This window comes from Phoenix dactylifera, chromosome 1 (assembly GCF_009389715.1).
Source record: "Phoenix dactylifera cultivar Barhee BC4 chromosome 1, palm_55x_up_171113_PBpolish2nd_filt_p, whole genome shotgun sequence".
Lineage (NCBI taxonomy): Eukaryota > Viridiplantae > Streptophyta > Magnoliopsida > Arecales > Arecaceae > Phoenix > Phoenix dactylifera.
The window spans coordinates 2,623,558-2,695,646 of record NC_052392.1 but is presented as its reverse complement, the minus strand read 5'-3'; the positions used below and the strand labels follow the sequence as shown (position 1 = coordinate 2,695,646).

Sequence of the window (72,089 nt, the reverse complement as noted above, 5' to 3'; positions counted from 1 at the left end):
ATTGAAACAGGAGAAGGAAGACTCTGTTCGGAAGTCACCCTCCCGTTTCATGTGTCGAGCCAGCCCAAGCCTACCAAAAAATGTGGGTCCTTACATTCTCCCTCCCTAAAAAAAAATTCGTCCTCGAAATTTACTGAGGTTTCGAATAACTGCAGATACTTGACTTTCGTCTCTTCTTCGAGCTTCCAAGTAGCCTCTCTTTCCATATGATTGTTCTATTGTACCTTCACAAAAGGAATGGTTCAGTACCGAAGCACCTGATCTTTTCTATCCACAATTCGTGTTGGGAACTCTTCATAGGTCAAATCCTTATGAAGATATAATGGCTCATATGCTACCACATGACTCAAGTCTGGGACATATTTCTTCAACATCAATATATGAAAAATGGTGTACACTGGATAAAGCCGGTGGTAAAGCCAGTCGATATGCCACCTCTCCAACCTTGTCCAAAATCTCAAACGGACCAACATACTTAGAGCTCAATTTACAACGAACCCCAAATCTCATCACTCCTTTAGTGAGTGAAACTCTCAAGAAAACATGATCCCCAATTTAAAATTTCAGTTATGTCATTCTATTATCAGCATAACTCTTTTGATGACTCTGAGTTGTGCAAAGTCGTTCTCTGATCATTTGCACCTTATCTATGGTCTGTTGCACTATCTCTGGGCCTAATAATTTTTTCTCGCCCACATCATCCCAACAAATAGGAGATCCATGTTAAAACATTCCAAGTTTAAGACCAACCAAGGAATCATCAACCGTTAATGCTAAATTTAAGATGCCCAAAATTCTCTCAAAAGTTGTCAACAATAGAAGAACCTATTGGTGAAAATTACATAGCTACCTCTAGACCATCCATAAAATCAACAACATTCTTCTTTACTAGAAACAAACTCAAGTGTTCCATCATAATACCTTTTAGATCAAATATTAATGTCCTTAACCAGTTTCAAAATAACTCAAACTACTACACTTCCACTGCGCACTCTGATTTAATCCATTAAATACTCTAAAACCTCTAAATGATTTATGACCGAAATATCACTTTGCACTAAGAGTAAGAAAATCCAAATTTCAAAATTTTAATTGAGCATAACCTCCAGATCTCTCTGCCCTCAATTTATGTAGAGTATACTAACCATAACTAACCCTCAAGCCATTAATCAAGTTTAAGGTCACTACATGATCTTCACAACTGTTTTAGAATCCAAAATATCTAGATTTAATTAACTCTAGATTCCTTAGCAATTCAATTACATAATTTAGATTGATCTTCCTTCCAAAAGGATTTACTTCAAATTCAATGGGTTAAAAGTCATAAAGATGCTAAGAGCCGCAAGGCTGCAGTATCTCTCAATTGAGTCATTGACCATCCAAAACAGAAGAAGACACGAATAACAGTGACAAGCACAGATACTTAAAATTCATTTGATGAATATCTTAACCTTTTTACCCACAAAATACATGACAAATTGCATCTGCGGACTCATTTGCAGAACAATTAAAAAAAGCAATAACAGGCCCCTCAAAGCTCCTCTTCTAAGACAATTAATTTACAACTAATAATTGGTTATCGTGAAGCTTCTTTTCTATGACAATTCATTTAAAAGTAATGAGCCAATATTACCTAATCACTGAAATCATCATCCAGGAAATCAAGATCAGCATCACCTTCATCAGCTGCAGCACCCACAGTGGCAGGATGAACCGCTAAAGGCTCAACTATTTCAGCTAATGCTGCGATTTCCATATGAGCTTTCCTTTTCACCCATAATGGTTCCAAGCCCATGCCTCATATGCTTCCGGGCAGACTGTTGGAATTTGAATGAGTTTTAAATATTTTAAAGGTATAAATAAAAAGGATTTGTAATCCCTAAATTTTTAAAAGAGTTGTTGTAACCTTTAAGTATTTCAAATTTCATTTGGAAGTTTCAAAACTTTTCATTATCTCTCATTATGGCCTTAATGAGACCATAAGTATTCAACCGTTATGATTGGATTACAAAAGGCCTATAAAAGAGCCATTTCTTGCATCTAACAAAAAAAAAAACAACACAAGAGCCTTCTTCTTGCTCTCATTGTTTCTCTCTACCACCATTCTCTCTTTTATAATTTTCTATATTATTTTATATTTTGTGCAATCGATATAGACTAGGTAATCTGCCTACTACAGATGTGCACTGTAGATTAGGCCTGCTGTGAGCCGTTTGGGTTGTATCTTGAAGCCGTCGCTGACCGCCAATACCTGCACGTGGGAAGGCAACAACGGCTTTATGACAGTGCATTTCTTGGCGTGCCTCTCATACCTTACAGGCCAGATATTTTCTTACTAATATTTTATTATAATTGTTAGATTTCCTTTTATGTGATTTAAATATTTTATGAAGCATCTTAATTGCTAGATCAACATTCTAAAGCCGTTGTTACATTGTTCTATATATATATATATATATATATATATATATATATATATTCTGCAAGATGCATTGTTGAACATCATTCTTGTTCATCTCTATTAGAAATCATTGTTGGACACACTTTAAATAATAATATACATATATATATAGCTTAGCTTTAGATTCTCAATTTTAACATTAACTGTTTAATAAAAAAAAATAGTTTACTGTTTAATTAAAAAAATAGTTTACTATTTAATTAAAAAAATAGTTTACTATTTTAATCAAGAAAAATAGTCTACTATTTTAATTTTAAAAAATAAGTTTACTATTTTAATCAAAGAAAATAGTTTACTGTTTATTTAAAAAAAATAGTTTACTATTTTAATAAAAAATAGTTTACTGTTTAATTTTTTAAAAAAATAGTTTACTATTTTAATCAAGAAAATAGATTACTGTTTACTGTTTAATTTAAAAAAATAGTTTACTATTTAATTAAAAAATAGTTTACTGTTTAATAAAAAACACTTTAGTATTTAATTAAAAAATAGTTTATTATTTTAATAAAAAAATAGTTTACTGCTTTAATAAAAAAATAGTTTACTTTTTAACCAAAAAAAAGTTTATAAATTAGTTTACTTTTTAATTAAAAAAATAGTTTACTATTTTAATAAAAAAAATAGTTTACTATTTAATTAAAGAAAACAGTTTAGTGTTTAATTAAAAAATAGTTTATTGTTTTAATCAAGAAAACAGTTTACTGTTAATTAAAAACAATAGTCTACTGTTTTATTAAAAAAATAGTTTACTGTTTAATTAAAGAAAATAGTTTACTGTTAAACCAAAAAACACAGTTTACTATTTAATTATAAAAATAGTTTATTGTTTTAATTAAGAAAATAGTTTACTGCTTTAATAAAAAAATAGTTTACTATTTAATCAAAAAAATAGTTTACTATTTTAATTAATAAAAAAATAGTTTTGGCATATATATATATATATATATTAAAAAAAAAGAGGAAAAATTAAAAGGGAAAAGTTTGATTGATTAAAGCTATAATAAGTTTTGGAAGATCAAAAGAATTTAATTAGAATAGTTAAAAACAAACTCTTAGGATTTTAATTTCCGATAACAATTTGCTTCAAGCAATAAATGGTCATTTAATGAGAATTGTAACCATTTGCTTGCAAATATTAAATCTAATTGGTGACATTGGTGTTATTTTTTACTTTACAATTATTAGTAAAGTTATTGTTACATAGTATATTATTAAGAGGTACTCTTAGTAACATCTTGTTTATATTTATTCATTAGTTACGTTATTGTTATTATTTTTCCTCATAGTTGAATATTCTACTGCCCTTTTAAACTTTAAAATCTTAGAGTTTAAAATTTCGAATGACAAATATGGAAGAAGCCAATAGTATTAAGCCCGAAAAATTTAGTAGACAAAATTTTCTTAGGTGGCAAAGACAACTTAAATATTGGTTGACTGTGTTAGGACTTATATCTGCAATAGAGAAACCATAGTCTAATCAAGAGTTACCTTCTCGGATGACTAATGAGCAAGTAGAGTACCACTGCTATAATAGAATACTTAGTGCTTTGTCTGACCACCTTTATGATGTGTATCATGCCATTACCTCAAGTGCAAAAGAACTTTGGGATGCTTTAGAGGCTGAATATGGGATGATAGATGCTGGCATTGATCGGTTTACTATTTCAAATTTTAATAGTTATAAAATGGTAGACAATAAACTAGTGGGAGATCAAATTCATGAGTATCAAGAACTTCTGAGAGGAGTTGAGAAAAAGAAAACCAAATTTAGTGAAGATTTTAAAGTCTCCTGTCTTATAGATAAATTGCCATCATCTTGGAATGATTTTGCTAGGACCCTTAGGCATAAACAAGGAGAGTTAACCTTAACCCAAGCCATAAACTCTCTTAGAGTTGAAGAAAAATATAGAGCCAATACTAAGAAAGAGGATGAAAAGACTCCTAAGGTGAACCTAGTTGAAAATAACACTAAGAATTTTTACAAGAGAAATAATTTCCAACATAGGGGTAAGAACTTCAAGAAAAATAATAGGTTCCACAATCGTTCTAACAAAAACCAAAACTTCCAATACCGTAATAATAATAATAATAAAACATTTAAGGGCAAAGGAAGTGAGAAAAGGCTATGTTTTGTTTGTGGGAGAACTAATCACATGGCGAAAGATTGCTTCTTCAAGAAGACTGAGGAGTATAAGCCCAAGCCCAAGTCAAATCGCTATCAAAGAGATCTAAAAGCTCAAGTCTAAATGTTGATTGATCAAGAGAATTCAGCTGAACCATCCTTTAGGTATAACTTTAGTTCTTCTTCTATCAATTTTATTTATGGAAATAAAGATTGGTGGTTAGATTCTGGAGCTAATGTACATATTTGTTTTGATCATGGTTATTTTAAAACTTATCAGAAATCAAGTGGAGGAAGTGTAACATTAAGTAATGACTCTGTTGCACGTGTGCTTGGAGTTGGAGACATAGATTTGAAGATGACATCTGGAAAGATCTTAACTTTGAAAGGAGTGCGACATGTTCCAGAAATCAGAAGAAATTTAGTTAGTGGGTCATCCTTAGTCCAACAAGGATACAAGGTTGTTATGGAATCCAATAAAGTTGTAATTTCAAAAAATAATGGATTTGTTGGGAAAGGATTTATTAGTGAAGGGTTGTTTAAATTAAATGTACTTTCAGAAGTTAAAGTTATCTCTTCAAGTATTTTCAATGTTGAATCTTCTAATGTATGGCATGAACGATTGGGACATGTAAACTTGAAGAAAATTAAAAGAATGATGGATCTAGATTTAGTCCCTAAATCCAATCTAAACTTAAGCAAAAATGTGAAGTGTGTGTACAAGCCAAACAACCTAAAAGGCCTTATAAGTCTGTAGAAAGAAACACTCAACTCTTAGAGCTCATACATAGTGATGTATGTGATTCGAACGGACCACCTACTAGAGCAGGAAATAAGTATGTTGTGACTTTTATAGACGATTGTTCGAAATTCTGCTATGTGTACTTAATAAAAACTAAAGATGAGGTGTTTAATAAATTCAAGATTTATAAGACCGAAGTAGAGAATCAATTAGAAAGAAAGATTAAGAAACTCAGATCCGACAGAGGAGGTGAGTATACCCTTACTAATTTTAGTATCTTCTGTGAGGAATATGGAATAGTACATGAAATAACTCCGCCATACTCTCCCCAATCTAATGGAGTAGCTGAAAGAAAAAAATAGAACTTTAATGGATATGGTTAATGCGATGTTGATAAGTTCTAGGCTACCTGAGAATTTGTGGGGAGAAGCAATTCTTACTACATGTTTCATATTGAATAGAGTAACTGTAAAAGATAATGATAAGACCCCTTACGAAATTTGGAAGAAAAAAACACCTAATCTTAAAATCTTGAAAGTGTGGGGGTGTTCCTAAGCCTAAGCGAAAGAAGATAGGGCCTAAAACTATAGATGCTGTCTTTATAGGGTATGCTCAAAATAGTAGTGCCAATAGATTCTTAATTATAAACTCTGAGATTAGTGAAATTTCAAACAACACAGTTATAGAATCTAGAGATGCTACCTATTTTGAAGATATATTTCCTTATAAAAATAAAATTTCACAACAAGTAATAGATAAATCATCTATTAATGATAAACCTTCCACTAGTACAAGTGCATCTAAGGAACTAGAAACATAATTAGAGTTAAGAAGGAGTAAAAGGTCTAGAATAGAGAAAAATTTTGGAGACAAATTTTATACCTTTTTAACAGAAGGAGATCCTACTACCTATAAGGAAGCTATGTCTTTTTTAGATGCTCCATTTTGGAAGGAAACTATACAAAGTGAGATAGAGTCTATTATTCAAAATAATACTTGAGAGTTAACTAAGTTACCTCCTAGAAATAAAGCTATTGGGTGTAAATGGGTGTTCAAGAAGAAGTTAAAATCTGATGGAACCATAGACAAGTACAAAGCCAGACTAGTGGCACAAAAGGAAGGAATAGATTACTTTGATACATATTCCCCTACATCTAGGATAACTACGATTAGAATTTTAGTTGCCTTAGCATCAGTGCATAATCTAGTGATTCATCAAATGGATGTTAAGACTGCCTTTCTAAATGGAGACATAAATGAAGAGATATATATGGAGCAACCTAAAAGTATTGTAGTTAAAGGTCAAGAACATAAGGTCTGTAAGTTAGTTAAATCCTTATATGGTCTAAAACAAGCTCTTAAGCAATGGCATGAGAAGTTTGATAAGGTGATCTTAGAATATGATTTTAAGATTAATGAATATGATAAGTGTGTGTGTTGCAAAGAGAGTAATGGAGAACATATGATCTTATATCTTTATGTTGATGATATATTAATATTTGGGACAAATTTGGAGATAATAAATGATGTTAAGTCTTATCTTTCTAGAAAGTTTGACATGAAGGATTTAGGAGAAGCTTATGTAATTTTAGGAATGAAATTGGAAAGAACACCTAATGGAATTACTCTTAATCAAACCATTATAATAGAAAGGATGTGAAAAAAGTTTAATTATTTTGATTGTAATCTATATCAATACCATATGATCTAAATGTGCATTTGAAGAAAAATAATGGTGAACCAGTATCTCAACTGAAGTACTCACAAATGATTGGATCATTATTATACATAGCAAATAAAACTAGGCCTGATATAGCATATGCTGTTGGGAGACTTAGTAGATATACTCATAATCCTAACAAAGATCATTGGGTTGCTTTAGAGAGAGTTTTTAAATATCTTAGAGGAACCATAGAATACTCATTGTGTTATAAGGGATTTCCAAATGTAGTTGAAGGGTATAGTGATGCGAATTGGATAACAGACAATATGGATGTAAAGTCCACTTCAGGGTATGTATTTCTTTTGGGTGGAGCAGCAATATCTTGGGGATCTAAGAAACAAACTATTATCTCTCGGAGTACTATGGAGTTAGAACTTATAGCTTTAGATACAACTTGCTCTGAGGCTGAGTGGATTAAGAACTTGATGCTTGACATGCCTTTAGTTAATAAACCCATACCTGCCATTTCCATACATTGTGATAGTAAGGCAGTAATAGAGTTAGTAAGGCAAGCACATACCAATAAGAAAATGAATAGGCATTTGCAAGTGAGGTATAAATCAGTTAAAAGCCTATTGAATAAGAATATTGTGTCTTTGGAATTTGTAAAGTCTGAGAAAAATATAGCTGATCAGCTGACCAAAGCTCTTTCTAAAAGAGCTGCGCGTATCGGTGAAATGGACTATAAAACTATTCAAGTTGGTCTATTTTTGCTCGAGAATTGTGGATTTTTTATTAAGAAAATACTTGCTACCTTGTTGTGCCAATGAATGCCAAATACTTACCCCTTTTTCATTTAGTTGGAAGACTTTTATGCCATCTAGCCGCCCCGAGCCTCACGTTTGTTCCTGCAGCATCATAGTTCCTCTACCACCCTAGAGAGAGAATTTTACCATAAAACTATTCAAGTTGGTCTATTTTCCTGCAGCAAGGCAAATCAAGAAGGTCGTTCTGGTTTATCTCATCATGAAGAGGGGCTAAATATGGCTCCTAGTTCTGATAAGGGAACATGTGCTGGAAGCACGCTACAACTATCAACACTGAAGGAACTGCTTGATCAACTTTCAAAAGTCGACTCGAGGACTATTCTTTTAAATCTTTCTTTGAATTTGCTCCTCCAATTTGAATCCTTTGAACTAGAAACTTGGGCCAATGAAGTATAGCTTTTTTTCAACTTTTTGAGAGCTTTCACATGCCGACTAGCAGCACATCCCTCTTTTCTCGGCTGAAGAGGCGGGAGGCCGAGGCCGGCGGGGCCATCCCTCAGCCCCGGAAGAAGTCGAAGTCGGCCGCTGCTTCCACCTCGGCCGGGACGGGAGGCCCGGAGGCGGGGGTCTCTGCGGGCGCCCAAAGGCGGGCGCCAGATACCGGCGATGCGGGCTTGGCAGCCCCACTCCGTCCTACCCCTGTCGCCCAGCGGGGAGGACCGATGGTGATCCGACTGCGGCCTTCAGAGCCCGGGCCGAGCAGGGGCCCCGAGGTCCCCAGCTCGGGCGAGCCGAGCTCCCCGAGGGATCAGGCGGGGAGGTCAGCCGAGCCGGGGTCCCCAATCCTTGAGGGGAGCTCGGCCTTCCATGATGCCGATACCTGTCAAATACCAGCAAATGTTCATATTAAAAATATATCATGTTATGAAACACATACCATACCACATGTTATGCAATACAGTATATCACAATTCATATTATTGTTTACCATATATAAGTGTGTGACCGCTACACTAGATGCACTGTGTCATGTCATGCTGATATTTGGCATTCATTGGCACAACAAGGTAGCAAGTATTTTCTTAATAAAAAATCCACAATTCTCGAGCAAAAATAGACCAACTTGAATAGTTTTATGGTAGAATATTGATAAGGGAACATGTGCTGGAAGGGAACATGAATAGTTTTATGGTAAAATTCTCTTACCATTTGAGTAAAATAGACCAAATAGACTAACTCTATTACTGCTACCTTGGAAGACTTTTATGCCATCTAGCCGCCCCGAGCCTCACGTTTGCTCCATAGAAGTGAGCCATGAGTGGACAAGTGGGACTTCCGCTCCTCAAAGGAGAGGCCCCTCAAATTTCTACCACAAGGATAAAGGTAAGGAAAGAGAAAATGAGGGGATTGGATGTTATGAGTGTAAGAAGCCGGGGCACTTCAGAGCTGAGTGTCCTTTGCTGAAGAAGGGGAGCAAGTACAAGAAAAAGAAAGTCCTTGTCTCCACCCTATCGGACTCCGACACATCATCATCATCATCGGATGAGGAACAAGAAGAAAAGGCCAATCTGTGTTTTATGGCTAATGACAATGAGGTAACATCCGAAACACATTTAGATTTTACTTTCGATGAATTATATGATTCCTTCAATGAATTAATGGACGAATATAAGACAATAAACCTTAAAAACAAAGAATTAAAACTAACCAACCAAACTCACCTCCGTAAGTATGATACATTAGTTAAGGATAAAGATGTTTTTATTAAAGAAAATTCAGAACTTAAGACAAGCAACCAAATCTTAATTCAAAAGACTAATACCTTAACTAAAGATAACGAAAGGCTGAACAAAGAAATATTAGAACTTAAAAACAATAAAAAGGCAGTAATACTCTCTGTCTTTTTGTCTGTTCTCAATCGGAGTCGACTCGTAGAGTTCCCTTCCAGCACATGTTCCCTTATCAATATTCTACCATAAAACTATTCAAGTTGGTCTATTTTTGCTCGAGAATTGTGGATTTTTTATTAAGAAAATACTTGCTACCTTGTTGTGCCAATGAATGCCAAATAGACCATGTTCAAGTTGGAAGAGCTTTGGTCAGCTGATCAGCTATATTTTTCTCAGACTTTACAAATTCCAAAGACACAATATTCTTATTCAATAGGCTTTTAACTGATTTACCCCTTTTTCATTTAGTTGGAAGACTTTTATGCCATCAAGTCGACTCGGCTGAAGCAGGAGTCGACTCGTGAATAGGAGTCTGCCGGCACTGTAGCTGGGAGTCGACTCGGCTGTAGCTGAAGTCGACTCGAACACTGTAGCGCTGAAAATTAACTCTCTGTCTTTGTGTCTGTTCTCAATCGGAGTCGACTCGTAGAGTTTCCTTCCAGCACATGTTCCCTTATCAATATTCTACCATAAAACTATTCAAGTTGGTCTATTTTTGCTCGAGAATTGTGGATTTTTTATTAAGAAAATACTTGCTACCTTGTTGTGCCAATGAATGCCAAATAGACCATGTTCAAGTTGGAAGAGCTTTGGTCAGCTGATCAGCTATATTTTTCTCAGACTTTACAAATTCCAAAGACACAATATTCTTATTCAATAGGCTTTTAACTGATTTATACCTCACTTGCAAATGCCTATTCATTTTCTTATTGGTATGTGCTTGCCTTACTAACTCTATTCCAAAGACTCTCTTTTAAGATATGTTTATTGTTTTTAAGTTCTAATATTTCTTTGTTCAGCCTTTCGTTATCTTTAGTTAAGGTATTAGTCTTTTGAATTAAGATTTGGTTGCTTGTCTTAAGTTCTGAATTTTCTTTAATAAAAACATCTTTATCCTTAACTAATGTATCATACTTACGGAGGTGAGTTTGGTTGGTTAGTTTTAATTCTTTGTTTTTAAGGTTTATTGTCTTATATTCGTCCATTAATTCATTGAAGGCATCATATAATTCATCGAAAGTAAAATCTAAATGTGTTTCGGATGTTACCTCATTGTCATTAGCCATAAAACACAGATTGGCCTTTTCTTCTTGTTCCTCATCCGATGATGATGATGATGTGTCGGAGTCCGATAGGGTGGAGACAAGGACTTTCTTTTTCTTGTACTTGCTCCCCTTCTTCAGCAAAGGACACTCAGCTCTGAAGTGCCCCGGCTTCTTACACTCATAACATCCAATCCCCTCATTTTCTCTTTCCTTACCTTTATCCTTGTGGTAGAAATTTGAGGGGCCTCTCCTTTGAGGAGCGGAAGTCCCACTTGTCCACTCATGGCTCACTTCTTCGTCAGCAGAAGACGTTCTCGAAACATAAGTTCTGGATTTAGTGGATTAGGAAGACGTATCAAAACACCAAGTTTTTCAATCAGTCAACTATCATCGAAACCCTCGCCTTCGCTGTGGTGGGGGTGGCCCTCTTTCGGCCCTCGAGCGTGCTTGGTCGGGAGTCCCGTCGTAGCCTTCCTTGAGATGAAAAAAATTTCTAAACATCCGCAATCAATGTATCAGTTTATTTTTGGCGACATGATGACGTACCTGGCAGATACGAAATCGTCCGTGGGAGTCGTTGAGGAGATGCGTGTAATAGTTTCCGAGCCTTACCTCAACCTCTGCAAGCACAAGAGAATAAAAAAGTTGAAAAATGTCTATAAAGAAGCACGCCCGACCCTAGGATAGGATCAAATATGGAGTGGAGAACTTCTCTCTTTTAGAAGAAAAAAAAATCTTTTACCGCAGAAGGCCATTGCTCCCCAGGAGAATCAGGTGTGGAGGGCAGTCGAAGACCAAGACGAGGGTCGTGTCCTCGTTGCGGGCGACTCAGAGCCAGGCGTTTGGGCAGAGATGGCCACGTACGTGGAAGGGGTCGGAATGGTGAATTGGAACGGTTCTTTGCTTTAAAAATTGGATGTAAGCGGTTGCGAGAGTGAAGGTCCTTCGCCTCGGTAGTAATAAAATCGAAAATATTGACGCGGCGATTATCTCCTTCGCGCGCGCTTCCTCTCTTGCTCTGTCTCTATGTTTCTTGTTCTTTTGGAACATGAGAACCGAATATGTGCTTTGTCATCTGATGAACCATGATTTATGAAAAATTCGTGGAACTAGTGTCTCGAGAACGTCTCCTGCTGATAATGAAGTGAGTCAAGAGTGTACAAGTGGAACTTCCGCTCCTCCATCTCCTCAACTGTCAATTCTCTCCTTTACACCTCTAGGGTCTGTAAACTAGTAATAGCCATCTCAGACTCCTCAACCCTTTTGAAAATGTTGCCTACCTCCTTATTCCACCTCCTATTCCTTTGCTAGTGGAAGCTATGCATCATTTCTAATTTCTCTTTACTTCTCCTAGACGAGGACAATATTCTCAGATGGGTTGAGAAGTCTGAGATGGCTATTACTAGTTTACAGAACATAGAGGTGCAAAGGGAGGAAGACTAACTCTATTACTGCCTTTTTGTCTGTTCTCAATCGGAGTCGACTCGTAGAGTTCTCTTCCAGCACATGTTCCCTTATCAATATTCTACCATAAAACTATTCAAGTTGGTCTATTTTTGCTCGAGAATTGTGGATTTTTATTAAGAAAATACTTGCTACCTTGTTGTGCCAATGAATGCCAAATAGACCATGTTCAAGTTGGAAGAGCTTTGGTCAGCTGATCAGCTATATTTTTCTCAGACTTTACAAATTCCAAAGACACAATATTCTTATTCAATAGGCTTTTAACTGATTTACCCCTTTTTCATTTAGTTGGAAGACTTTTATGCCATCTAGCCGCCCCGAGCCTCACGTTTGTTCCTGCAGCATCATAGTTCCTCTACCACCCTAGAGAGAGAATTTTACCATAAAACTATCCAAGTTGGTCTATTTTTGCTCGAGAATTGTGGATTTTTTATTAAGAAAATTCTCTTCCAGCACATGTTCCCTTACCATTTGAGTAAAATAGACCAACTTGAATAGTTTTATGGTAAAATTCTCTCTCTAGGGTGGTAGAGGAACTATGATGCTGCAGGAACAAACGTGAGGCTCGGGGCGGCTAGATGGCATAAAAGTCTTCCAACTAAATGAAAAAGGGAGTCACCTAGGGAGGTAACCCAACCTTTGTAATTGGAGATCCCATGAAGAAGGTTCAATGGATAGAAACAATCCGTATTGCGTGACTCATTTCAGCACTACTTTTAAGGAGAGAGTCTCCTGCTCATCCCTATGGCAATAGTGCTTTGATATGTGACGTTAAGGAAGGGTATTACCCTGAATGAACCCGAGGCAGGCATACTCCTGTAGGATACAGGTCACATGTATTCTTGGAGAACTCACCTAAATGAGAGTTGTCGTGAGGCCGCGACTGTGAGAATTGGGTTGTTCTCTAATAACTCTCATGAGAATCAAGATTCAGCGCATGGCCATAAATAGCGCTAACCCACACCATGTCTATATCAATACTATGTGTGTGGCATGTTAAAATTTGGTCCACAGGGTCTAGTTCAAGACTTAGTAGTTCACTATGATCCTTCAGGTTAGAACTGTCAACACTAAGTGGAGGTTCAAGTCCGGAAGACACCTACACCCATTGCATAGTATAAAGTTGCCCAAATTTCTATATATATATATATATGTATATGATTTTATAAAGTTTTGAAACTTGTGGGGGACTGTTGGAATTTGAATGAGTTTTAAATGTTTTAAAGGTGTAAATAAAAAGAATTTGTAACCCCTAAATTTTTAAAAGAGTTGTTGTAACCTTTAAGTATTTCAAATTCCAATTGGAAGTTTCAAAACTTCCCATTTTCTCTCATTATAGCCTTAATAAGGCCATAAGTATTCAACCATTATGATTGGATTACAAAAGGCCTACAAAGGAGCCATTCCTTGCATCTAACAAAAAAAAACAATACAAGAGTCTTCTTCTTTCTCTCATTGTTTCTCTCTACCACCATTCTCTCTTTTAAAATTTTTTATATTATTTTATATTTTGGGCAACCGATATAGACTAGGTAATCTGCCTACTACAGACATGCACTGTAGATTAGGCCTGCTGTGAGCCGTTTGGGTTGTATCTTGGAGTCATCGCTGACCGCCAATACCTGCACGTGGGGAGACAACAACGCTTTTAGGACAGTGCGTCTCTTGGCGTGCCTCTCACACCTCACAGGTCAAATATTTTCTTACTAATATTTTATTATAATTGTTAGATTTTCTTTTATGTGATTTAAATATTTTATGAAGCATCTTGCTAGATCAACACAGACTTGGTGTGTGGCCAAGACTGGGGCTTTGGATGCAGCGCTCCAGATGGCACTGGATTATGCTTGCGGGATTGGAGGAGCAGACTGCTCGGCAATTCAATCAACAGGGAGTTGCCATAATCCAAGCACCCTCCAAGCCCATGCCTCATATGCCTTCAACAACTACTACCAGAAGAATCCAGTGCCAACAAGCTGTGATTTTGGAGGAACAACCATGATTGTTGATGTTAATCCAAGTAAGATACGACTTACAATTCTATAAAGATCACCAATAACTTTTCATCTTTATTTTGGAAGTAGATTTTTGCTAGTTCTTCCTATATCCATTGAACCTGCAATAAATTAGAGCTTGAACAATAAACTGCTTTACTTTATATCTCTGATGCATCTCTGAAATAATTTTGGCAGGTTCAGGAACGTGCATGTACCCATCTTCAAGATAGGCACACTCCATAATGAGAAATATAATTCTTGCAATTAATTACAGATATATTTTTGTGAATCATGCATAACCTTCAAATCCTTTTGAATGTGTAGTTTTGTTCTGGGTTTCAGTCCTGCTTCTACCAGTACTGGTTCCAGTTCTGGTTCGTCGTTTTGAACACCAATAATTCAGGTGGCTCTAGTGTTCCCAACAGTCAAACTGTTCAGGTTGGATCTGCGGAACTTGATCTGCCGGAGGCCTCGGCGGTGGATTCTGGATCGAGTGGCCAGGGCTTGGTGCGCGATGTCTAGAGGCATTAGAAGCCCCTCTACTCCTTAGTCTCATGATCACGACTCGGAACCATTCCTCTAGCGCCAATTGTTATTACTGGAAATCAGACCCGGGGGTGACCGCGAACCCGGGGGAGGAGCTTCTGCTGCAAGGCGGTGGTAGACGGCTGTCTCCGGCAGACCTACAAGAAGCCTGAGTCGGGGGATTCGGCGAAGGCCCTCCGATGCTTAAGTCAGAGAGAGTTTTTTAGATATTTTAATGGGAAGATCATTTCTATCAAGGAGAGAAGATGCCCCTCTCCTCGAAGTTCCCCCCTCTTTATAGGAGGGGATGTGGCAGTTACTCGCAATCGGATGTTATTACGCAAATTTTGGATTAAATGAATTACCTTAGATGGCATGAAATTTCAGGCTAGCTGGCAATCGGCTGAGATTGCAAAGATTCAAATGTTGACAGCTGTTGTGGCGGAGACTGCAGCATTTGATCCCAAATATGGAGGATTTGATGACCCCTTCTTTAGGCACATGGTCCGATTTAGAGTCCGGCTTGGCTGTTGGTGGAGTCGAGGTCGGTCTTAGCTTCTGACTAGGTCTTTCTTGGCCTCGAGGTCAATCGAGCTTTGCTCAGGCGAGACCATAGTTACTGAGATCACGCTCGCCGAGATCATGCTTATCGAGATCATACTCGCCGAGATCATGCTTACCAAGATCACACTTGCTGAGACCATGCCTGCTGAGACCATGCTTACCGAGATCACATCCGCTGTCAGATTCGGATGCTTTAACCATATGTGTTGGGTGGTCCACTTTTTCCCCCATCAAGCACCTATACTTTTCTTTGGTTTTTGTTGCTCATAACCCCATCGGAGAACTTTCTTAGTGATAGAAATCCTTTGTAAAAATAAAAGTTTAGTAATTTCCGTTATTTAAGTACTGTAGAAAAGAACAATGATTCGGAGCCATTAGTACAGGGAGGCAGGGCGGCCTCGGGAAGCACAGTGTCCACAAACAAAGCATTGAACTGGAAAGGCTTTTTATTTGAAACTGCTGTGAGGAAGAATAAGCCCGGGCTCGGGCTCAGACTCGGACACATAACTGAAACGAGCTTTACGAGCTCAAGTCCGAGCTTTTGTTTTGCCAAGCAAGTCCGAGCTCGAGTCCAATACAAAGCTCGGTACTAAGTCCGAGCCCGAGTCCAAAATTCTGTGAAACGAGCCGAGTCCGAGCTTGCTCGACTCATTAACAGGCCTAAGTACTAATTCGCTTATGTTGTGGTCTTTGCCTCTCGCACAAATTAAACGTGGATCAAGCAAACCCACCAAATTGTTCGACTATCAGCACTGCCTCCCCGTCTGCATCGCGTCGCACGTGCTGCTCCCCTTCTCGTACGCCTCCGCAACTGCCACCCTCGAGCGCCGTCTGCTCATCTTCCTTTCTGCCCCATCCCACATGCACCAAACATCTTCCTTTCTGCCCCATCCCACATGCACCAAATTCTGCCTCTAGTCTATCGGGGGGGAAAAAATCCTGCCTCTAGACATTATTTTGGGCTTGGCACGATCTTGTACGAAAAAATAAATGATTGACACAACTATCAACTTGGATCTATAAAATAGTTTATAGACATTGGCAACATGCGCTAGTTGACATTTTTAAATAGTATTGTAAATTTGTAATACTATTTTGGCACGATGATAGGAACAGGACAGCTAATACGAGCTGTCAAAAGGACGGAAGCGTCGAAACTGAACTTGGTCTTCGCTCTTTCTGAGAAGGAGACGAGAAGTAAAGCCAAAGCCCTCTTTCCTGTTTGCCTTGCCTTATCCGAGCAGAGCAAGGAGGAAACCGAGGCTGTGCAATGGCGAGCGCTGTCCTCTCTTCCATCCTATCAAAAACCAGCCAAGTACTGGGCTTTGCTCAAAGATCGGCAGTCTCGCCGTCTTCATCATCCGATCCACGCAGCAGTGTCCTGAAAGATCTGAAGAAGCTGGAGAAAACATTGAAGAGGATCCAGGCAGTGCTCCATGACGCGGAGGAGAGGGAGATACGAGACGAATCCGTCAAGCTCTGGCTGAAGGAGCTTAAAGAAGTGGCTTATGATGCAGACGACGTGCTGGACGAGTACCAGTACGAGGTACTGCGAGCCCAAGTGGAAGGCCGAGCTTCCCGCAAGAGGAAGCAAGTGGAAGGAGACGATGAGGAAGAGGTAAGCGGTTCTCTTTCAACCATAGTGGTTTCAATTCTGGATGGCGCGAGGGATAGAAGCGTCTGAAAACAAGTATTCTAAAGTATTTAAATCATCTAAAATTCAGGGGGTAGGGCTGGTTTATTTTTTTTAAAAAAAATTAAGTCTTTTATAAATTTCAAAGTTCAACAGGTTTCAATTTCGGATGGCATGGGGGATAGAATCAAGGAGATCGGAGAGAGGTTCAATGAGATCTCGCAGGATCGGGAACGCCTCCGTTTAAGAGAGGAAGATGGAGAGCGACGGGTCCTCGAAGCTCCGTACCCAGCACCAACCAGCCACATGGTGGACGAGTCGAGTATTTATGGAAGGGAACGCGACAAGCACGAGGTAATTGATTTGCTGTTTTCCGAGGGTGTGGAAAATGGTGTCTCCGTCATTCCGATTGTCGGCAAGGGAGGACTGGGAAAAACTACCATTGCCCAGCTGGTCTACAACGACCCCAAGGTAAAGCAATATTTCCATCTAACCGGATGGGTTTGTGTATCCGATGATTTCGATGTTCCAAGGCTAACAAAGGCCATCCTTGAGTCTCTTACTCAAAGTTCATGTGATCTTACACAACTAAGCACACTTCAAGATTCTCTCAGGGAAGCGGTGAAGGGCAGAGAGTGTTGCTCGTGCTAGACGATGTCTGGAATGAGCAACAAAGCCGTTGGGAGTCCTTAAGAAAACCTTTTGTCGGCGCAGAAATAGTAAGAATTATCGTGACCTGTAGGAATAATTCGGTCGCCGAGATCATGCAGACAGTGTGTCGTTATCATCCTCTCTGCTTGTCTCCAGAGCAGTCTTGGGCATTATTCAGGCATTTTGCATTCGGTGGTCGGGACACTGAAGAACAACCATGCTTGGCGGATATGGGTAAGCAGATTGTCACAAAGTGTTCCGGTTTACCATTGGCTGTGAAGTCAATAGGAAGCCTTCTAAGATACACGGCAGATGAAGATAGCTGGATGGATGTCATACAAAGTGATATATGGGAAATCGACGAGAATAATGAGATTTTGCCAGCTCTTAGATTAAGCTATAGCCGCATGCCACCACATCTAAAACCTTGTTTCGTTTATTGTTCCATGTTTCCGAAGGATTATGAGTTTGACAAAGATGAATTAGTCCGATTGTGGATGGCGCAAGATTACATCCAAACATCCAGAGGCAGAAGAAGAATGGAAGACATTGGCAATGAATACTTCAATGACTTGCAAAGAAGATCATTCTTTGATTCCTATCATTCTAAGTTTTTTAAGATGCATGATATGATACATGATCTGGCGAAATCTATTGCAAAAAATGAGTGCTGGGCAATTGTGGATAATAAGCTACCCAGTCTCCCCGATGAAGTTCGCCATTTATACGTGAAAGATGTAAAGGAATTTATGAAATCATTGCGCTTGTATAAATTTAGCGCCTTACGGACCTTGTTATTACAGCATCGGCATAGAGATCGAATAGTAATCCCAGAAATAGTCAAGAACCTGCCACTACTAAGATGTTTACGGATTCTACAGTTTTTTTGGGAAAGAAAAGATGAGATACCAAATTTATTCGGAAACCTAAAGCACCTACGCCACTTACACATCAGATCTGAATATATTGAGAAGGTCCCTGATTCAGTATGCCTCCTTTATCACTTACAGATATTGGTACTTGATTGCCCATATCTTGCAGAGTTACCAGATGGCCTAGGCAACCTTACCAACCTACGATACTTACATATCCCTAAATCAATATGCCTCCACCACCTACAAATTGGGAACAGGGTAATTCTTTGCCTACCAGCTGGGATCGAAAAACTAACAAATCTTCAGAGCTTGCTTGGATGTTATAAAGTTCAAGATGGGATAGGAGTGCTGAAGGACTTGGCGAACCTCCAAACTCTCATCATCTCAGGGCTCAGGAATGTGGTCAACATAGAGGATGCCAGGGATGTTGGTCTTAAACATAAGCATGAACTTGAGCAGTTGTTTCTGCATTGGAATGCGGGCGACTGCAAAAATGACGAGCATCGTGAGGGATTACTACATCTAGAAGCTTTTTCAGAGAAAAATAAGGATGTCCCAGCGGATGAAAAAAGGGAGGAAGCCATGCTCGAGTATCTCCAACCACATGCCAACCTCAAAAAGTTGGCTATAAAAGGGTATGGTGGTTCCAAGTTTCCAAAATGGGTGGGAGATCCTTTCTCCTTTGCATCACTTCAAGAAATCGTTATAATCGATTGTGAAAAAATAAGCTCCCTTCCTCTTTACATTCGTGACTCTCTTGGCAAGTTAAACAAACCCATATCAGAATCCATGCTTGAGAGGGTGTACATTTCTGGTTGCCGGCAACTCACGTCCATGGTAGGGCTCCATCATCTTGACTCGCTTAAAGATCTGATGATATACAATTGTCCTCGACTTCGGCTCTTATCAGAGGAAGGACTGCCATCCAATCTTCAAGATCTGCATATTGAGGAGTGCCAGCAATTGACATCATTGCCGGGGATGCAACACCTTAGTTGTCTCAAACAATTAACTATAGAAAATTGTTCTCAACTTCAGCTCTTATCAAAGGAAGGACTCCCATCCAATCTTCAAGATCTGCATATTGAGGAGTGCCAGCAATTGACATCACTGCCGGGGATGCAATACCTTGCTTCTCTTGAAAAATTAACTATAAAAAATTGTTCTCAACTCCAGCTCTTATCAGAGGAAGGACTGCCATCCAAGCTTCAATCTTTGGATATTGAGGAGTGCCAACAGTTGACATCACTGCCAGAGATGCAAAACCTTACTTCTCTTGAAGAATTAAGTATACAAAATTGTCCTCAACTACAGCTCTTATCAGAGGAAGGACTGCCATCCAATGTTCGATATTTGTATATCGAGGAGTGCCAGCAGTTGACATCACTGCCGGAGATGCAAAACCTTACTTCTTTCGAAAAATTAACTATAAGAAATTGTCCTCAACTCCGGCTCTTATTAGAGAAAGGACTGCCATCCAATGTTCGATATTTGCGTATTAAGGAGTGCCAGCAGTTGACATTGCTACCAGGGATGCAATACCTTACTTCTCTCGAAGAGTTAACTATAAAAAATTGTCCTCAACTCCAGCTCTTATCAGAGGAAGGACTGCCATCCAAGCTTCAATCTTTATATATTGAGGAGTGCCAACAGTTGACAACATTGCCAGGGATGCAAAACCTTACTTCTCTCGAAGAATTAACTATACAAAATTGTCCTCAACTCCAGCTCTTATCAGAGAAAAGGTTGCCATCCAATGTTCGATATTTGCATATGAGGAGTGCCAGCAGTTGACATTATTGCTGGGGATGCAAAACCTTACTTCTCTCATATTTTTAATTATACAAAATTGCCCTAAACTTCAGATCATGGTAGAAGATCAGCTCTCATATATGCCTCACTATGTGGAAATTGTTGATTGCCCTGGCTTGGTCAACTGGTGCCAAATACAAAGAATCAACTGCATTCGGGTACCCTCCATCCCAAATTTGAAGTGCTCCAATTGATTACTCGAAGACTTACACAATCGTACATTCTTAGATTATTTGTTGTAAATATTCTGTATGAAACTCATGCACCAACAAAGTTCTCTAATTCTCTTTTGCTCATGTGCCAGGCCGCTTCAGGCAACAAGATGACTATATCGAACAAATGGGAGAATATAATGCGTGGCTTTGATGATTTGACATCCATTGAGCATCTTTGTTTCCGTAATTCTTGGGAACCCTTTCAGCAAAGAGGCTTCATACCCGTACTTGAAGAGCTGACAATATGGGGTTGCACGGGCATCCCACCACTAGATGATCTGCACAAGCACTTATCTCTTCGAAGCTTGGTTATAAAGGACTGCCCTAGAGTCCGAGTCTTGCAAGATGAACTGCTCACATCCACGCTCAAGTCCTTGGTGGTTGATAGCTGTGAAGGCCTAATATTTTTGCCATTGGCGCAGCATAACCGAGATGAATTTGAGGAGCTGCAGCTTGTTAATTGCCCCAAGCTCGAACGGGTAGAAGGGTTGAATTGCCTTTTCTTCCCAAAAATCTTAAGAATAGAAAGATGCCCTCAACTTCGGCTTCCACAAGATGATTGGCAGCCATCTATTCCTCCATGAAATTGCGGGTAGCTATACTTGCATTTTGGCTAATTGCCAAATTAATAATTCTACTGGCACCAACTGCTCTGTTTCTTTATCTATCTTTGCAGACGAATCAGAGAACAAAGAAACAATTGATGATGGAACCCATGAGAAACAAGTGTCGGATTGTGTGAAGACTGAGCATGCTAATACTCTGTTCTCTCTCTATACTTGAATGGTAGGAGGGGCCTCCCTTAGGCCCTCATCCCTTGTTCTAAAAAGGAAAAGGTAAAAAAAAGAAATGTAGCGACAGCCTACTTATTATTCTAGATCTCTGATAAAAAACTGCAGCTGAAGCAGCCATCCCTGTCTTCGTGCATGTTGTGTATCAAATTATTGTTTTTAGCCCACAAATTTACTAGTTATAGCTCTTCTTCATACACAATATATTCAGCGACCTTCTTGTCTGAGAAATCCCAATGGATAAGAGTTCCTTATCAACAGATGTTATATGGTTGCTAGTGCTCTTGTATGTATTATATGCAGAAACAACCAAGAAATTTATTCCAGACAATATTCAGGCAATGCAGAATATGTATGACAATGGAACGGCCGAATATAAAATGTAGCAAACAGGGAGAAACCCAATTCAAATGAATACAAGGCAGCCTTTATCCGGAATTGAGGCAGGTTATGTCAATGGAAATTCTGATAATCTTGATGCAGAACCCAAACACAGTTTGCAACAGCCAAATAAATTACTTGCATTTGACACTCAAAAAATAAATTGCATATGTTTTAGCATAAACTATTGCTGTTCCGTGTTTCAGAACTTATTACACTGAGATGAATTAACGTAGGAATTCAAGGGAGCTCACTCTAATTGAGTCACAAAACAAAGTTCGTGACATCCGATGGTTGTCAGGGCGTTATAAATGGTAGGATAAGGAAAAAAGTGTCTCGATACTTCATATGCTTGGAGGTACAATAATGGCCTTCCTCAAAGTAGATGATATATTTGCGACCTTTTATCTTCAACATACAGCAAACACACTGAAAGTTGGGTTATAAAGATGCTACCTCACATGGAGGATGTGCTAAGAGCGGCGAAGCTGCAGTATCTCCCAATTGACCATCTAAAACAGAAGAAGAAACAAACGACAGTGACAAGCACAGATACTTCAATTTACTTTTTTACTCACAAATTACATCAGCGGACTCATTTGCAGAACAATTAAAACAAGGAATAACTGGTTCCTCGAACCTCCTCTTCTAAGGCAATTAATTTACAACTAATAACTGATTATACTGTTAATCTCCTTTTCTAAGACAATTCAGAGTCAGAAACATTACCTAATCACTCAAATCATCATCCAGGAAATCAAGATCAGCATCATCTTCATCAGCTGTGGCACCCATAGTGGCAGGATGAACCACTAATGGCTCAACTATTTCGGTTAATGCTGCAATTTCTGTATGAGCTTTCCTTGGCGCTATATCTGACTCTTCATTCTCATTCACCTCATTTTCATATGCCTCTGCTTGCTCCGCCTCATTATAAAGAATCTCCTATATTCACAAGAGAGCAACTTGATTCAGTTAATAATCAAGCGAAAAAAATAAGCACAGCAAAAGTGATGCGGGAAGTGTGGGAAGACAACCTCCTCTGTTCTGCGGCTGGGTTCAATCACCTAAACAAAGAAAACAAGGGAGTTCTTTTGGGCTCAAAACAGAGCTTCTGCAACCCTTTTCATTCACGGAAAGGAAAAACAATGGAGGAGAACGGTGGCTCCTTTACATCTCTTTTATATGGCCATGACTCACCCTAAATCCCTAATCAAATCCTAATTAAAACAGACTCCTAATCCAGCACTCCACGGTTGGGTTACAATTACGATCAACCCTCAGGATCAGCGTCCTCATCCCTATCGCTTCCATCTTCATCGGGGCTGATTTTCTGTCCACTGATGTACCTTGCCACTTGCTGATTTTCTGTTTCCGACAGGTTGTTGCGGGCATTAAGACAGTTGAATTCATCAGTGTATTCAATCACCGTCCAGGGGCCCTGTCGGCAATTCTAGTACTGATGGTAGAGAGCCTGCTCGTAGTCAGGCTGGAGGAAACGACCCCGCAGGTGCTGCTTCATTTTGCGCCAGGTGGAAATCTGCATCTTTCCCTGCCGCAGGCGATAGTGCTGTAGTTGTTCCCACCATGCGGAGGCTCCACCCTTCAACTTGTATGCAACCAACTTCACCTTCTGATCTGGGATCTCCATATAATCGAAAAATTTCTCTACTTTGGCCAACCAATCCAAAAATCCCTCAATATGAAGATTGTCGCTGAAGGCAGGAAGATCCACCTTCAAACTAAAATCAGGGAAGCCCTTGTCACAAACGCCCCGAGGGACCTATTTCCCGTGGGTTCTGCATCCCATCCTTCATGCCTAAACCCCGCATAGTCCCTATTCCTCCGTAGACCAAACTCGTGGGCTTCATCAAATATCCCACAATCATCAGGAAATCGGCAGCCGAAAGCCAAGCCTCCAGCGGGAAGTCTGCGGTTGAAGACCATCCCTCCATCGACTCTTCGGTTCCGTTCGGCCCCAACACGTTTGCAATCGGCCGCCTCATCACAAGCCCTTTCCCCATCCGGAGGTCTGCGGTCGTCGTTCCACCTAGGCCGTGGACCGTCGAGCGCGTTGAAGGCCACCGCCTCCTCTTCTTCCTCCTCGGACGACTCCGGAAAGGGTTGTTGCCTACGCCGGTGGGAAAAATCCAGTGCTGGTACCAGTGGACCTCAAGGGAAGTCCTCGCTGGTCGGTGCATGGTCCCGATTGGAACCCCTGGTACTCCCGATCTGCATCCCTTGGAGTGTCTGCTGGATATCACGCACGGCACCCTCAAGGCTGCACACCGCCGCCCAAAGGGCCGGCACCCCATGATCGCCGTCGACGGGGTGGACGCTTGCGACGCAGTCATCCGCCATCGAAGCAGGAGAATCCTCGCTCTGGTACCAAATGATGCGGGAAGCATGGGAAGACAACCTCCTCTGTTCTAGGGCTGGGTTCAATCACCCAAACAAAGAAAACAGGAGAGTTCTTTTGGGCTCAAAACAGAGCTTCTGCAACCCTTTTCATTCACAGAAAGGAAAAACAATGAAGAAGGAGAACGACGGCTCCTTTACATCTCTCTTATATGGCCACAACTCACCCTAAATCCCTAATCAAATCCTAATCAAAACAGACTCCTAATTAAGTCAGGATTCAAAACTAAAACAAACGTAATTTGGAAACCAATTTGAACTAAACAAGGACTTCAACTTGACTCAACTAAAACAGAATTCAAATGCAAAAGGACTCTTAATCCAGCACTCCACGGTTGGGTTTCAATCACGATCAACCCCCAGTATCAGCGTCCTCATCCCTATCACTTCCATCTTCATCGGGGCTGATTTCTTGTCCTGCATCAAAAAGGTAAAAGATAAATATAACTGGTACCTCATCTTCTTGCAAAGATGGCCTCTCAGACTCAACAACCCAATTATCTAGTAAGCTCTCCAGCATGCCGCTGTCAAGAGATATGGAGTCATCAGTAGTTCTCTTTAATTATCGCTCTCTAAGATGCAAGTTGTAATGGACATAAGCAAAATCGTTTATCTTTTCTGAGCCAAGCGGTTAAGCCTTGTACTATGAATTTGATCAAATATACTCCAATGGTGCTCACAACCAAAGGACGTGCATGTCTGTCTCAATATCCGAATGGCAACTTGTTGCAGTTCAAGACAATTTATCCTATGTTGTTGCCACCATGCAGCTCTCAATGAAAGGAAGAAAAAGAACAACAAAGAAGCAATGGTTCAACACTCCATTCTACCATCAACAATAAGACAACAGTGGCATCTGACAAAGCATGCACAAGGCTATACAGTTTATAAGCCATATAGTTTCGGGTGCTGATTGCAGGGATTATCACCAGGATCCAGCTCCATTCTTGTACTCAAAGCCAGTTCAGTTCCTGTCACACCCCTGCCTGCGCGGGGCACGTGAGGCACCCAGTGCCCACGTGGGGCTACATGAGAGGGGAAACACGGAGCTCCCCTACCAGATATTGTCCGGTTCCGGGGCTTTACGCAAGCGTCCTTCATTCATCTCCGGTTTTGTTTTCCTTCCAAAACACGTCTGCAAGATTTGGAGACACCCGCATCACATGCCTAGGCTCTGCAACGAGTCTTTTCGCTATGGAACTATTGGGCCTTACACCCTTTCCACCATCGGACAAAAGCGCGTCCTTCATCCCTTTCTGATTTTGTTTTCCTTTCAAAACGCGTCTGCAGGATTTGGAGACACCCGTTTCATATGCCCAGGCTCTGCATCGAGTCTTTCCGATGTGGAACTATTGGGCCTCACACCGGTGTCTCCAAATCCTTTTTTTTTTTCTTTTCTTTTCTCACATCTTAATCCTTTTTTCTTCCCCTCTCCATTCGTTCCTCGCGTTCTTATTTTTCAATTATTCTTTTTTTCCTGGCATTCCGTAAACCGTAATTCGGGCGACGCGGCCTGTGATCTTGGATTTCTTTCTCATATATAGCCTCGGTACCCTGAGGACTTTTAGTAGAGCGCACGTTCGAGGAGATGGGATTCAGTTGTACTGTCGCTGATGTAGGTTGAAGTAGGGATCTTTACGGATTCTAGGGTTTTACTTGTGATGGCAAATGCGTTCTTCTAAAGCCAGTGCGATGGACGATCTAATCGAAGTTTTATTATGGTGTTTTGATTGATTTGTATTTCCATGGACGTTGGGTTATAAAGATGCTACCTATAGGCTCAATTTTTAGGCCAAGCACACAAGGAGGATGTGCTAAGAGCCGCAAAGCTTCAGTATCTCCCAATTGACCATCTAAAACAGAAGAAGACACGAACAACAGCGACAAGCACAGATACTTCAATTCATTTTCATGAATATCTTAACCTTTTTACCCACAAATTACATGACAAATTGCATCAGCAGACTCATTTTACAGAACAATTAAAACAAGCAATAGCTGGTTCCTTGAATCTCCTCTTCTAGGACAATTAATTTACAACTAATAACTGGTTACTGTGAAGCTCCTTTTCTAAGACAATTCATTTAAAAGTAATGGGCCAGAAATATTACCTAATCACTTAAATCATCATCCAGGAAATCAAGATCAGCATCATCTTCATCAGCTGCAGCACCCATAGTGGCAGGATGAACCTCTAATGGCTCAACTATTTCAGTTAATGCTGCAATTTCTGTATGAGCTTTCCTCGACACTATATCTGAATCTTCATTCTCATTCGCCTCATTTTCATATGCTTTTGCTTGTTCCGCCTCATTATAAAGAATCTCCTAAGGTGCAAGTTGCAATCTTTTCTGATGTTCAGTCCCTCAACTGGAAACAAATGAAACCCTATCGCCTCTCGGAAAAATGAGACTTTAATTCCTTTCGCATCCCAAATTACAGGCTTTCATCAACGAAAGAAGATCCAGCATTGGCAACCTCAAGATCACAATTTTTCCTACGGATGCAACTCTAATATAAGTAACCCGATCCATTAGCTATTACAGGGTAAAAGAACTGATCCTATCCATCGTCCGACAAATCTAAACGCATTGCATCCCTTCTAACCGTATCAAGAACTGAAACAGAGGACAAGATTGAGCATTACCTTAAGTACCCTGCTTTCCATTTCAATCAAAAAAAAAAAATAATTCAACCAACAACCTAATCCCCTCGGCACACGTTCAAACCTCAAGAACTTCTACCCTCCGGCTGTTGCGAGGCTTTTTAGGGGTTCTCGGAAGAGAGACGATCGCCATGGAGAGAAGTGGGGCAAAAGGAGAGGATTTTTATAGAGAGATATGGGAAGCGAGGGGGAGAAGGCGTACCTTCACCTTCTGAGGAGGGCGGCGGCAAGGGAATATCACCAAGGGGAGGGGGTGCCTGTGGACGCCGTTTTTGATAGCATCACATCTTGCAACTTGGGCCAGAGGTCAGGGGTTCGATTTCAGAGTCATCCCCCCAGTGTTAGGAAAGCTAGGAGTTAGGCCCTCCTAGTGTCGAAAAAAATATTAAACAATCAAACCATTTTAGCAAACATAGATCGAAGGCTCCAATAATATAAAAGATCAAAATGTTTGTCTCCTCTTAGGAAAGGAAAAATATATGTATAAGATACACTCTAATGTAGGGCTAAAAATGAATGGGGTGCCGATCGAATATTGGTATATTCATATTTGTATCCATATTTTTCAATGAATATGTATACGGATATAGATATTAAATAGATTCCAAAATTAGTATCCATATTTCTTCTAAAAAGATACGGATACAGTTTAGAGTTAAGTGTATATATAGTTATTCTGAATGGATATGGATGTATGTTGGATATTATTTGTATCCATGTTTTGATATCTAAATATAAATGTAAGTCAAATACTATTTGGCTGTAAGTCAAATTTGTAGCAAAATTTACTGACTAAAAGTAATATTAATTTGTATAATCATAAAGAACAAGAATAGAATTTACCATGTAGGTTGCAACGATATAGGCAAACAAGGATTTAAGGCATCGTTATCTATAAACCTGCACAGAAACTAGCCTTGTAAAGGTATGGATCATGAATTATCTATTTTTAAAGAGCTTGTAACAAAAATTGTATATAAATATAGAATATGTATAAAAGTTATTAATATTGACATTTTAAACAATGAAGCTTTGAAAATTTCAAAAAATAAAATAAAATATATTTATTTTCCACTTTTTATTTAAGAGAAAAGGGTTTTTATAAAAAATAGAGAACATGCATCAAGCAATACATAAGGATAGATCAAATAAATTACTTATATAAAGCAATAATCATGTTGTAGACTAGTGGTTGAGTGCTTGCCATTCAAACTAGAGAATGTTGGCTTGAATCTTTGGGTATACAATTTATTTTATTATATTTTTACCAAATGCTTTCAGATTATATCGGACCTATTTTTAGTGATACCCTAAAGCTTCTTAGTTTGAGATGTTGCTTCTTGAAGATGGAAATCCAGTCTCAATACTCTTTTCTTGACTTTCTAGGAAACCCTGCAATGTTTCTCTAACATTTTTTTAATCTTTTGCATTGTGTGCATTTTTTTTTTAGTTGTTAGAAATTTTCTCTAACTACTTATTTTGAGTAAGAGCATATAATTAGTGAGATACCGAGATAAGCACATAACTAGAAAGAGAAACCAATGAAGGACTCATACCTATGATTCTAATTATTCAATCTTACTATTCTAGCGAGCAGACAATAGTGTTGTATCTCCAATATTTGATGATGCAACTGATTGCAATATGGGTCAATTCCTATAGCTTGGGTTTGCTTCTCGTTGCAGCTCGTAGTCTCGATACATAACATTGCAGAGGATCCAGGCAGTGCTCCATGACGCGGAGGAAAGGGAGATACGAGACGAATCCGTCAAGCTCTGACTGAAGGAGCTTAAAGAAGTGGCTTATCAAGCAGACGACGTGCTGGACGAGTACCAGTACGAGGTCCTGCGAGCCCAAGTGGAAGGCCGAGCTTCCCGCAAGAGGAAGCGAGTGGAAGGAGACGATGAGGAAGAGGTAAGTGGTTCTCTTTCCACTATAGTGGTTTCAATTCCGGACGGCATGGGAGATAGAAGCGTCTGCAAAAAAGAGTATTTTAAAGTATTTAAATCGTCTAAAATTTAGGGGGTAAGACTGGTTTATTTTTTTAAAAAAAATTAAATCTTTTTATAAATTTAAAACTCCAACAGGTTTCAATTCCGGACGGCATGGGAGATACAATCAGGGAGATCAGGGAGAGGTTCGATGAGATCTCGCAGGATCGGGAACGCCTGTGTTTAAGAGAGGAAGATGGAGAGCGACGGGTCCTCGAAGCTCCATACCCAGCACCAACCAGCCACAAGATGGATGAGTCGGCTTTTTATGAAAGGGAGCGCGACAAGCAAGAGGTAATTAAGTTGTTGTTTTCAGAGGATGTGGGAAATGGTATCTCCGTCGTTCCGATTGTCGGCAAGGGGGGATTGGGAAAAACCACCATCGCTCAGCTGGTCTACAACGACTCCATGGTAAAAGAAAAATTTGATCTGACTGGATGGGTCTGTGTATCTGATGATTTTGATGTTCAAAGGCTAACGAAGGACATCATTGAGTCTTTTACTAAAAATGAATGTCATCTTGCACAACTAAGCATACTTCAAGAAACTCTCGAGGAAAAGGTGAAGGGGAAGAAAGTGTTGCTCGTGCTCGACGACGTCTGGAATGATCAGCAAAGCCGTTGGGAGTCGTTAAGAAACCCCTTCGTCGGCGCAGAAACCGTAAAAATTATCGTGACTTGTAGGAATTATTCAGTCGCAGAGATCATGCAGACAGTGCGTCCTTATCATCCTGGCTGCTTGTCTCAAGAGCAGTCTTGGTCATTATTCGGACATTATGCATTCCGTGGTCGGGACCCAGAAGAACAACCACGCTTGGCGGATATGGGTAAGCAGATTGTTGAGAAGTGTTCCGGTTTACCATTGGCTGTGAAGTCAATAGGAAGCCTTCTGAGATACATGGCAGATGAAAATAGCTGGATGGGTGTCATACAAAGTGATGTATGGGAAGTCGACGAGAACATTAATGAGATTTTGCCAGCTCTTAGATTAAGCTATAGTCGCATGCCAGCACATCTAAAACCTTGTTTTGTTTATTGTTCCATGTTTCCGAAGGATTATCATTTTGACAAAGATGAATTAGTCCGATTATGGATGGCGCAAGGTTACATCCAGACATCTGGAGGTAGAAGAAGAATGGAAGACATTGGCGATGAATATTTCAATGACTTGCAAAGAAGATCGTTCTTTGATTCCTCTTGGATTGGGTTTACGATGCATGATATGATACATGATCTAGCAAAATTTATTGCAGGAAATGAGTGCTGGGGTATTGTGAATAAGAAGCTACCGAGTCTCCCCGATGAGGTTCGCCATTTATATGTGAAAGATCGAGAGGAATTTGTGAAATCACTGTGCTCGTATAATTTTAGCGCCTTACGGACCTTATTAAAACCGTATTCATATAGATTTCCAACAGCAATCCAAGAATTAATGCTACTAAGATGTTTACGGACTCTAGAATTTTGTTGGGAAAGGGAACATGAGATCCCAGATTTTTTTGGGCACCTGAAGCACCTACGCAACTTATATATCATTTCCTACAATAGTGAGAAGTTTCCAGATTCAGTATGCCTCCTTTATCACCTACAGATATTGGTACTTGATTGCAAAAATCTTGCAGAGTTACCAGATAGCCTAGGTAACCTTACTAACCTACGATACTTTAAACTATGCATGCACTCATTGTATTAAGAGGCTGCCTGGAACAGTTTGTCAGCTCCGCAACTTGCAGACACTGGTACTTGATTGCCCGCATCTTGCAGAGTTACCAGATGGCCTAGGCAACCGTACCAACTTACGATACTTACATATCACATCCAACAAAATTGACAAGCTTCCTGAATCAATATGCCTCCGTTATAACCTACAGACATTGGTACTTGACTGTCAGAATCTTGCAGAGTTACCAGATGGCCTAGTCAACCTTACTAACCTCCACCACCTACAAATTGCGAACATCGTAATTCTCTGCTTGCCAGCTGGGATCGAAAAACTAACAAAACTTCAGATCTTTCTTGGACGTTATAAAGTGCAAGGTGGGATAGGAGGAGTGCTGAAGAACTTGGTGAATCTCCAAGGATTTCTCAGCATCTCAGGGCTCAGGAACGTGGTCAACATAGAGGATGCCAGGGATGCCTGTCTTAAAAATAAGCATAAACTTGAGGTGTTGATGCTAGCTTGGAATGCGGTCCACTGCAGAAAAACAGTGTTGCATGATAAGTATTATGATCGGTTTCATGATGTGCAAGTTCGCAGATTACTACATCTAGAAGCTTTTCCAGAGGAAAATAAGGATGTCCCAACAGATGAAAAAAGGGAGGAAGCCATGCTCGAGTATCTCCAACCTCACGCCAACCTCAAAATTTTGTCAATACAAGGGTATGGTGGTTTCAAGTTTCCAGAATGGTGGGGAGATCCTTCTTCCTTTGCATCACTTGAAGGAATCACTATAAGGAATTGTGAAAAAATAAGATCTCTTGATCTATACATTCATGACTCTCTTGGAAATTTGGACGTACCTATATCAACATCCATGCTTGAGAGTGTGGACATTTCTGGTTGCCCGCAACTCACATCCATAACAGGGCTGCATCATCTCCACTTGCTTAAAAATTTGAAGATATACAATTGTCCTCAACTCCGGTTCTTACCAGAGGAAAGATTGCCATTCAATGTTCGACATTTGGATATTGGGGAGTGCCAGCAATTGACATCAGTGTCGCAAAGCATTACTTATCTCAATGAATTAATTATACAAAATTGTCCTAAACTTAATATCATGGCAGAAGATCAGCTCTCATCTTTGCCTTTCAAAGTGCAAATTATTGATTGTCCTAGATTGAGTAACTGGTGCCAAGTACAAAAAATCAACTGCATTCAGGTACCCTCCATCCTAAATTTGAAGTGCTCTAATTGATCACTTGAAGACTTACACAATCGTACATTCCTAGATTGATTGTTGTTAAGCTTCTGCATGAAACTCATGCACCAACAAAGTTCTCTAATTTTCTTTTGCTAATGTATCAGGTCGCTTCAGGCAACAAACTAACAATATCGAACACATGGGAGAACATAATGCATAGGTTTGATGATTTGACATCCGCTAAGCATCTTTGTTTCAGTAATTCTTGGAGATTCCTTAGGCCAAGGTCCGTTGAGTATCTTTGTTTCAGTGATTCTTGGGAACGCTTACTGCGAAGAGACTCCATACCCATACTTGAAGAGCTGATCATATGGAGTTGCACAAAACTCCCACCACTAAAGGACTGGATTAAGCTCACATCAATTCGAAGCTTGGTTATAAAGGACTGTCCTGGAGTCCAAGTCTTGCAAGATGAACTGCTCCCCTCCATGCTTCAGTCCTTGGTGGTTGATAGTTGTGAGGACCTAATGTTTTTGATGCTGGCGCAGCATAATCGAGATGCATTTGAGGAGCTGCAGCTTGTAAATTGCCCTAAGCTCGAATGGGTGGAAGGGCTGAATTGCCTATTCCACGCAAAAATTTTAAGAATAGAACGATGCCCTCGACTCCGGCTTCCACAAGATGATCTGCCTGAACTCATATCTCTTCGAAGCTTGGTTATAAAGGACTGTCCTGAAGTCCAAGTCATGCAAGATAGACTGCTCCCCTCCACGCTCAAGTTCTTGGTGGTTGATAGTTGTGAGGAGCTAAGATTTTTGCGGTTGGCGCAGAAGAACCGATATGCATTTGAGGAGCTGCAGCTTGTCAATTGCCCTAAGCTCGAATGGGTGGAAGGGCTGAATTGCCTTTTCTTTCCAAAAATTTTAAGAATAGAACGATGCCCTCGACTCCGGCTTCCACAAGAAGATCTGCCCGAGCTCATATCTATTGGAAGCTTGGTTATAAAGGACAGTCCTAGAGTCCAAGTCTTGCAAGATGGACTACTCCCATCCACTCTCAAGTCCTTGGTGGTTGATAGTTGTGAGGGGCTAACATTTTTGCGGTTGACACAAAAGAACCAATATGCATTTGAGGAGCTACAGCTTGTCAATTGCTTTAAGCTCGAACGGGTGGAAGGGTTGAATTGCCTTTGCTTCCCAAAAATCTTAAGAATAGAACAATGCCCTCGACTCCGGCTTCCACAAGATGATCAGCTCTCATATATGCCTTACACAATGAAAATTGTTGATTGCCTTGAATTGAGTAACTGGTGCCAAATACAAAGAATCAACTGCATTCAGGTACCCTTCATCCTAAATTTGAAGTGCTCCAATTGATCACTCAAAGTCTTACACAATCGAACATTCTCAGATTGTTTGTTTTAATTCTTCTATATAAAACACATGCACCAACAGAGTTCTCTGATTCTTTTTTGCTAATGTACCATATCGCTTCAGGCAACAAGCTGACTACATCGAACACATGGGAGAACATAATGCATGGGTTTGATGATTTGACATCCATTGAGCATCTTTGTTTCAGTAATTCTTGGGAACTCTTTCTGCGAAGAGACTCCATACCCGTACTTGAAGAGCTGACCATATTGGGTTGCACAAAAATCCCACCACTACAGTGCCTGCCCAACCTCACATCTCTTCGAAGCTTGGTTATAAAGGACTGTCCTGGAATCCGAGTCTTGGAAGATAGACTGTTCCCATCCACGCTTAAGTCCTTGGTGGTTGATAGTTGTGAGGGCCTAACGTTTTTGCTATTGGCGCAGCAGAACCGATATGAATTTGAGGAGCTGCAGCTTGTGAATTGCCCCAAGCTCATATGGGTGGAAGGGCTGAATTGCATGTTCTTCCCAAAAATCTTAAGAATAGAACGATGCCCTCAACTCCAGCTTCCACAAGATGATCGGCAAACATTTATTCCTCCACATATTGAAATTTCAGGTAGCTGTACTTGCATTTTGGCTAATTGCTAAATTAATAATTGTAGTGGCACCAATTGGTCTATTTCTTTATTTGTGTTTGCAGAGGAAATAGAGACAAAGAAACAAGTGTTCGATTGTGTGAAGATTGAGCATGCTAACAGTGCAGAACTATAGGTATGGATCAACACAGCCCTATTAAATCCATTCTTAATTTTTTATCTAAATAATTTTTTTATTATTTTTTTTTGTTTCGATGCAAAATTAAACATGCGCCGGCACGCCACACAGACATGTTGTGCCGGCAGGGGTTTGGCATTAGCTTTACAGTCTTCTTAAGTCACAAATGCTACATTCACACGGAAGTGTAACTTCTCATAATAGATGATGACTGGCAAACATCCATCACATGACTGGCGGGCCCCACATGGATTTACAAATTGAGGTCACTATCTGTTAGCGTAAGTACAATGCTATTGCATCATCGTATTTTAGCTATAACAGCATCTAGGTGGATACCCTCGGTTTGATCTCCAGATAGTTATAGAACTGGCTGTCATATTCTGAACTTCAAGACATCGATCATCTCGTGATAGAGACATAACATGTCTACTAGTTTTTTTTTTTTTTTTTTCTCTTTCTTTAAGTTGCTGTCTGTTGTTTCATATGGATAGAAAACTGCTAATCCAAAATGTCCCATGTTACTGCTCCTTCTGGTGCTTGGTTGCATTTAATAGGTCTTTCTTTTTTACATTATCAAAAAATTCACCTTTCCTTATGTCCTTGTTCACCATGCAGCGTCGGCAATGCCTCTTAATCTGTTGTCGTTACGGAAAAACTGCACTGCTCATGTATACTTAACCCATCTCATCCGACACCATGAGAACATGGAGAGGAAGAGTTCACTGTCAAAATCCAAGGGGCAGCCAACAAGACAGCTGGGCTAAGAAATGGGCTGAACTGCATGGTTTCTGCTGGAACCAACGGTTCCTTGATAAAGAGGAATGCACGTGAAGCCAGAATTCTAATGTTACATAGTGAAAGACTTCTCCGAGCTCAGCAGGTTTCCACATTATCTGAAACCTATGCTCCACAGAAGCAGGTAATAGGTAGTGTGATTGCCTTTCCATCCTCATTTTCTTCTAGTTAAATCCTTGGTCAACATTAACCAAGTTTGATTGCCGTCATCTTCCTTGAAGTCAGTTTCTTGTCCAACTTGATTGTTTATTTGTTGGCATTATCTTGGCATCAATTCTTTTTTAATTTTTGGGAACTGATCTTCAGTGCCGGCTCGAGCCTTAGGCGACCGAGGCGGTCGCCTAAGGCCCCCGGCCCAGAGAAGGCCCCCACCCAGCCACGGTTTTTTTTTTTTTTTTAATTGCTCTATAATGGCGCTATGGCAGACGGGGAGTGGGTTTGGGCAGTAGTTAGGCGGCGACGGATGTGAAGCGTCTGCAGTCTGGCAGACGGACTGGCGACGGGCGACGGCTACCGGGCTCCGCCCGTACGCCGCTACAAGCCTACAGCCTGCAGTGCGTCCCTTCGGCCAACGTCGAGTCGTCGACAAGCAACGGGCGGGCAACCGGCAACGTCGAGGCGTCGAGCGGTCGAGTCGTCGACAAGCAACGGGCAACGCAACGGCCAAGTCCAACGGGCATTTCCTCCCCGGCTCCCCCCTTCTCTCCCCCCTTCTCTGCCCATCTGCCGCCTGCGGCCTGCCTTTTTAATGCCGGAACCTTCTCCGGTTCTCGGCAGAATCGGCTTGCAGAGCGGCGAGGGCAAAACGGCAAAAAACCTTCTCAGTCCTCTTCAGCTCTCCTCGCCGACGTCGCCGTCCTCGGCTCTGAGCCTCCGAGCTCCGGCCTTCGAGCTCCGAGCTCTGGTCCACCGTGCGTCCGTGCAGCCTCCTCCTCGGCTCCGAGCTTCGGCCTCCTCAGCTCCGAGTCTCCGGCCTCCCGTCCTCTCCTCGTCCACTCCGAGTCGCCGTCCTCAGCTCCTCCGACCTCCGGGCTCCGCGGCGACCGAGGCGGCGAGGCCTCCCGACCTCCGAGTTCCGACTCCGAGTCTCCGACTTCCACCTCGGCTCTTCCGACTTCCGAGTCTCCGACCTCCTCCCGAGTCTCGACTCCCGAGTCCCGGCCTAGGGAGGGCCCCCACCCACGATCCTCCGCCGCTCCGAGCCTCAGACCTCCTCCCATGACCCCGTCCTCTCCTCAGCTCCTCCGCCGCTCCGGCTTCCTCGGGGTTCCCGACTTCCCGGTTCCCGACGCCCGAGTCCCGACCTCCTGCCACGGTCGGTCCCACCTCCCGACCTCCTCCCCTGTTCCCACTGATCCCGGTTCCCACTGATCCCGGACCCCCGGTTCGGCGAATCGCGGTTCACTGTGAGTGTGAGCCTGTGAGGCAGGTGAGTTAGTAAGTAACTGTATTACTTAGGTTATTAATTAATTTTTTGTCTAATTAATTTTTATTTAGTCAAGTAATTAATTTAGAATTGGTTATTTTTTGGTCCAATTGTAGATTGGTTGTGACTTCACTACTTCAGCGGTTCGGCACTATTCGGCCTCTTCTCGCCGTCGAGTTCGGAACTATTCCACTTCTTCTCGGCACAATTAAGTTCGGCACTACTTGTCGGAACCCGAGTTTGTTTTTCTTGACACAATTAAGTTTTATCATTTTTAACTTTTTTATATTTTGATTTGTTTGTGGTATTTTTTTAATTGCTTAGTTTGATAATATTATTTATAGATTAAAATGTCTAATAGAAAATATGACTGTGGGTATGAAAAACTCAAAAGAAAAAGAAAAATCGATAAACTCATACAATCTCAAAAAGGAGCTCTAGATAGATTTGTTGTTACAAACAAACATAACACTACATCAAATTCAACTCAAGAATTAGCAATAGAACAGGCACCCGAAATAGAGTTAAAAAATGAGATTGCTAGTGAAACAATATCTAGTGAAGAACACAATGGAGAATCAGATGGAGATAAGATAAATAAGGAAAAAGATTGTGAAACTAATTCTATTCCTACAAATTTATATGATTCTGGTCAATGGAAAATGATTGATACAAAATTTAGAGATCTAATAGTAGAAAGAGGTCCAATTAGGAATTATGATTTTCATTTTCCTAAGGATGAAAACAATAGACACTTTTCTACGATATATTATATTCGTAAGTTACCTAATGGTGAAAAACATGATAGAAAATGGTTAGTGTATTCGAAAGATTTGGATAGAGTATATTGTTTTTGCTGTAAATTATTTGATTCCAAGCCTAGCACGAGTCAATTAGTCAATGAAGGAAGTAGGGATTGGAAAAATTTGGGTATCAAGCTTAAAAGTCATGAAACAACTAATGAACATATCATTAGCATGAATAGGTGGATTGATTTAGAAGTGAGATTGCTAAAAAATAATACAATTGATAAAAGTCTCCAAGAACAAATAAACCAAGAGAAGGATCATTGGAAAAAAGTTCTATTTAGAATTATTGCTGTCGTAAAAAATCTTGCAAAAAATAATTTAGCATTTCGAGGAAAGAATGAAAAGATCTATCAAAGCAATAACGGAAATTTTCTAAGTTTTATTGAAACGATTGCAGAATTTGATCCAATAATGCAAGAACATATTCGACGCATTCAACATGGTGAAATTCACAATCATTATTTAGGTCATAATATTCAAAATGAATTGATTCAAATGTTAGCATTTGAAATTAAAGCTATAATACTTAAAAAGATTAAAGAAGCAAAATATTTTTCTGTAATACTTGATTGCACTCCTGATGCAAGCCATCAGGAACAAATGACCCTAGTTTTAAGATGTGTAGATACTTCAACAAGTTCAGTAAAAGTAGAAGAATATTTTTTAGAATTTTTAGAAATAGATGATACCTCTGGAAAGGGCCTTTTTAATGAACTTATAAATATAATAGAAAAACATAAACTTGAGGTTAATGATATAAGAGGACAAGGGTATGACAATGGATCTAATATGAAAGGAAAACATCAAGGTGTACAAAGAAGATTATTAGATATAAATCCTAGAGCATTTTACACACCATGTGGATGTCATAACTTGAATTTAGTATTATGTGATACTGCTAACTCGTGTCCTAAAGCTATATCTTTTTTTGGAGTGATACAACGAATTTATACCTTATTTTCTTCTTCTACAAAACGATGGAAAATTTTACAAGATAATATATCTACATTAACTCTTAAACCCTTGTCACAAACACGTTGGGAAAGTCGTATTGAAAGTGTCAAAGCAATTAAAAACCAAGCTCCTAAAATAAGAGATGCTTTAGTTCAATTAGCGGAAACTAGTGAAGATCCTAAAATAAAGAGTGAAGCCACATGTTTAGCTACATATGAGATTGAAAATTTTGAATTTTTATTAGGCATGAATATTTGGTACGGTATATTGTTTGCTGTTAACTCAGTTAGTAAGATTTTACAATCTGAAGACATGCATATTGATGTTGCTATAGATCAATTAAAAGGTCTTCTTTCTTATTTGAAAAGTTATAGGAAAAATGGATTCATGAATGCTTTGAATTCATCTAAAGAAATTGCAAATGAAATGAAAATAGAACCTATATTTCGTGAAAAACGTGTGATCCGTAGAAAAAAATATTTTGATGAAAATAATGATGATGAGATAACAAGATCAGCTGAAGAATCTTTTAGAATTGATTACTTTTTATATATAGTAGATCAAGCTATTTTTTCAATTCAAAATAGGTTTGAACAATTTACCGTATATGAAAATATTTTTGATTTTTTGTTTAATTTTAGAAAGTTAAAATCTTTGAATGAAGATGATTTGAAAAAGTGTTGTCTTAATCTTGAAAACTTTTTAAAGCATGGTGAATATTCTGATATTGATGGTATTGATCTGTTTTCAGAGTTAAAAATTTTAAAAGAATTTTTACAAACAGAAACTAGTACCCCTATTGATATTTTAAGTTTTATAAAAAAAACAGATTTTTTTCCAAATGGATGCATTGCATATAGGATATTATTAACAATACCTGTAACAGTTGCTTCTGCTGAAAGAAATTTTTCAAAATTAAAGTTGATAAAATCTTATTTGCGATCAACTATGTCACAAGAAAGATTAAATGGATTAGCTATATTATCGATTGAAAATAGTATTTTAATGGATCTTGAGTATAAAAGTTTAATTAGTAATTTTGCTTCTCAAAAAGCTAGGCGAATTATTTTTAAATAAAAATTTTAAAATATTTTTTGTTGGGGGAATACGGTTTTCCCCCAGTAATATAATAACCCTGCCACCGGAAGACTATGCAGTCGACGACCCCGGACGACTGAGGTCGGCGCCCGACCCCAGAACGTCCGATCCCGGATCATCCGACCTAGAGGACTTCCGACCTCAAAGGCTTGTCTTTGTCGACCACCTGCCGCGGCCGTACCTCTCCGAGGTCCGGCCAAGGGCCATATCCTGCCACTGCCCCAGCATTAATTACACATGATCCCGGCAAATCCCCAGTTCACGCAACAATTAATGTGAATCTCCGGCCTACGCAACAATTAATGTGAATCTCCGGCCTACGCAACAATTAATGCGCGTGGCTCCCTTCATCTACGGATCCTCAGTTCTCCACGGCAAATCAGCTCGGCAGAGTCCTGTCCGCCATGATAAGTCTGACCCCAGCCTCACCGCCGACATCAATGCAATGATTCACCCGATCGCGTGACGGCTCAGGTCGTACGACGGCCTTACCTCCGACATCAGTGTAATTATTCACTTGTCCGTGCACCAGATCAAGCAACGTGCCGAGCTGTACAACGGCCTTGTCCGGTCACATCGCAGGTAAACCCCCCCTATAAAAGGGAACCGTGCTTCTCAAGGGAGGGGGGAACAGAGAGAGAGAGAGAGAAAAAACACTACTGCTCCTATTTTCTTTGAACACTATTTTGCCCCCTCTGACTTAAGCATCGGAGGGCCGGCGCCGGAAGACCCGGCCACCGGCTTTTTTGCAGGCACCCCGACAGAGGACGTCGCCCGCCGACGCATCACCACTCCCTCGCGTCCGCCGACAGCTCCCCCTCCTCGACGGACGATCGCCTCCGGGTCCAATTTCCAGCAACATTTTTATACTTATTAAAAAAATTATTATTTAAATAATAATAAAAAAGGCCCCTTCTAATGAGTTCGCCTAAGGCCCCCAAATGTATTGGGCCGCCCCTGCTGATCTTGGCATCAATTCCTGAATGATCTTAACTGGTAGCACCATGCAAAGGAGTGCTTTCGCAAATAGCCACCAGTAATACAGTAGGTTCAGTCCAGATGCATCTTTAGATACGCCTTTTCCACTGTTGTGGTTGTGTTTGCTGAGAAATAAGGTTTATAAAAAGGACTTGTAGCTTCTAATTGCTACTTGCTGAGTTTTGTAACTTGCAAATTGATGATAACACAAGCAATCTGTTTTTTTGGTCATGGCAACATATACAAGGCATGAGTACACCTTGGTTTTTACATGCCTATATAAAGCTCAGAAATTTTTAAGCATTCGTTTGAACCCATTTATAAGTACACTTTGACTTGGTAGGGTACGGAGAAACTTGGAAAAACTTTGGGAGACAGTCCTAAATTAGAATACTTGAGGAGTGAGGATCCATAAAGCTGACTCTAAATAATCGGAAAAAGGCTTGATGATTATATTGGTTATGACATTTGGATGTCTGCAATAATCAATGCTACAAGAATTTAGAACCTATCAAAATTTGTTAACAGACATCTACAAGTATACTTCTGACAAGCATGGATCTTAGGATTGGTCATAGAATAACTGACATGCTAGCTGTCAACATGTCATGTCTGTGCATTGATCTTTTCTTTTCTACTTTTTTTTTTTTTTTGCCCCTAGTGTTTTGTACACCAGAACAACAGTCCGGAGAGGTGAGACTTGTCTTATACTCATATCGATTAAACTTATGTAAGTACCAAACCACTCTTTATATAAGATTCCTTAAACACGGAAAGAACTTAGATTAAAAGAAGAAAACAACATTGATACCAAGGACCGCTATCTTCTCAGAAATCCATGAAAAACAAGATAGAAAGGCAGGCATATGATGCCAACTTTGAATTGGAAAAAGATGCATTGCCAATTACATTCTAGGCAGAATGTCACAGATAATGTTTTCTAATCTTGAACCCATCCGGTGTTTCCTGCAAATCAATTTGTTCTAGGAAAGATGATTGACACCTCAAGTATAGGGCCGAACAGCAACATTATGCTGCTTCTCTTCTGGACATGGAAGATGTATACTTACTGGGTCCCATCCTGTAACAATATGTACATTTTTCCTATGACATATTAAGATGCACCATTCATCCCAACTTAGTTACATACATGCCATAGAGCTACTGTCACGCCCCCGCCTCTGCGAGGCACGTGAGGCACCTAGTGCCCACGTGGGGGCCACATGAGGGGGGAACACGGAGCTCCCCTGCCAGATATTGTCCGGTTCTGGGGCTTCACGCAAGCGTCCTTCACCCCTCCCCGGTTTTGTTTTCCACCCAAAACGCGTCTGCAGGATTTGGAGACACCCGCCTCATATACCCAGGCTCTAGAACGAGTCTTTCCGATGTGGGACTATTGGGCCTCACAGCTACTGCCCAGTTGCATAGCAAAAATCAAGTTGATTGGGCAAGGCATTCTATATACAAGAAGAAGTCTCTTTTCTTTTGGAACAATTTTCAAAAAGAGGAATCCATTTTTGAAGGACAGGTAGATTTAGCAAGACTTGTCCAACTCATATGGACAAAAGAAAATACCACTACAATCAATAAGTGATGTAATAGGACCTAACGCATCAATAGTACTACTTTTTTTTTTCCTGAGCTAAAGAGACTACTAAATTCTTTTCTGCATTTGTTCAAACTACCATATTTTCAGTCTTAGAAATTAACCCTAATCTTTTCTAGTTGCTATCGATGACACACAAGATGTGATCAGAAAAACTTATATTTCAATGAATATATATACGGATATGGATATTAAATGGATTTCAAAATTAGTACCCATATTTCTTCTAAATAGATACGGATACAATTTAGAGTTAAGTATATATATAGTCATTCTGAACGGATATGGATATATGTCAGATATTATTCGTATCCATGTTTTGATATCTAAATATAAATGTAAGTCAAATACTATTTGGCTGTAAGACAAATTTGCAGCAGAATTCATTGATTAAAAGTAATATTAATTTGTATAATCACAAAGGACAAGAATAGAATGTACCATGTAGATTGCAACAATACATAGGTAAACAAGGATTTAAGGCATGGTATCTATAAACCTGCATGAAGACCAGCCTTGTTAAGGGCCTGGATCATAAATTATCTATTTTTAAAGAGCTTGTAACAAAAATTATACATAGATATAGAAAATATATGAAGTTATTAATATTGATATTTTAAACAATAAAGCTTTGAAAATATCATAAAAATAAAATAAAATATATTTATTTATTATTTTTTAAAAGAGAAAAGGGTTTTATAAAAAATAGAGAATATACATCAACCGATACTTAAGGATAGATAAAATAAACTACTTATATAAAGCAATAATCATATTGGGGACTAGTGGTTGAAGGCTTGCCATTCAAACTAGAGAATGTTGGCTTGAATCTTTGGTTATACAATTTATTTTATTATATTTTTTTCCAAATATTTGGATCTAGATTGGAAAAATATTTAAAATCAAAAGCTATAAATAGATATTCAAATTTGGATCCAGATTTGATTAGATATCAAAATTTTTAATCTGAATCTGATCCAATTTGGATATGGAAATGGTTGCTGTCAGATTATATCGGACCTGCTTTCAGCTCTACTCTAAAGCTTGTATGTCTGGGATATTGCTTCTTGAAGAAGGAAGTCTAGTCTCACTACTCTTTTTCTGACTTCATGAGCAACCTTAAAATGGTTCTCTAACTTTTTTTTAAATTTATTTTCCTTGTGCGAAGTCTTTTTTATTTCTAGGTGTTAGAAATTTTCTCAAGCTGCTTATTTTGAGTAAGAGCATATAATTAGCGAGACACAGAGATAAGCACATAACTAGAAAGAGAAACCAATGAAGGGCTCATACCTACGATTCTAATTCTGCAATCTTACTGCTCCAGCGGGCAAGCAACAGTGTTGTATCTCCACTATTTGATGACGCAACTGATTGCAACATGGGTCAATTCCCATAGCTTGGGTTTCCTTCTGGTTGCAGCTCGTAGTCCCCGGTACATAACAATGCAGAACCATCAGTATGGATTAGAACAACCCTGTTAAATCCATTTTGAACTTTTTTAACTAATAAAGAATTTTAAGTTTTTTACATGCTTTTGTTTTGATATAGTATGAAACATGTGCTGTCATGACGCACACACTGTGCTGGTAGGTGTCTGGCAAATGTATGAGCACTGATATCTAAATCCTTATCAACATTAACCAAATTCCTGTCATCTACCTAGAATCTATAGGGTTAAATACAAAATTTGTTTCTTCTCCAACTTGATTGTTTATTTATTAGAATTATCTTGGCATTAATTATTTTTTAATTTTTTGGGAAAATGATCTTGGCATCAATTCATAAATAATCTTACTAAGTAGCACCTGTAATGTAGTGGGTTTAGGCCAGAAGCATCTCCAAGTACGGTTTCTCCATTATTGTGGTTGTCTTTGTTGAAACGTAAGGTTTATAAAAAAAGAGTCAGAGATTCTGATTGCTACTTTATGGCTTGCAAAGTGATGATAATGCAAGCAATCTGTTTTTTCGGTCATGACACATATATAACTATATGCATGGACTTTAATTTTTACATGCCTATATAAAGGCCTAAAATTTTAAGCGTTCTTTGAACCCGTTCATGAGGAACTAGTAATAGTTCAAAACACCACAAGCACCTAGTCCAATTTGAGCAGCTAGTTGTTCATGGTAAGTGATAGAATCTACCAATCAATAATGTGATATGATATATTGATTTAGCTGAGTTTCACTAACTTAAGAACATTGTACAACCATGGTAAGGATTCTTAACTATGGGCAATACATGAGTTTATTAGGATATGCAGAAACTTTAAAAAAACCAGAGATTGCCCTAAATAAGAAGAATACTTGATAAAGCTGACTCAAAATAGTTGGGAAAAGGCTTGATCATTACGATGATTATGACATGAGCTTGCCAAGTTAAATATAATAACCAAAGCTACAAGAATTTAGAACACATCAAAATTTGTTAACATGCATGCATCTACAAGTATATATCTGACAAATGTGGATTTAAGGATTGGTCTTAGGATGACCAACATTCTAGGTCTCAACTTGTCACGTGTGTGCATTGATCTTTTTTTTTAGTATTAGGATACCTAAATAACCAAGTTTGATTGAGGTGAGACTTGCCTTACCTTTATATTAACTAAACTTATGTAAGTATTGAGCGACTCTTCAAGATTCCTTAAGCATAGACATAACTTGGATTAAAAAAAGAAAACAAGACCGATACCAAGAACTATTACCCTCTCCACAATCCTTGAAAAACAAGATAGAAAGACAGATATATGATGCCCACATTGAATTGAAAAAAGATGCAATGCCAATTATATTCTAGGCTGAATGTCACAGATGAATATTTTCCATTCTTAACCCCATCTAGCGATTCCTTCAAATCATTCTATTCTAGGGAGGACATAATGTGATTATTCTGCTTCTCTTATGAACTTCCAAAACGTATACTTACTGGGTCCCATTCTATAGCAAAATTTATAATCTTCTTAGAACATAATGAGATGCATCCTAACATGGTTACATGGATGCTATGAAGCTAGTGGCTCTATTGCATATCAGATCCCAAGTTGACTGGACAAGGCATTCTTTTTGTAAGAAGAAGTCCTTTTACTTTTGGAACAATTTTCAGAAACAAGATCCCATTTTTGAAGGACAGGTAGATTTAGCAAGACTTGTCCAACCTAGACGGACAAGAGATAAGAGAAACAACTTATATCCCTTTTGGTCATTTCATAATTTTATCTTCAGCTCGACCTTTCAATAAGTTATGTAATAGGACCTAACACGTCAAGAATACTACTAATTATTTTTACTAATCAGTAGAGTACTACTGAATTCTCTTATGCATTTACTGAAACTACTGTATTTTCAGATTTAGAAATCAACCCGAATCTTTTCTAGTAGCTGTAGCTGAGACACAAGATGTGATCAAAAAATCTAATTTTGATAATAGAAGCATATATGCTATGATGTTTAGGCAGAACAATGTACAAGGAATCTCCAAAAATAAAGATAAGAGGATATAAACATGTGGTCAAATGAAAGGTTGTATATATAGCCAACTGATTTAGCGAAGTGGTTGTTTGATATCGCATGGTCTCAATTTTTGGTTATCCAAATATTAGTTACAGTCACTACAAAATAGATCATATTTGACAGGAGGGTCATAACCAAAATATGACTTGATGCTTCATGTCCGATACCACAGGAAAAAGAGCCAAAACAAATAAGATGAGCATCACTTGGGGGAAAAAATGTTGAAAGGGATGGATGTTAAATTGTAGAATAGCATGAATTGTGTGCAGTGTTGGGTATGTAGATATGTCTATTGAGAAACCTTGTTAAGTATCTGCATAAACAATGCAAAGGTCCATAAGAAAAATTTGAGGATAGCATGGTAAGAGGAGTAGCTAAGACAACTTTGAAGGATCAATTACTAAACAATCGTACCACCGAGCACTTGCGCAGCAAGCATCATCTCTTGCCATTTGGGCAAGAAGTCAGGAGTTCGATTCTAGTTGGTGTCAGCCCCCAAGTTTGTATAGGGTGGAAAAGGTAGGGAGTTAGACTAGCCTCTACTAGTCTTGAGGAAAAAAAATTAAATAGTCATGCCATCTAAGCAAAAATAAATGGAAGGCTCCAGTGATGTAAATGATAAAAATGAATGTCTTCTCCCTCAAAAAAAAAGATACAAATGAATGTATAAGATACTATCTAAAGTATGTGTGTTCGGGATATTCCTGACTTCCTCGGAAGCCCTTCAATGTTTTCTCTAGCTGTTTTTTCTTTTTCATTTTCTTCTCATGAAGTTTTCTTGTTGTTTTTATGACCAAAAAGAACAAATTTCGCTAGCCGCTTATTTTGAGTAAAAGCACGTAATTAATGAGATACAAAGATAAGCACACATAGCTAGAAAGAGAAACCAATGCAGGGGTCATACCTATGGTTCTAATTCTGCAGTCTTCCATTTCCAGTGGGCACACAAGGAGCCTCAGGCAGTGTGAGAGGCTGTTGCTATCAATCTACAATTACCTCCTTAAGAATGGATTTGAAGCAAAGACTTTCTTGGTACAATGCTGTGAGTTATGCAAGGAATGGTTGGCAAATTCCTTACAGTCATGTTATTGTTATGTTAGTTGTGTTGGATATTTGCATGAACTCTGGAGTTTTTATTAAATCTAAATCCCTAGGAGTCTATATACTCTATGATCTTCCAAATGTAAGTGCTGCACTTTATGATCTTAGATTACTACAGTATGGCATCCATGATGCATGTGGTCTCGCATATGCAGAGACATGGAGCTTTGTGATCGCATCTAACTGTGGAGTTTGCAGAACTCTGACCTTCTGTATTTAGTTGCTGTAAAACCTAATGTATCTGCGTCTTAACTAATGAATTGGAGTTTTCTGAGATGGGAATTTATCTATCGTGTTGCAACTGCCTCTAAGCAAAACAAAGGAGCTTGAAAGCTTACATACAGTAGATGTTCTGGGAAGAAAGGGATTGCAAGTTTTTTACTTGTGTTCCCTCTATGGTGTAGCTGATGAGTTGGGGATCCATTTGTTCCCACATTGCTCTTATAGCTTCTTGGTCAAGATTTGTCTGAAAATTAAAGATCATCCTTCATCCCTACTTTTCTTGTGGGTGTCATGTAGATCGATGAGAATCAAAAAAAGGATGCTTCAGGAGAGGATAGGATCACTTAATCTTGACCATATATTGGAATTTATGGAATGAACAAAATGCAAGAATTTTCCTAAAGAGAAGCCATCCCGTGACTCAGGCACTCAGGAATGCAGTGATGGATTCATTAGAATCCAATGTGAACTGCAACATGCGCCACCTCTTGAGTTGTTCCTCCAAACCTTTGTTGGTATTATCTGAATTTCACTCACCCTAGTTACATAGAGTTCAGTACAATCTCAATAAAAACAAGCCAACATCGACTAGTAGAAAACTATACCTCCAATATCTGATACTTGGTAGCCAAAATCTGCACAATCCTTAATAGAAGTTTGTTCCTCAAGCATGTACAACAAATCATCTTCATTTGTGTTTACTTCATTCATCCCATAGAAAGTGAGAGAAATCTGCAGAATTCAGGATACCAGACAATAAGAACCAATGCCACGAAGGGGCTTCTAAAGAACAAAACTTTAGAAGCAGCATACCATTTCGTGAATCTGTTTGCAGACTATACTCCTTTTCTGGCCATTCCCGCACCTCACTACAACCATTCCAACACCAGGCAATTAAAAAAAATGTACAAAAAGTCGCTTCCTTTAGCACTTAAGAGTAATTATAGGAAAATGAGAAAATGTGCACAATTTAAAATTTAAGAAAGTATCATGACATGATGGATTGACAAACGAACTACTAAGATCATGGGTTTCTCACTTCGGTGAATACAATGCAACTTAATTGACCAAAATGATTTGGTGTCAAGAAAGTTCTCTTCTCTGCTTCAGCACTCTGTTTTAGTCCCTTTTCTTCCATGTCTTTCTGATTTATTCCTTCTGCATTATACTCTCTTCTTTCTCTCTGTAATTGAATGGTGGGAGGGGCCTCCCTGAGCCCCTCATTCCTTGTTCCAAAAAAAAAAGAAGAAAAAGAAAAAAGAAGCAGCCTTCTTATTCTAGATCTCTGCTCAAAAACTGCAGCTGAAGCCGTCCCTCTCTTTGTGCATATTGTGTATCAGATGATTGTTTTTAGCCCACAAATTTACCTATTAGACCTCTTCTTCATACACAATATATGCAGTGACCTTCTTGTCTGAGAAATCCCAATGGATGAGAGTTCCTTATCAACAGATTTTATATGGCTGCTAGTGCTCTTATATGTATTATATGCAGAAACAACCAAGCAATTTATTCCAGACAATATTCAGGCAATGCAGATATCTGTAGCTTCTATTTGGCAAACTGAAATATGTACGACAATGGAAAGACCGAAAATAAAACGTAGCAGACATGGAGAAACTCAATTCAAATGAATTATCCGGAATTAAGGCAGGATATGTCAGATAATCTTGATGCAGAACCCAAACACAGTGTGCGAAAGCTAAATAAGTTACTTGCATTTGACACTCAAAAAATAAATTGCATATGTTTTAGTATAAACTATTGTTGATTCCGTGTTTCAAAACTTATTACCCTGAAGGGAGCTCATTCTAATTGAGTCGCAAAACAAAGTTCATGACATCCGATGGTTGTCATGGCGTTATAAATGGTAGGATAAGGAAAAAAGTGTCTCGATATCTCATATGCTTGGTGATACAATAATGGCCTTCCTCAACGTAGATGATATACCAGCGAGCTTTTATCTTCAACATCCAGCAAACACACTAGGAAAGTTGGGTTATAAAGATGCTCCCTATAGGGAGGCTCATTTTTAGGTCAAGCACACAAGGAGGATGTGCTAAGAGCCGCAAAGCTGCAGTATCTCCCAATCGACCATCTAAAACAGAAGACGACATCAACAACAGTGACAAGCACAGACACTTAAATTCATTTTAATGAATATCTTAACCTTTTTACTCACAAATTACATCAGCGGACTCATTTGCAGTACAATTAAAACAAGCAATAACTGGTTCCTGGAAGCGCCTCTTCTAAGACAATTAATTTACAACTAATAAGCGGTTGCTGTGAAGCTCCTTTTCGAAGACAATTCATTTAAAATTAATGACCAGAAACATTACCTAATAACTGTTGCTGGAATTTGGACCCGAGGGCGGCCATCGGCCGAAAAGGAGGAGCTCCGGCGAGGATCGGCACTGATAAGTGCTTAATAATTTATAATTTAGTTACCTTTCCATAGCACTTATCAATATTTTTAAACTGATAAATACATATTTTACCATGAAATTGAACAAACATTGAAGTAAGTTTAAAATATGGTAATTATTCTCTTAAACTAGATTCTGAACTTGTCTCTTCCTTGGTTGCAATCTTTCATGAAAACTACAAAAAAAATTATATAAGGAGATTGTGTTGACCCGACTAAGGTTATAACTAAATGGGCTTTGGTCCTGATTTGATTGAAAGTTATAATTGTATAGGAAAATATTTGATTAACCCTTTTATTAAGTCACGGTCTGATCTGGTCGAGTCCAATCTGAAGCAGTTTAGTAAGAATTAAATGACGTTGGGCTCGAGAACAAGTTCAAGCCAAATCAACAATCATGACCCACTTCAAACCCAAAGTAACTCCCAACCAATTCTTTACTTGCCTTCATATAAAATTTATAAATTTAAAAACACAAAAAAAAGAAAATAATGAATATAATAAAATAAATAAAAATAATTTCGGGGAATTCACTGTTCATATGAACAGTGTCCCGTGAAACACTGTTCATATGAACAGTGTTACAAAAAAAAATAATAATGTAAACAAAAAGCCACTGTTCATCTTCTTCCCCGCAGTGCATCCCGACCGTCCACGGCTCCTCCCGTCGAGCCCGCCAGCCAGATCCACAACCCGATCCTCCCTCAGCCGCGTGCCAAACCCAAGAGGGAAATCAGCGGGGCGTCTTCCGCATCCGGCCACGGCGTCGTCTTCATTCCCGGATGCTCCGCCGGCGATCACTCCTCCGCTGCAATCAACGAGCCAACCGTCGGGAATCAAATGCTCCGCATCAGCCCGTTCCAGCACGAGTTCCACGGGGTGCAGCCAGCGACCGGATCCCCCGCCTCTCCTTCCGATCGTAACGCTTCCAATTCATCGTTTGCACAGCACCTGCAACATCTTTCCGTCCGGATTCATCCCTAGCACCAAGCCGTGATCGGCTCCCAACCGCCGGAAACCCAGCTTGGCATTCATCTACAGCTCAGTCCCCGGCTTCTCCGAGATCCAGATACTCCGCATCAGCACCTCCCATCGATCCCGCGGCCATCTCATCCTCTTCCCTCCACCTCCCGTCGATCCAGCGGCCGGCTTCATTTCCGGCCATTACAATCAAACGCTCCACGGATCCCTCCCAAGATCCAGCCACGCCATTGACGCCATTCATCCACTATAAAAGGAGGAGGGCGTTCGGTGGCAGGGGGGAGCTCGGTTCGGAAGAAAACAGGGGAACCCCTGTTTCGGTGAAGAAGAAGAAGGAGAAAGCCGAGAGAAAGAAATAAAAAAAGAAGAGAGAGGGGAGGAGAGAGAATAGTTTGTGATATATTGGGAAGAATGGGAGGTGAAGGCTTTCATTTGAAGATGGAAGGACATCCGGCCACCATGCGCGGCTAAACGTCTAGTCTAGGGCTGGATGAAGCCCTAGCAATGTAACAGGGCATTGTAGTTCTTACTCTTTTAATCTTTTTGGAGTTTGTTTAAATTCTCATCCTCAATAAAAAATTATTTTATGATGTTTAAACCTTGAGCATGCCATTTACTATGCATGTTGCTAAAGTAGTCTAAGATGATCCATGCCTAGGAAGATGAGATGTGCTACACCCTAGATTAGCATACTTAGGTGGACACTTCATGCTATACCGAAGATGGATCTCCTAAAACTCTTTATGCTTTTATTTTATAAGGCTTGTAGCCAAAATTGCATGCCTCTCCAAAAGATAAGATTAAGAACACAATCCTTGATGCAATGCTATGTGGTGGATTCCAAACCCTAGATCTATTTACTTTGATAAAATCTCAATCCGTACTCATAGTTTGATTTAGTTAAATCAAGTTAGCAAATCCTTCTTGTTGATTTATTTTTAAAAGAAAAATAACTTATTCTTCAATCCCTGTGGACCGACACCCGTAATCACTATCCTACAGGATACGTGCTATTGCGTGGTTTATTTTTGAAATTGAAATAATCGATCAATTTTTGGCGCCGTTGCCGGGGATTGCTAGCATAGTTATTTTTCTTATTAAAAAAAAAATTATTTAAAAATTAAAAAAAAATTCTTTAAAAAAAATTTTCTATTATTGTTACTTTTCTTATCTTCTTTTTCTCCCTTACTAATTTTTATTTATTTATTTATTTTTTATCAGGAATCGAGGAAAAAAATCTGGGATGATCAAAAGGAGAACTGCCGGAAAAGAAATGCTGTAGAGGTTTGCAAAAAAAAAAAATAAAATAAAATAAAATTGCTGGGGAAATTCCCTTTGGTAACCTCTAAACTTTTCTTATTTAAATTAATTATTGGTTTGAAATTTTGTGGTGATTGTTTGATTTTAATTATAGCAAAATTGTGAATGCATGCTTGATACACATACACAAATCAATTTGCACATAGTAAGGGCAATCACCCCAACAAGATAAGAGCCGGATTTCATCACCGGACTCTTGCCCAACTTAGGTGAACTCAATCTCACATAGTGTCATCTTTAATTAAAATCAATTAGACGTTGGCCCCTAGGGACATTCGAGCTCAATAGGACGAAGAACACCGAAAGTTGCACCAATTTCGCTCTGTGGCTTAGTTGATGTCTAGGCAAGCTTTGTCCCTATAAGGGAGACAGTTCATCTGTTCGAGGCAAGTGGGTTTTAAGTGGGACCTTTGCGAACGCATCGTGACCCCTCCACTTACCTGGGAGCTTACCTGGTCAACTCGGTTCATTAGACCGGATTGGAGGCTTAGGTGCCCTCTTCAAACCAGTTAGGAGCTGTCTAGTGATTTTAGGGCAAATCAAGGACTGATGTGTTTTTCTTTTATTGCATGCTTGACTGATCGAGTACTAGTGTATGCACGGTAGTCGTTCTAGAGTACGAAACCTATTACCTTTTGACCCTGAAATAGAACGAACCCTTAGGAACATTCGAGCTAAGATCAAAACATTAGGATCATCCCCACCTCTTAAGATGGCTGAAGAACAACCCAAACTCCTGAGGGAGTACTTTACTCCCACTATTTACACTTCCCCATCTTGCATTCGATTACCTGAGGTAGCAGCTGTACAATATGAAATAAAGTCTAGTGTGATCCAAATGCTCCCATCTTTTTATGGGCTCACCAACGAAGACCCCTACAAACATTTAGATGAATTTCTTGAGATTTGCACCACCGTCAAGATTCAGAACTTCACTGATGATGCCTTGAAACTTAGGTTATTCCCCTTCTCCCTTAAAGATAGAGCCAAACAATGGCTGAATTCTTTAGAAGCTAACTCAATTCGTTCTTGGGATCAAATGCAACAAGAATTCCTTAAAAAATACTTTCCCATAGGAAGAACGAACCAGTTTAGACGTGCCATTACAAGCTTCTCCCAAACTGAGGGAGAAGAATTTCATGAAACTTGGGAGAGATTTAGGGACCTAATCCGTAAATGCCCTCATCATCAAATACCTAAGTGGCAGCTAGTGCAATGCTTCTATGATGGATTGACTGAACGAAACCGTCATATGATTAATGCTGCATGCGGGGGGACTTTCATACTTCGAAATGAGCATGAAGCATGGCAATTATTTGAAAATCTTAATGAAAACTCCCTCCACCATGCTTCATGTTCTCGTCAAGCACCCCCGAATTCTCAAAGAAGAGGAACCATTTGTGAAATAAGTAATTCTATGGACCTGTCTAGCAAGGTAGATGCATTGTCCCATAAGATTGACCAACTGATGGTAGGGGGACATGTCATTAGCTCTTCCCAAGCACAAGTGTGTGCTATCTGTTCTAGCCCATCACATTCTATTCATGAGTGCCCCTCAGCACCCCAATTTCCCGAACTCGTACAAGAACATATCAATGCTGCTCAAACACAGCCCAGGCCGAGTAATGACCCATTTTCCAATACATATAACCCGGGATGGCGGAATCATCCAAATTTCTCTTGGAGACAGCAAGCTTCGAACTCTGCCCAACCCCACTCTCAAAATTTTCAAAATCCTCAGAATTTTCATCTCTACCGTCCCTCAACTCAATTTCAATACCCTCCCCCTCCAACCCAAAGAAATACAGCCTTTGAGGAGAAAGTGTTGACTGCCCTTCAAGGTTTGGAGGCAAATACACAACTATTGCACTCTCACACACAATCAATTGCTAAGCTAGAATCCCAAATAGGTCAACTAGCCAATGCATTAAATAAACGAGAGGAAGGTAAGCTTCCAAGTCAACCAATGAGTAATCCAAGGGGACAATACGTGGCTCAAGAAACCCGACTAAATCATGAGCAAGCCAATGCTTTGACTACCCTAAGGAATGGTCGTATAATAGATAATAAGGTTAGGAAGAGTAACAATAAGGAAGATGAAGAAGAGGAGAGGAATGTTTCGCATGAAAACCCAAAACCTTCTTCAGCTAGTCCACCATCTGTCACAACCCATACTCCAAAGGCTCCATTTCCTGAAGCACTTAATGCACCCACTCCCTTTGGCAAGAAGGGAACTTCACTAGAAGAGATGATGGAGGTCTTCAAACAAGTTAAAATCAACCTCCCACTCCTTGATGCCATCAAACAAGTTCCCTCCTATGCCAAATTTCTCAAAGACCTTTGCACCCAAAAGCGAAAATCTAGGACACATGTGCCTAAAAAGGTCTTACTTACTGAACAGGTAAGTTCCATTCTCCAATACAACACCCCTCCAAAATTCAAAGATTCTGGCGCTCCTACTATTTCCTGTGTCATAGGAGATAACTCCATTAACCGAGCACTCTTAGATCTAGGAGCAAGTGTGAATCTTCTACCCTATTCAGTCTATGAGAAATTTGGGTTAGGTGAATTAAAACCTACCTCGGTGTCCTTACAATTGGCTGATCGATCTGTGAAGATACCACGGGGGATGATTGAAGATGTTCTTGTCAAGGTAGACAAATTCTATTTTCCAGTAGATTTTATCGTCCTTGACATGGAACATGTGCCCAACCTAAAAAAACAAATCCCTGTGATTCTTGGTCGTCCCTTTTTAGCGACAGCCAATGCATGCATCAACTGTAGAACTGGGGCAATGGATATATCATTTGGGAACATGAAAATTAAATTGAATGTGTTTCATGCCGCTGACCAACATGTGAGGGAAGACGAGTGTTGCCTAATTGACGAAATGGATGATCTTGTAGAGGAAGCCCTTCCCTATATCTTAGCAGATGACCCCTTAGAGGCATGTCTGGCCCATTTTGACATTGACAACTTTGATATAGACAAGGCCATAGAAGAAGTTAACATCTTACTTGACAATCAATCTCCTGTGAGTTCCCTTCCTTGGAAGAGCCGACCTGAACCTCTTCCTCCCATTGCTAGCACGCCACTTTGTCCTTCCATTGATTCACCACCTAAACTTGAGTTAAAGCCACTTCCAACAAATCTTAAGTATGCCTTTCTAGGACCAGAAGATAGCCTCCCTGTAATTATCGCAGCCAACTTATCTACTGAACAAGAGGGTAAACTTTTGAGGGTACTAGAAGAGAATAAACATGCCATAGGATGGTCTGTAGCCGATTTGAAAGGGGTTGACCCCTCTGTTTGCATGCATCGAATTCATCTCGAAGATGATGCAAAGCCTACCCGAGAAATGCAAAGAAGACTCAATCCTAACATGAAGGAGGTAGTCAAGAAAGAAGTGGTGAAGTTATTAGATGCCGGAATCATTTATCCAATTTCTGATAGTAAGTGGGTGAGTCCGACACAAGTGGTACCCAAAAAATCAGGTATCACTGTGATTGAGAATACGGAAGGAGAATTAATACAAACACGCACAACCACGGGTTGGCGCGTGTGTATTGACTACAGAAAACTTAATTCGATGACTAGGAAAGACCATTTCCCTCTACCTTTCATAGATCAAATTTTGGAACGGTTGGCTGGTCAAGGTTTCTACTGCTTCTTAGATGGTTATTCTGGATATAATCAAGTACCTGTTTACCCGGACGATCAAGAGAAAACCACTTTTACTTGCCCATTTGGGACATTTGCATATAGGAGGATGCCTTTTGGATTATGCAATGCACCCGCAACTTTTCAACGATGCATGATGGCCATTTTTTCAGATATGGTGGAAAACTTTCTAGAAGTATTCATTGATGATTTCTCAGTTTTTGGCCTATCTTTTGATGATTGTCTGAACAATTTGACCTTAGTTTTGAAAAGATGTAAGGAGACCAACCTAGTATTAAGTTGGGAAAAGAGCCATTTCATGGTTCAAGAAGGCATAGTTTTAGGACACGTCGTGTCCAAGAGGGGCATTGAAGTAGATAAAGCCAAAGTCGATCTTATTTCCAATCTCCCCCCACCCAAAACTGTGAAACAAATCCGATCATTCCTTGGCCATGCTGGTTTCTACCGTCGCTTCATTCAGGATTTCAGTAAGATTTCCAAACCCTTGTGCAATCTTCTGGCCAAGGACACTCCCTTTGTCTTTGATAAAGCATGCGAGGAGGCATTTGAAAATCTTCGCTCAAAATTGACCACTGCACCTATCATACGGCCTCCTAATTGGACCCTTCCATTTGAATTAATGTGTGACGCATCCGACTATGCCATTGGGGCAGTTTTAGGGCAACGGCTAGATAAAGTACCTCATGTCATTTACTATGCTAGTAAAGCACTCTCAGATGCACAATTAAACTACACCACCACTGAGAAAGAATTGCTAGCGGTAGTATTCGCACTAGAAAAGTTTCGATCTTACTTATTAGGATCCAAGGTTACCGTATTCACTGATCATGCTGCCCTTCGACACCTTCTTGCAAAGAAGGATACCAAACCCCGTCTAATTCGATGGATTCTTTTACTACAAGAATTTGACCTAGAAATTCGTGACAAGAAAGGAACTGCAAATGTCGTAGCAGACCACTTATCTAGGCTTCTTCTTGAGCCCTCTAAGAATACCTCACCCTTACATGATGCTTTCCCAGATGAACAATTATTTGGGGTACAAGGAATGAAAACGCCATGGTTTGCAAACATAGTAAATTACCTTGCTATAGGACGAATTCCTGATGATTGGTCAACTCAAGACAAGAATCGATTCTTTTCACAAGTAAAGTTCTATTATTGGGATGATCCCGATCTATTCAAGTATTGTCCCGATCAAGTAATCCGTCGATGTATCCCCGAATGCGAATTTCAAAGTATTCTTTCATTCTGCCATTCACAAGCTTGTGGGGGACATTTTGGGGGTAGAAAAACTGCAGCAAAAGTTTTACAAAGTGGATTTTATTGGCCCACACTTTTCAAAGATTCCCATAACTTTTGCCAAACTTGTGAACGGTGCCAACGGATGGGTACCATCTCTCGTAGAGATATGATGCCTCTCAATCCTATTTTAATTGTAGAAATCTTTGATGTCTGGGGTATTGACTTCATGGGCCCTTTCCCACCATCCTTTGGTTTCGAATATATTCTGGTAGGGGTTGATTATGTTTCAAAATGGGTAGAAGCTGTCGCCACTAAAACTAATGACCACAAGGTTGTGATTAAATTTTTACATGAAAACATCTTTTGTCGTTTTGGTACACCCCGAGCCATTATCAGTGATGGGGGATCTCATTTTTGCAACCGATCTTTCGAGGCTTTGGTTCGCAAATATAACATCACCCACAAAGTTGCTACCCCATACCATCCCCAAACGAGTGGACAAGTCGAGGTGTCCAATAGAGAGTTAAAACACATCTTAGAGAAAACGGTACGTCCCGATAGGAAAGATTGGTCTCAAAGGATAAATGATGCACTCTGGGCTTACCGTACCGCCTACAAAACTCCTATTGGCATGTCCCCCTACCGATTAGTTTTTGGTAAAGCTTGTCACTTACCGGTAGAACTTGAACATAGAGCTTTCTGGGCTATCAAAAAGTTTAACTTAGATATGACAGTAGCTGGTCCTCACCGAAAACTCCAACTAAGTGAACTTGAAGAATTGCGCAATGAGGCTTATGAAAATGCTAAAATTTATAAAGCAAGGACTAAGGCTTTTCATGATAAAAATATTAACCGTAAGTCCTTCGAACCTGGTCAAAAGGTTTGGCTGTTCAATTCAAAGTTGCGACTCTTCCCGGATAAACTTCGCTCTAGGTGGGATGGACCATTCGTAGTGAAAAAGGTTTTTCCTTATGGTGCAGTAGAGATCCAACACCTCAATGGTGAACATATTTTAAAAGTCAATGGTCAAAGGTTAAAACCTTATGTGGACTGTGTTACCGATGGGCAATTGATCGAATCCCTTAATTTGACGAACCCTATTTATCAAAATAATTAAGGATGCACCATGTCTGGCTGAAGACAATAAACTTAGCGCTTGTTGGGAGGCAACCCAATTCTCTTAGATTATTTTTTAACATTGAGGACAATGTTAGGTTTAGGTTTGGGGGTATTCATCTTGATTTTCATCAAAAAAAAAGTTAAAAAAAAATAATAAAAAAAAATCATCTTTAAAAAAAATTAAAAATTAAAAATAATTTTTTTAAAAAAATGTGTTTATTTTCATAAAATAATAAAAAAAAAGTTTTGTTTAAAAAAAAAAACCTAATTTATATACATTTATGCGAGAATGATAAACACACAAGGTATATAAAATCTAAAAGCCCAATGACTAGTGGGAAGTAATACAAATTTAAGTTCTTTTTATTAAGTCTCTCTTAGGGAGTTGTAAGCTAATTAATACTTTGGAATTTCACTACACACTGGCCGACCCTTCTAAGGTCTAGGCTCGACATTATGTTGATAGTATAGTAGCAACCTTGGACCCTGATGAATCATACTTATCTAATCAATAAAAAAAAAAAAATCAATAAAAATGGATTTAGTCAGGAACATCGAAAAGGGCTACCTATTGTCAAAGGTCAAGTGGGCTTGTGATGAGGACTCCGAGCATAAGTCCGTAGGGGAGTCTTGATGCCCGACACCTTATGCCAACTGGTGTGAGAGTTGTCGACTGATTGCTCGTTACACGGAGAAATCACCACAAGAGTAAAAGTGCACAATTTATATATCTTTCTTAAAAAAAAAGAAGGAAAAAAAAAAAAAGCTGTATTGACCGAAAAGACAATAGTGTGAAAGCCGTCGTTGTAGAAAATTCGAGTAAACTGGAATATTACATATAAAGCCCGTGAGGTACTAAAGCAAACATCCACAACTCTCGAAATCCTGCAGATAAGATGATTTTGAATCAGTGAGTAGGTTCCTTCGACCAATCCTTGGAAACTACTGGTATTAGCAATATTTTGGAGATCCGAACTCTTAGCTTGGGTACGGTCCAGATTTCACTGAGCACTCCAGTATAAATAAGTCTTACAACTCCCTAACGGAAACTTAATGACTTCAACTTGAATTGCATCTTGACCTAGGATTTGGGCTGATTTAGTAAATAAAACCGTGTGTGCTTTGAAATTTTCATCATTTATGTGTCTTAAATTAGATTTTAATTAAAAAAAAAGAGAGAGAGTTTTTTGAAATTCTTTACTAGTATGCATTTGGAATTTGATTTTCACTTCATAGATCAATCAATCTAAAAAAAAAAAAAAAAATTAAGAATAACAATAATAATAAATGATTTACTGAAGTTTGTGGGTATCTTCACTGAAAATCCTCACGAGACTACAACTCGTCCACTAGGGTAACCTAGGGGTTTAAAGCCTTGTTACATATGGTAAATGTAACCGCGATGCCTGCGAAAGTGAGTTAGAATTCTTCTTTTCTAGTTTTATTTTGCTCGAGGACTAGCAAAACATAGGTTTGGGGGTGTGATAAGTGCTTAATAATTTATAATTTAGTTACCTTTCCATAGCACTTATCAATATTTTTAAACTGATAAATACATATTTTACCATGAAATTGAATAAACATTGAAGTAAGTTTAAAATATGGTAATTATTCTCTTAACTAGATTCTGAACTTGTCTCTCCCTTGGTTGCAATCTTTCATGAAAACTACAAAAAAAATTATATAAGGAGATTGTGTTGACCCGACTAAGGTTATAACTAAATGGGCTTTGGTCCTGATTTGATTGAAAGTTAATAATTGTATAGGAAAATAATTTGATTAACCCTTTTATTAAGTCACCGGTCTGATCTGGTTGAGTCCAATCTGAAGCAGTTTAGTAAGAATTAAATGACGTTGGGCTCCGAGAACAAGTTCAAGCCAAATCAACAATCATGACCCACTTCAAACCCAAAGTAACTCCCAACCAATTCTTTACTTGCCTTCATATAAAATTTATAAATTTAAAAACACAAAAAAAAGAAAATAATGAATATAATAAAATAAATAAAAAATAATTTCGGGGAATTCACTGTTCATTATGAACAGTGTCCGTGAAACACTGTTCATATGAACAGTGTTACCAAAAAAAAATAATAATGTAAACAAAAGCCACTGTTCATCTTCTTCCCGCAGTGCAATCCCGACCGTCCACGGCTCCTCCCGTCGAGCCCGCCAGCCAGATCCACAACCCGATCCTCCCTCAGCCGCGTGCCAAACCCAAGAGGGAAATCAGCGGGGCGTCTTCCGCATCCGGCCACGGCGTCGTCTTCATTCCCGGATGCTCCGCCGGCGATCACTCCTCCGCTGCAATCAACGAGCCAACCGTCGGGAATCAAATGCTCCGCATCAACCCGTTCCAGCACGAGTTCCACGGGGTGCAGCCAGCGACCGGGATCCCCCGCCTCTCCTTCCGATCGTAACGCTTCCAATTCATCGTTTGTACAGCACCTGCAACATCTTTCCGTCCGGATTCATCCCTAGCACCAAGCCGTGATCGGCTCCCAACCGCCGAAAAACCCAGCTCGACATTCATCTACAGCTCAGTCCCCGGCTTCTCCGAGATCCAGATACTCCGCATCAGCACCTCCCATCCGATCCCGCGGCCCATCTCATCCCTCTTCCCTCCACCTCCCGTCGATCCAGCGGCCGGCTTCATTTCCGGCCATTACAATCAAACGCTCCACGGATCCCTCCCAAGATCCAGCCACGCCATTGACGCCATTCATCCACTATAAAAGGAGGAGGGCGTTCGGTGGCAGGGGGGAGCTCGGTTCGGAAGAAAACAGGGGAACCCCTGTTTCGGTGAAGAAGAAGAAGGAGAAAGCCGAGAGAAAGAAATAAAAAAAGAAGAGAGAGGGGAGGAGAGAGAATAGTTTGTGATATATTTGGGAAGAATGGGAGGTGAAGGCTTTCATTTGAAGATGGAAGGACATCCGGACCACCATGCGCGGCTAACGTCTAGTCTAGGGCTGGATGAAGCCCTAGCAATGTAACAGGGCATTGTAGTTCTTACTCTTTTAATCTTTTTGGAGTTTGTTTAAATTCTCATCCTCAATAAAAAATTATTTTATGATGTTTAAACCTTGAGCATGCCATTTACTATTCATGTTGCTAAAGTAGTCCTAAGATGATCCATGCCTAGGAAGATGAGATGTGCTACACCCTAGATTAGCATACTTAGGTAGACACTTCATGCTATACCGAAGATGGATCTCCTAAAAACTCTTTATGCTTTTATTTTATAAGGCTTGTAGCCAAAATTGCATGCCTCTCCAAAAGATAAGATTAAGAACACAATCCTTGATGCAATGCTATGTGGTGGATTCCAAACCCTAGATCTATTTACTTTGATAAAATCTCAATCCGTACTCATAGTTTGATTTAGTTAAATCAAGTTAGCAAATCCTTCTTGTTGATTTATTTTTAAAAGAAAAATAACTTATTCTTCAATCCCTGTGGACCGACACCCGTAATCACTATCCTACAGGATACGTGCTATTGCGTGGTTTATTTTTTGAAATTGAAATAATCGATCAGGCGCGCGGCGGTCCGTCGGCAAGCGGCGTCAGCGGACGGCGTCCTCCGTGGAGGGACCTGCAAAAAGCTGGTCGTCGGGGTTTCCGGCAACCGGCCCTCCGATGCCTAAGTCAGAGGGGGCAAGTGTATAAGAGGAGAGAGAATATATGTCCAGAGTTCCAGTATCTCCCCCTCTAAGATGGAGGAGATCTCCTTTTATAGAGGGGTACTGGGTTACCTGCAATGTGACAGTGCAAGGTTACCGTACGACTGAGCAAGTCGCATGAATTAGTGCACGATCATGTGCATTAATGCCTTGCCGTAGAAATCAGACCGGAGCCAGGGAGTTGTCATGGCTGACCGGACGTAGCCGAACTTGTTGGCCGTGGAGGACTTGAGGTCTATAGATGACAGGAGCCATGCGCATTAATTATTGAGTAAGCTGGAGGTCTGCAGGAGCCATGCGCAATGATTGTTGAGTAAGCCGTAGATGTGCATTAATTGTGGAGTAAGCCGGAGATCTGCAGAGGTCACGCGCATATAATTGTGGGACGACTGTGGCAGGACATGGTCTTTGATCGGGCTGCAGAAAGATATGATCGCGGTGGATGAATGGCGAGGTCGGGCGCATCCGAGGTCGAGATCTCTGAAGTCGGGCGCCAGGTCAGGCACCTGGTCGGGCGCCCCGAGGTCGGGCACATCCGAGGTCGGGTGCCTCCGAGGTCAAGCGTTCCGAGGTCGGGCGTCTCTGATCACGTGCCGATGATATATTCATGTGCTTTCGGGGTGACTTATATTCCTCCAACACTACCCCCGACTTCCGAGTTCGAGCCGCTCGCGAGCTAGGATGCGGGAAGTAGTTGTATTTATTACAGCGGTGGGGGCCAAGGAGACTTTAAGTTATTCCGGCGCTCCGCGCGCTTCGGGGCGCTTTTAATGAGAGGAGATGGGGCGACGCCTTTTCGTCCTCCGAGATCGCTTCGTGAGGCGGGCTCATGATGGGCTCCGAAATCCGACAGGACACTGCCTCGATTGCATATTCGAGGCACCAACCTAGAATAAATGTGCTGTATCGATTTTCGGAGCTGACACGTGGCGCAATCCGGACGGAAGGCGGGATCCAGCCCTGCCGATCTGGGCCGTCGGGAGGGTCTATATAAATCCCTCGATCTGGCCCTAAAAAGATCTCGCTTGGCTGCTTTCCTTTCTTCCTCCGCCTCTACTTTCCCGTTCTTTTTTTCTCAGCCGTAACCGAGCCTCCCGGTGGTGCCTCAGGGCGATTCCCGGCGATCTCCCCCCTAGGTCACCTCCCCACAGTAGTTAGGGGTTTTCTTTCTTCTTTTTTCTTCGTTTTTCTTTGTCCTTCGCTTCCCTCTTTTCCTCTTGAAAATGGGTTCCGGTCCGAATGATGTCGGGTCCAGCTTGTCGGAGGAGGAACTGGGGCTGGTTCGTTCTAGGTTCTTTTTCCAGCCCGGGTTTCATCTTGAACCTGCAGGGCCGAAGGACCGGGTGATACAACCGCCCCCAGGTCGGATCGGAGTGCATGTCGAGACAGTCTGGGCCGGCCTGCGGTTCCCCCTCCACGAGTTTGTGAATGACTTGCTAGTGGAGTATCAACTCGTTCCAGCACAGCTTGCTCCGAACTCGTGGAGGACCATTGTCGGATTTTATCCCTTTGCCTTGCGCATGGGATCCCGACCTTGGTGAGTGTCTTCCGCCGGTGTTTTCTATTGAAAACAAACTCGGCGGATGGAGAGTGGCTATACTTCGCCTTTCGGGGCGGTATGTCACTTTTCCGAGGTGTCCCTTCCTCTATCCATGAGTGGAAGGGGAAAATTTTTCTTTCTTGCATCCGAGGTGTCGTGGAGGTTTGACCCGAGGTGAGGGCATCCCCGGCAGAAGGCCCTCAACAGGCTCTCCGAGCTCGCGGTGGACGAGCAGAGGGTTCTCGACGCCCTGCGGGGTCTCGGGAAAGATATCATCTTGACTGACCTCCTAAGCGAGGAGGCCTTGGTGAACGTCGGCCTGAGCTCGGCGCGCCCCGAGGGTAAGAGCGGCCATATTACTTCGTTTTCTGTTTTGTTTGTTTCTTCCTTCCTTTACTTAGAATTTTTTTCCTCTCCTTTGTTTCAGACATTCCATATATGCCGACCAGTAACACTTCCCTCTTCTCTCGGATGAGGAAGAGGTCAGCCGAAGCCGGCGGGGCTCTTCCCGAGCCCCAAAAGAGAGCGAGGTCGGCTTCCGCGTCCGCCCCTGCCGAGGCGAGGGGCTCCGGGGCCGGGGCGTCATCAACCGCCCGAGATAGGGCCCCAGCGACCAAGCGTGCGAGCTCGCTTCTGGTGGGGCGTACGATTCGGCGCCTCCGGCTTGCCCCGCTCCCATCTCTTAACAGGGGGGCCGTCGTCCGCTTGCGGCGCTCGGGGCCCGAGCCGAGCAGAGGTCCCGGGGTTCCAAGCGCGTCTCGGCCCGCCGCCGCGAGTTCGGTCGAGCCGAGTTCATCGGGAGCCGGAGGACGCTTCGGGAGGGGATTTGCCGACCCGGAGTCCCCAGTTCGTGAGGGCAGCTCGGCCCTCGAAGATGCCGATGTCGCGCGTGCAGTCTTCCGCCGTGCGATGCTCCCGGCTGATCGGGCCAAGTTCGAGGCCCTCGAGCTCAGGAAGATTGTCGACCAGACGTACTGCAACACTGTTCGGGTAAGCTACTTCCTCACTTTATTTTCAATCATTAGCATTTCCTTCATTTTTACTTATCGTAGTTTTCCTGTAGCATATCCACGAAATCGATACTCTGGTATTCATCGCCTCGGGATGCCAGAATGAAACTCGTCGATTCCAAAAGCAGCTAGAGTCGGCCGAGAAGAGGCTTGCGGAGTCAGAGGCCGCGTTGGCCGAGGCCCTCGCGCGGAGGGAGGCCACCGAGGCCGGGTGGCTGGCGATTGTGAACGAGCTGGAGGAGGAGTGGGCCGCGCACTCTCTGGCGAGGTCTGAACTGCGCGCCTCTGAGGCGTGACTCGCAGAGGCCCGCTCCGAAGCCGCCGGTTATAAGTACGAGGGCGGAGTTCTCCGCCTGAAGATCGAACAGCTCGAGGCCCGAAAGAAAAAGGCACTCGAGCAAGCCCAAAATGTCGTGGAGCTCTTCAAAGAGTCGAAAGAGTTCCACGACATGCTAGAGAAGGAGACTGTGGACGGGTTCCTCCGGGGCTTCGAGAACGTTCGGAGGCAGATGGCACGGTTCTGCCTCCAGCTCGACCTTTTAGGGATCCAGCTGAGGTCGAGAATCGACGAGGAGAGCGAGTTCGATCTTCCCTCGCCGCTCGAAGAGGAGGAGGAGGAGGCCGAGGCCGAGGTCGAGGTCGAGGTCATCGGGACTGGGGCCGCTAAGGCTGAGCAAGCGGCTCGGGCGACTCCTGTCGGGGAGGTCGCTGAGGAAACTCCCGAGGTCGCCGGTGAAGCTGCATCTGCGCCCGCAGCAGGAGGTCCCAAGCCAACTCCTGCCAAGGACCCTCAAGTGATCATCATAGATGATCCCGGTGTCGATGAAGTCGTCGCCTCCTAAAACTTGTTACCTTATCTTTTCTTTCTATTTTTCTTTTTTTTGTAAGCGCGGTTGGCCTCCAAACTTGTTGTATGACCGACTCTCAATTTTGTACTTCGGTCTTCGGGCTTTTATTAACGAGAAATCTCCTTTGTAAATCCATGTTTACTTTTCTCTTCTTTGTGTAATGAGTAGACTTTTGCCTTAGTCGTTCGAGTTGAACTCTTTCCAATGAATTCTTCTAAGTGCCCGAGCTCGGCTAAGCTCTTAGACTTAGGTGTGAAGCGCGTTTGCTAAGGTATTAAGCTTAGCTCCGATAAGGATGACATTTCAGGCCCCGGGCTCAGATCTCAGGAAGATTCACTAAGTCCTTAAGCCCGGCCAGGTTCATGACTTAAGTTCCGTGGACTAAGTTCCAACTACGTTCGCTAAGTCAAATTCCTTCCAACGAATTTCTCTAAGCCTTCGGACCCGGCTAAATTCATAGACTTAGGTCTCGATGGCATTCGCTAGGGGAAGCTTCAGGCTTAGATTTTAGAAAAATCCGCTAAGTCTTTGAGTTCGGATTTGAATCTTGCCAAGCCCTTGGGCTCGGCTGGGGCATTGAGCTCGGACCCCGAACCCCGAAGAGGTTTCGTCAGGCCCTTAGATTTGTCTTCCGAAAAATTTAGCCAAGTCTTCAAGTTCGGCTTTCCGGACATAGGCTTACAGAAAGCTTTGGGGTCGATCTTCGAGGAGATTGTAGACCAAAATCGAGTTGCCGCTGAGGCCTTCGCGGCAGTTGGCCTCGGGCTTGGCCGAGGTACCAACAGGTAGAATAGAAATTTATGGGGAGTGCCTCTGCACTTCCGAGCTCGATCAAAATATCAAGGGTCGAGGTCGTCGCTGCTGATTAGCAATGGGGAAAGCATGCCTGGGGTCGAGGAGACCTCGGCTTATAGTTGACTCAAAGAAACATCCCGACCTTGGTCGGAGGAAGTTCCGAGCTTGATTAGGACTTTGCCAGCAATATAAGTAAACAAATGTAATAGAACAGGTGCTGAGTGGGATGTCCTCTTGCACCGTTGGAGTCGGGCGCCCTATACCGAGGTGAGCAACTTTGCTCCTTGGCCAGCTTTTGGGGGCGCTCTTTGGCCTGGGATCCGCTTCGGAGACTCCGGCACATTGGGAGACATTGCTGTCGTCGGGGATCTGTGTAGGCGTTGTTCCGTTGTTGTTGTCGAACTTCTCGGGGGGGCGCGAAGGTACTACCCCGTCTTTCCGAGGTCGAGGAAGCTTGGGCTCACCGTCGACTTGTCGGGGCATCTCGATCTTAGTCGAGGAATCGTACGCAAGGTCAAGGGGTCTGGAAACGCACTGTTGACCTACAACACTTTCCGAGATCGAGGGGTCTGGGAACGCACTGTTGACCTACAACACTTTCCGAGATCGAGGGGTCTGGGAACGCACTGTCAACGCTCGGCGCATCCCGACCTTAGTCGAGGAGGTGCTATGGGGGGCCGCGAAGGTACTACCCCGTTGTCGATGTCGAGCGCCACGGGATGCCGCAAAGGTACTATCCCGTCTTTTCGAGGTCGAGGGGTCTGAAAACGTATTGTCGACACTCGGGGCATCTCGACCTTAGTCGAGGAATCGTACGCAAGGTTGAGGGGTCTGGAAATGCACTGTCGACCTGCGACGCTTTCCGAGGTCGAGGGGTCTGGGAACGCACTCGACACTCGGGGCATCCCGACCTTAGTCGAGGAGGCGCTACGGGGGGCCGTGAAAGTACTATTCCATTGTCGATGTCGAGCACCACGGGGGACCCCAAAGGTACTACCCTGTCTTTTCGAGGTTGAGGGGTCTGGGAATGCACTATCGACACTCGGGGCATCCCGATCTTAGTCGAGGAATCTTACACAAGGTCGAGGGGTCTGAAAATGCACTGTCGACCTGCGATGCTTTCCGAGATCGAGAGGTCTGGAAACACACTATCGACACTTGGGGCATCCCGACCTTAGTCGAGGAGGCGCTACGGGGGGCCGCGAAGGCACTATCCCGTTGTCGATGTCGAGCGCCACGGGGGGCTCCGAAGGTACTATCCCATCTTTCCGAGGTCGAGGAGTTTGGAACGCACTGTCGACACTCGGGGCATCCCGACCTTAGTCGAGGAATCGTACGCAAGGTCAAGGGGTCTAGGAACGCACTGTCGACCTGTGACGCTTTCCGAGATCGAGGGATCTGGGAACGCACTATCGACACTCGGAGCATCCCGACCTTAGTCGAGGTATTTGAGGAAGATCGAGACCGAGCTCGATATCGGCGCGGCGAGGCGTTCTAGGATTGGCTGGGGCATCCGAACTTGGTCGGGCATCCGAGCTGAGTCGGACATCCGAGCTTGGTCGGGTAGTCTGAGAATCACAAATGTTCCAATATCAGAAAAAAACATAGCATGATTAGAGGAGAACTGTAGATGAATTATCATAAGGATAAGACGGAACTCATGTTCTCGGTCACCAAAGACCCTTTAGGGTTCTACTGGTAATACATCCGAAGATCCTCGGAGTTCCAGCTTAATGGGATGAGGGTCCCTTCGAGGGATTCCAGCTTGTATGCTTCGGGCCGCTAGACTCACGCGATCCGGTATTGTCCTTCCCAATTCGGGGCTAGCTTCCCGTGCTCGGTAGGCTGAGAAGCTTCAGCTCTCCTAAGGACAAGATCCTCCACTTTGAAGAGCTTGGCCCTAACTTTGGAGTTGTAGTACTGAGTCGTCTTTCGTTGATATCTCACCATACGGACTCGGGCGACTTCCGTTGTATCTTCGACAAGGTCCAAGTTGTTCCTGAGTTGAGAATAATTGGAGTCGGCATCGTAGTGCTCCACCCATGGGGAGGGGAATCCGATCTTCAGGGGGATGACAGCCTCTGTCCCATAGGCCAGGTTGAAGGGGATCTTGCCAGTGGGTAGCTGAAATGTAGTCCGGTAGGCCCACAGAACGTTGTATAAGTCCTCGACCCACTGTCCCTTGGACCGGTCGAGCCTAGCTTTGAGCCCCTGCAAGATAGTGCAGTTTGTTACCTCGGTTTCTCCATTTGTCTGTAGATGGGCGACCGAGGTGAAGCGGTGGTCGATGCCGAGTTTGAAATAGAATTCTCTGAAATGAATGTTGTCGAACTGGTGGCTGTTGTCATATATGAGGAGCGGAAAAGTCCAAATCTACAGATTATCGACTTCTAGACAAAGTTCCGCATCTTCTGCTCGGTGATCCAGACCACTGGTTCGGTTTTGTCCCACTTAGTAAAGTAGTCGATAGAGACGACTAGAAATTTTTTTTGCCCGGTTGCTAGAAAAAATGGCCCCAAAATATCGATTCCCCACTGGGCGAATGGCCAGGGGGCGCTGATCGAGGTCAACGGGGCCGAGAGTCGGCGCTGGATGTTGGCATGCCGCTGGCACCGATCGCACTTTCAGATGAAGTCCGTTGTGTCCTTCTGGAGTGTGGGCCAGTAGTATCCCTAGCGGAGGATCTTGTGGGCCAATGCTCGGCCTTCCAAATGGTTCCCACAAATTTTTTCGTGTACCTCTTGCATAGCATAGTCCGCCTCTGACGGGCGGAGACATCTGAGAAGGGGAGAGGTAAAGGATCTGCGGTAGAGCTTGCCTTTATACAATATATATCGGAAGGCTAGACACCTGATTCAGCGAGACTCGAGCTCATCGTCGGGGAGAGCTTCATCTTGCAGATAGCTGATGAGCTCGTCCATCTAGCTCGGCTCCGCTTCAAGGCAGAGAGCTGGTTCGGGCTCCTCGGTGCTGGGCGTTTGGAGGTATTCAAGCACCGTGGTCTTCGGGAGCTCACTCATGCGGGAGGTTGCCAACTTCGACAGTTGGTCCGCTCCCAGGTTCTCTGTCCTGGAAATATGCTGGATGTCGAAGGAACTCAAAATGGAGATGAGATCTCGCACCTTCTGGAGATATTTCTGCATTGATGACTCTCTGGCTTCAAAGTCTCCCAGGACTTGGCTCACGACAAGTTGGGAGTCACTGAAGACCTTTAGGTCCTTCACCTTCAGCTCCTTTGCCAGTTTGAGCCCGGTAATGAGTGCCTCGTATTTCGCCACATTGTTGGAGGCGAAAAACTCGAAGCGCAGCGCTTGCTCTGCGACCACCCCGTCCGGGCTGGTGAGGATGAGGCCTGCTCCACTACCCTCCGAGGTCGAGGAGCCGTCAACCTGTAGAGTCCATGACTGCTCCGGGGTCTCCTCCACTGATGTGGGTGCGGGCTCGGGCTCGTTCGGCATAGTGCACTCGATAATGAAGTCAGCGAGTGCCTGGGCTTTGATCGCTGGCCTCGGATGGTATTCGAGGTCGAACTTCCCGAGCTCGACTGCCCATTTTACAATTCTCCCAGCACGATCCGACCATTGCAGAATTTGCTTCATGGGCTGGTCAGTCAATACGGCCACCATGTGGGCTTGGAAATAGGTTCGGAGTCTTCGAGCCAAGATGACTAGGGCGAAAATGGTTCTTTCCAATTTGGAGTATCGAGTCTCAGCATCCCTCAGGACCTGGCTGGTGTAGTACACTGGTCTTTGAAGCTTGTCCTCTTCTCGGACCAGGACTGAGCTCGCTGCAACTGGGGAGACGGCCAGATATAAGTAGAGGAGCTTACCCTGCTGGGGTTTTGTGAGTAATGGAGGGGAGGCAAGGAGATGCCTGAGCTCTTCAAAAGCTTGTTGACACTCTTCCGACCAGAAGAAGTTCTTCGGCCGCTTGAGGATTGCAAAAAATGGGAGGCACCGCTCGGCCGACCTAGCAACAAACCTTCCCAGGGCCACGATCCGTCTTGTGAGTCGCTGTACCTCCTTAACCGTCCTCGGTGGCACCATCTCCTGCAGCGCTTGGATCTTCTCAGGATTTGCTTCGATTCTACGCTGGGTGATCACGAAGCCAAAGAACTTGCCCGAGGTGACTCCGAATGCACACTTAGTGGGATTGAGCTTCATCCGGTACTTTCTGAGTGCGAAGAATGTTTTGTTGAGGTCAGCCACATGGTCCTCCGCCATTCGGCTCTTCACCAGCATGTCGTCCACATAGACCTCCATATTTTGGCCGATTTGATTTTTAAAAATTTGGCTGACCATCCGTTGATAAGTTGCTCCGGCATTTTTCAAGCTGAAAGGCATCACTTTGTAGCAATAGGTGCCCCCATCGGTGATGAAGGCTGTCTTCTTCTCATCTTCCGGTGCCATTCGGATTTGGTTATATCCTGAGAAGGCGTCCATGAATGTCTGCAGCTGGTGGCCCGAGGTGGAATCCACGAGCTGATCAATGCTGGAGAGTGGAAAGCTGTCCTTTGGGCAGGCTTTATTCAGGTCGGTGTAGTCCACGCATATGCACCATTTCCTGTTGGCTTTCTTGAAGAGGACCACATTGGCGAGCCAGTCTGGATAGGATATCTCCCGGATGAAGCCAGCCTTGAGAAGCTTGTCTACTTCCTCGGCCGCTGCTCGCTGTCGTTCTGGGGAAGAGCCTCGCTTCTTCTGCCGCACGGGCTTGCAGGTCGGTTTCACCTGAAGTCGGTGAACCACGACCTTAGGATCTATTTCCGGCATGTTGGCGGGCGACCAGGCGAAGACATCCATATTGGCCCGCAGGAACTCGACCAGGTGGTCTCTCTCGTAGGCACCTAGGCCGGAGCCGACCTGCACAGTTAGCTCTGGGCAATATTTTTTTAATGGAATTTGGGTAAGAAGCTCACCAGGCTCTACCTGTTTCTTTCGAGGGTCGTCCCGTGCTTCTAAAGTTTCGATGGAGAGCGTCCGATCTGGTGTTGGAGTTGACGCCTCGGCCGGTCGATTTGCTTTGTGGGTCGCCATATAGCACTATTTCACCACAGACTGGTTCCCGCGGACTTCGCCTACTCCTTGGCTGGTGGGGAACCGCATGAGCAGGTGGCGAGTCGAGACCACAGCTTGAAGGGCGTTAAGCCCTGGCCGTCCAAGGATGGCGTTGTAAGCTGAGGGCAAACGGACCACGAGAAAGTCCATCCTTATGATACTTTCTCGGGAGGCGAGCCCGATCGTAACTAGGAGGCCGACCTCGCCCTCAAATGGGACCGAATCTCCGGTAAATCCAACCAGGGGAGCATTCATTCTCCAAAATTGACTTTCTATCATCTCCATTTTTTGATAGGCGTCATAGTACAAAACATTCGTCGAACTTCCATTATCTACTAAGACGCGCTTTACATCAAACTTATTTACAATCATGGAGATGACCACAGCATCATCATGAGGAGTCTCAACTCCTTCCAAGTCCTCATCTGAGAACGAGATGACTTCTGAAGTGCACGGTCGTTTCGAAGGAAACCTTTCCTCGGCTGGCCTTTCGATTGGGCTTCCTCCGCCAATGATGTTGATAGTGCTAGCGATGGGCCTGTTGGCATTTGGATCTTCGGGCTGCGCGGTATTTTCTGCTGGCCTCTCTTTCTTACGCCGGTTCCGTACAAACCGGTTGAGTACTCCACGGCAGATGAGCACCTCGATTCGTCCTGGAGCTGGAAGCAATCCTCCATGTCATGGCCATGGTCTCGGTGGAAGCGACAGTACTTCCTAGGATTGCGCCAAGCTCCGGGATCCCGTATCTGGGGTGGAGGCCGAAAATAATCTCGGCCCTCGATCTCCATCAGGATCTCTGTCCGAGAAGCATTGAGGGGAGTGTAATTCTCATACTTCCCCGAGAGTACTCATGGCTGCGCCGGAGATCTCGGTCTGGGTGGGGCTGTCCCCGCGGCCGAGGTGGACTCCTCAGCTGAGGCAGGTTCTTGTTTCGGCGGGGAGATGAGCTTTTGGGGCGACCGCGCTCCTCGCTGCGTCTCTTCTGCTTCTTGGAGGTCTGTTCGGTCGCACTCCGCTTGGAAGCAATGGCCTCTTCGGCCTTCGCGTACTTCCGAGCTCGGACGAGCATCTCGATGAAGTCGGCGGGGAAGTTCTTCTCAATGGAGAAGAGGAATCTATAGGACCGAGCCCCGGTCTTAAGTGCCGACATGGCTATCGACTGGTCGAGCTCGCGGACCTCCCAGGTTGCGGTGGTAAAACGGTCGAGATAGTCTTTGAGAGACTCTCCCTCCTTTTGTTTGATATCGAGGAGGGAGTCCGAAGTCCGCCGCTAATGTCGGCTGGCAGCAAAGTTGGTGGCAAATTGCCTGCCGAGCTGCTCAAAGGAAGACACTGTACTGGGCTTCAGCTCAGAGAACCAGAACCGAGCCGCTCCCCGAAGCGTTTCTGGGAAGGCTTTGCAGAGCATAGCCTCCGAGGACTCCTGCAACGCCATGAGGGCTCGGTAACTCTCCAAATGGTCGAGGAGGTCGGTCGTGCCATTATAGGGCTCCACCTGGGACATTTTAAACCTTGATGGGACCGGCTTGTCCTCGATCTGACAGAAGAAGGGGGACTTAGTATTAAATTCAAAGTCACCCTCGCATCTTGCCTTCTTGCTATGGAGCGCCTCAATCTGACGCTCAAGCTTCTCGACCTTCCTGTTGAGTTCTTCGCTCTGGAGGACCGCCGCGGTGATTTGCTCTGGCGCAAATTGCCCTAGAACCGACTCAGCTTCTGATAATTGTGGGCCATTGCCTAGGCCCCTCGCTAGAGGTTCTTTCCAGGGAAACGCTCGGGCTGAATTCTGGCAGCAGCACCGCTCCTCATTGTTGGCCTTTGAGGAGCCGTAAAGATTCTGGCCTTGGGACATCGGTCCGTTCGGGGGAGGCACTAGCTGGACCTGGGCCTGCGGAGGCGGCGTAGGTGGGGCTCCCTCACATTGCAAGCCCTGGACGGCTGCGGCCAAGGCTTGAACCTGCTGCACCAGGGTGTCGAACTGTTCTGGCCGAACTTGGAGAGCTGGGTCAGCCGGAGATGGCGAATTCTGGACAGAGTGTCCAAGACTTGGCGGGAGATGTCGGGAGGCGTTAGAGGCTCCCTTGCTTCTCAACTTCATGGTCGCGACTCGGGCCCTTCCTCTAGCGCCAACTGT

At 42.0% G+C, this 72,089-nt stretch overlaps 2 protein-coding genes and 1 non-coding gene across 3 annotated transcripts; 2 read left to right on the top strand and 1 right to left on the bottom strand.

The window, feature by feature from the left end:
• The first annotated feature begins 16,492 nt into the window (after positions 1-16,492).
• On the top strand, positions 16,493-20,253 carry LOC103699516 (putative disease resistance protein At3g14460). The gene is given in 3 exon segments (XM_039114924.1): positions 16,493-16,918; positions 17,090-17,560; positions 17,563-20,253. Coding segments are annotated over 3 exon segments (3,510 nt in total). The 5' UTR covers positions 16,493-16,570.
• Positions 20,254-28,457: 8,204 nt separating this feature from the next.
• On the top strand, positions 28,458-33,744 carry LOC120104209 (putative disease resistance protein RGA3). The gene is made up of 6 exons (XM_039114921.1): positions 28,458-28,655; positions 28,829-30,328; positions 30,426-31,613; positions 31,760-32,897; positions 33,092-33,589; positions 33,674-33,744. Exons 2-6 carry the CDS (start codon positions 28,847-28,849, stop codon positions 33,742-33,744), a joined length of 4,377 nt encoding a protein of 1,458 aa, XP_038970849.1. The 5' UTR covers positions 28,458-28,655; positions 28,829-28,846.
• An 18,325-nt stretch (positions 33,745-52,069) lies between these two features.
• On the bottom strand, positions 52,070-52,175 carry LOC120104274. The gene has a single exon (XR_005506734.1). It is a non-coding gene; the product is annotated as a small nucleolar RNA R71 (small nucleolar RNA).
• Positions 52,176-72,089: the final 19,914 nt, after the last annotated feature.

What these genes read in the sequence shown, in the direction of transcription:
- LOC120104209 (XM_039114921.1), top strand. Translation starts at nt 28,847, where the DNA reads ATGGGAGATACAATCAGGGAGATCAGGGAGAGGTTCGATGAGATCTCG. An exon ending in TTTATCACCTACAGATATTG is followed by an intron (nt 30,329 to 30,425) that starts GTACTTGATTGC and finishes CATTGTATTAAG; the next exon opens with AGGCTGCCTGGAACAGTTTG. An exon ending in AAAAAATCAACTGCATTCAG is followed by an intron (nt 31,614 to 31,759) that starts GTACCCTCCATC and finishes CTAATGTATCAG; the next exon opens with GTCGCTTCAGGCAACAAACT.